Source organism: Harpia harpyja, chromosome 15 (genome assembly GCF_026419915.1).
Source record: "Harpia harpyja isolate bHarHar1 chromosome 15, bHarHar1 primary haplotype, whole genome shotgun sequence".
NCBI lineage: Eukaryota > Metazoa > Chordata > Aves > Accipitriformes > Accipitridae > Harpia > Harpia harpyja.
Genome location: NC_068954.1, coordinates 28,561,826 through 28,618,953, shown reverse-complemented (window position 1 = coordinate 28,618,953; position 57,128 = coordinate 28,561,826). Strand labels below are relative to the sequence as shown.

General features: G+C 45.9%; 1 pseudogene; it reads left to right on the top strand.

Annotated features, from left to right (window-relative positions):
- The first annotated feature begins 10,813 nt into the window (after positions 1-10,813).
- Positions 10,814-56,743, top strand: LOC128151754 (patatin-like phospholipase domain-containing protein 7; annotated as a pseudogene).
- Positions 56,744-57,128: the final 385 nt, after the last annotated feature.

The window sequence follows — 57,128 nt, the reverse complement described above, 5'->3', positions numbered from 1 at the left end:
TAACGTAGGCTTAACGCTTTTCAGGACTGTAAAGTATAAAACTACTGATGTTGCCGTACAGCTCAACGCCAGCTTTACCGCGACACGCAGTTTTTGTTTGTAGCTGTACAGACAGAGCACGATAGAAGGGCACAGATAAATTTACATAAGCTATGAGGGCACATTCTTACCATTTCTGGCAAAATTTGCAATAGCCAACGCTCCTGCAAGCTGTAGCTGATGGCTATTGGAAGGAATCCATGAAAGTACTCTCTGGAACACACTGCCTTTTCCTCCTTCACGTAACTTTTGCAGGGAGTCATCTGGGGTAAAAAGCACAGACAGTCAGCAAGCCAAAGAAGTGTTTGTTAGGGAAAATTCTTCTCTTCATATTTGTGAAGCTCTGCTGGCTTCACTACAATTCATCCAGTCCTGCAATGGGATGAGAGACAAAATCTGACCCGTTAAATGTTAACTGGCAGGTAGGAGGTCCTCTAGGTTATTCAGAAAATTAGCAAACAGTAAAATTCAGCAGCCAGACGGCATTACAAGCATCTGCTGTTGCTTTGCAGAAGATCGTGACGCACCGTAGTTACCTCCAAGCAATAATAAAACCGTAAGGTCAGAAGCTGTTTTGAGCTCTGCAATGTCATCCTCTTTGTCACTGTCCGCAGTCTTCCGGACGATCTCAAGTAAGCACTCCACCAAGCCTGCTTCAACCAGCTGCAGTTTAACGACCTCTGAAGAATAGCAGGGATGATAGGAGTCAAAACCATGATTTTAAATACATCTATTGTACGTACACGCAGGGCAGACTGTGAAAAGAAGTAGTGGTGCCAATGGTTTCACTGACAGCTTGCGTAGGTAAAACTGCAACTTCTTTCTTTGAATTCTCAGGGCCAACTTGTGTTGTTATTCATCTACCAGGCGCTCCCCCAGCTCCGGACTGCCTTTAGAGCACAACTATCCACTGAAGCTGTATGGAGCTGCTCTTCCCTTCTCAAAAGTGAGGCTACTTCTCTACAGCAAACTTGGGGCATCGCAGACGTCACGCAGCAGACTCACAAGGACTGTGCCGTGTTTGGGCTTTCCAAAGACTTTGGACCGTATTGCAGAACAACCGTAGGGTTCCTTATTCTATTTCAGGTACAGAAGAGCTACTGACTTCACTGAGACATGCAAGGATAAAATACAGAACTTTCTGATGAAATCTCAGGGCAAGTAATGACCCATTTCTTTCAGCTGAGCCAAGATCTCTGCCATTCGTCGAAGGGGCTGCAGGAGGAGTACAGCTAAGGCCAAATCCAAAAGGCTGGGTTGGGAGAGAAATTTGTTGTGATTGAAGGAAAACTGGAAACTGATGAGGTAAACTCATTTCTTAGTTGTTATTGGCAACAAGGCTCAACAGAGAAGGTGACAAACGTGTTTTTCAGGTGGTGACACAGGACTTGGGAGCAGCATTTTTTCTATTGTTTCTGCAACACAATCTTTAACAGAGTTTTCCCTGTGACCTTGGAGCTGGGAATCTCCTTTACATGCCTGAAGTCCCTTTCTGTTAAGTGGGAACGGCAGGTTGTCTGATGCTGTGTTACGTCTTTTGGTTATGTGATAGTGATTCTGGTAGGTTTTGCATGCTGATTTTAGAAAGTACAGTCACAGACCTCTGCAGAAATGTGCAAACAAATGGATTTCTCTTAGCTTTCTGCGTGAAATGGTGTTTTAACAGTCAGGAGTTTAACCCAAGTTAAAATATCTTTAAAGGCCAAAGCTTTGGAAATATTTTTTTCCATATAGTTTACAAGTGACAGTTGGGTGAGGAAAAGTGTTCTCCCTCTGGTGAAGGATGTGTCTGAGACTCAATTTCCTGTTGTCGCTAGGCTTTCTGCCTGAGTGAAATTCATCGTTCCTCTCAGAGCGGCCGACCTTCTCAGGTATTTTGTTAGGGAATGCAAAATACCCAGCTGGGATTTTTTTAAACAGGCACTTTTGCGCTGAGGTACTTGAAAAAACAGAGAGTTCCCTTAGTTACAGAATACCAGGTTGCAGATGTTCAGTGATTTGAAATATAAATTGCTACACCAGTGTGCGTAAACAACAGCAAAACAACAACAAAACCTCAAAAAACCCCAACCACCAAAATCCAGACTCTGCAAATACTTCATGTAGATGTTTTTGCCTCCTGACCTGTTGCTAATTATCTACAATCAAAAGCACCTAGACAGTACCAGCACAGGGAACTCATTTAAGTATGCCTGGAATCCACAGTGGAGGAGTTCAGCTGACTACCTCATAGCATGCAAGCACCTGAGTTTTGTTCAGCAGCAGTAAACTTAGCAAATTTTATTGCGACTATAAAACATAGTCTAAGGAAAACTAAGCATTTGAACTGAAATATGTCAAACTCGCAAAAGGTTCGACCCAATTCTGTGTCAGTCTCCAAGGATGGAACTACCTTAGAGCAACTTGCTAGTAACTATATGATAAATGAATATATTTTGGCAAAATGTGCATTTTTAGAACTGAAAAAAGGAATCCTGTTTTCACATACCACTTGACGTAAAAGCCAGAATAACTTTTTAAATTGAAGTAAAAGTTTGTCTTGATTAATACTATGTAAAACAGACACAGGCAGAGTGTGTGTGTGTACAACAGAGAAGGACGAAACCTAAATCGTTAGGGTTTACATTTCTACCTAGTAATTTATTCCGTTCAAAGAAGCTTTAATGCTGAGGCGATTAAAACGAGGTTACAGAGTCATCAAATACTGTCATGTCTTCCATGCTCAGAACTGCTTCCCACTTCAGCCCAGCTCCACCTGTTAACTCATTTCTTCATTTCCTTTAAGGGCAGATGGTAGATTACAGAAACCACCCAGAACTGCTTTGGGAGAACGTCCCGGAGGGGTGACCGGGCACACATGGCTTCCCGCTCTGGCTTGAGCAGTGAATGGAACTCAAGTCTCCTGGGGCTACCACAACATGTGCCACCAAACACCCAAACTAAATTCATATGATCTCGCAATGAACAGTAGAGGGAGAGTGGCCAGCTCTTAGCTCTGCAATTAACATGCCCCTTGCAAAAATAACGTCCATAGGAAACGGAACTGCCAGTCGTTCTGCCATCCCAGAAATGACGTGATGACTGATGTCCTGGCGGTGTAACGGACTATGAACGCTTGTGCCAGCGTTTTGCAGACAAATGTAATAAAGCCCTCCAAAAAGCGGCTTCTGATATTCCCACTGCGGGTACAGGGAAATAAACTATAACATAATCCTATACAGAGTGAATCAGAGGGGGAATTAGCATCAGCAGTTTGTTGGCTCCTGCCACGTGCTCAGACAATGAAGACCTATTCACTTTATATGGAACTGTCATCCCACGGGTGACGAGCCATGGCGGCTTCTGAACGAGGCAGCCAGTTACTCTGCATTGAGTCCCTGAAGAAGACACCGATATACCAAAATACATGAGGGAATGAATAAAAAATAGTATAAGAAAAAAAAAATCCAATTCTCACTGTTTTCTGCCAGGGGAGCCCAAACTTCAAACTTCATCTCCTTTTTATCATGCTCTATTTGCTTCTTGAACAGTTTCACAAGCTCCTCAGCAACGTTGGTGTAGGCAAACTGCTCTTCACTTCACCCTGTGAAGCAAAAGGAAAATTTCAGTATCAAGTAAACAAGCCACATCAGAAGGTATGACTATTTTTTTCCCCTTTATTACCAGGTTTATTTAGTAAGATGACTAACGGTGCTCTTCACAGACAAGAACAATAGACTTGTGCTTGTCACTAAATGCAAAGAAAAATGCCTAACACTTTAAGAGAAATGTACTGGCCTGAGTTAGTTACGACTAAGGCTGTTAAAAATATGTAAATATCTGATCAAGGCTGTTGGGGCTGTTTCTGCCCAACAGAATGTAAAGGTAGCTATGGAAACAGTAACATTACAAAAACATATATCAAGCCTTTGATTGCCCTCAGCTTAACAAGGAGACTAGCAGATTATATACTGCATTTTCTATGGGAGAGATGAAGTGTTGTACTGAACACTTGAATATTTACATGGTTTCACGACGGTGACATTTCCCTTGAAATCTGCGCGTGGGTGTTGCAGGGCCATTTCATACTGCACAGAGAGCATAAGGCCACTTTACAGATGGGCTAGCTTGCTACCAGGAGGTTAGCCAGCAGGTAGCAGTTCTTCAAATGTAGGTTCAACAAAAGCATCTCTTATTCCATTGCCTGTGTCTTATTCCTCCTCACTGGCAGTAGTACAGGGGATGCAGGGGGAAGGGCTGGTGTTCTGCATTCTCCAGGTGCCACCTCCTGAGGGCCACCTGTAGTTAGAAAACCTTCCAGCACCTTTGCTACTGCTCTAATGGATGGTTTGGGATTATGTTAATGTAGAATTGACCCCAAGGACTGGGGAAAAGCATGAACTGCAGACCTAGACCCTTTTGTGCACATCCCATTATTGTTTTCTCTCAATGTGCATGACTGCACAGCGTATTCCATCCATTCAAAAATCCACTGATTTTTGACCTTTCCAGTATTTTTAAAAGCAGAACCATCACTCTCTTTTACGGTAGGACTCAGATCAAAAATATATGCTCAGCTATTGCCATAAAATACTGTAGTTTCATCATATGCCACAATCAAATGGAATCGGGCTGGTGACTATGACTATTTGCTTCCCTCCCTCCTACAAAAAACACATCTATCCAACACTTCAGAGAGTTAATCTCTCGCACCCTGACCTCTTAAAAAAAACCACCCTCAAGTCACTGAGTATTTCACAGGGAAGTTCCTTCGTTGGCAGAGTAAGTGCCCCTGAATCACTCTTCATCCTGTGTCCATTTAAGACAAGAGAACAAAATACAAGGATGATTGACGATATAAATACATACACATACATCAAAATTCATAAACACTCTTCAGAGGAAGAGTCTGCCAAAACCTGCTTTCCATCTAGGAAAAAGAAAATTGCAACGGGTTTAAACTGACTAGACCATGTTTCAAGCCAGTGCATCTTGCCGTAACCCAGTACAAACCAGGATGCTGACTAGTAAAGCACAGTGTGTAAATAACGGTATCAAGACCCCCTTTATAAATAGGCCTTCAAAAGAAACTGCCTATGTGTGTATCCACACACACCTGGCCAATACGTACCCCAAATGCACCCTCTAGTGCTGATGCACAGCTAATTACCCAGAAGGGAACAGAAAGGAATACTAGTCCTGTTCCCGCCTGTTTTGACAAACAAGAAATGCAATTTCAGAACCATCATACACACTGTATTTCTGAGAGGCCGGGCACAGATCACAGTCAACTCGCGGCCAAAGACAAATTCAGCGCCCTCCGCAAATCTTAAAACACTGTCAAATCATTCCTGCACCCTTAAAACCCAAAGGGGAAACTACACGAACCCCTTCCTCTCCCCCCAGCCCGCACATACACAATAAACCTCAGCATATCACAAAACACCACCTTCCCTACAGCTCGGTCAGTGCTTTGCACAGACAGAAGCTACATAATCTTGCCTTCAGACGCAGTAGCATCCGAAGAAAGCGCATGCTTTGTGCCATTTTTTTCAGAAGGACATTATTGGGCAACAGGACTGCCGACAGAGCACAGCTGATGTGATGCAAGGAGGATTTCTTTCCCTTTTTGGTTTTTAAGGCGGCCAGAACTAGTAAGTGATAGTCTTACATATACCGCTCTCCTGCCACACTATGGGAACTCTTGGTTATTAGTACCTACACAAACCCTAGGAACAGGCGAGATGAGAACTGAAGGCCCTCAGGAACTCTGTTCTACAGAGGCTCAGGATTTGCACAGCGAAGGTACTGGGTCCCAGCCCAGACTAAACTCACTTTCTGCGATTAGACCCTAAAACCACCACAGACTCTGCAAGGGGTGGGTGCATTCACTCCGTACACGTTCACTGTGTGCTGGATATCCAGCAGTAAGCCGTCGATTGCAAAGTTGGTATCTTGCTTTGACAAAAAGATCACTGCTGGGATTTCAGAATTTGTTTAAAAAGAGGAGCTAGGAAAGAGGAGCTGTTGACCAATGCCTCTGGCTCTGATGCAAACATAAACCATCCGAGGTCTAAAAAGCTTTTGCACATCTTCTGCTCACAAAGAAAAACAACATAGAGCACCAGCCTCTGGGTGAAGGATCCAGAACAGACAGCACTCTAAATGCAGAGAGAAGGGAGCTAGGGGCCTGAGCAGAAAGGGTTATATGCTGAACAAGCAGGTACAGAGAGAAGCCTGGGCAATCTTGTATGAACAAGCTACAGATAGCTTAGAAGAAAGCTCTAAACCCCTTATATAGTAAATCATATATTCAGGTATCTCTACATCGGTCCACTTGTATCAGAAAAGCACAACAGCAGCTGCTGGAATGGTTTTCTCCTGCATACAGGCTAAATGGCTCCTGCTACAGGAAGGAAAAGTAGTCACCAAAATAACTGCTCATCCTTAATTAGGACTCGTAGGTTGTTTGGGTGGTTTTACACCCTTCCCTAATAGATACTTCCAGATAGCAAAACTCTTCAGGTCCACTGCAAGAGTACTCAGGAGGAGCAGTTAATGCTTATTCTGGATCTCCTTAGAGGAAACCTGCCTTACATAATAAAATCAGTGTTGCCTTCCAGATAACAAAGTCTTAACCCCCGCCCCCAACCCAAAACCCAAGAGGCTTTCATACACGTCAACACACAAACACACATTCCTCTAGCCTAAGATACAGCAGACAAGACAAACGTTGCTTAGAAGCTCTTGGAAATCAGGGCACTGCACAGTGTTGACAGAAGACACTGCCAAACACTCAGCTCTCCCACTCTTCCCCCTCCTACACACACATAAGGACAGTCCCTAAGTATTTGCCCTTTACACCAGAAATAAACTTCAGGCCCTAGATGTGCTTTTGCTGCAAGGGCAGTTGCGGAAACTGGGGAGGAGACATAAGCAAACTCCCCCCAAATTCAAGTCGTCTTTTGCTATCTTTCAAGTCAATAAACACCTATTTCACAAACAAAGGCGATGCTGAGGCCAAAGAGCTCATGTACGAGAGATAATCAACTTGAAAGGCAGGAGGAGTAAGAGAAAAGTGCTTCCATCTTCACGCAAGGCGTCCTAAACCTATTGTATCAGCTATGGGGAAACACTAGAGTAGTGAAATACTGCGTTAAGGTGCAAGGGCAAGACAGAGGGGGAAACGGTGATGGCATTTTTCACAGCCATCTTGCATATCATACAGCAACGGTGCACAAATGATTTGACCCACCAGAGACGGGGAATAGGATGAAGTAAAGCCACCTTTTATTACCCCATCGCTTAAAACTGTTGCTCCCAAAGGATCCAGAGGGAAACTATCTTGTACAAAGCTACAAGGGTCTGAAGAAAAGGTGCTCCTTATGGAACACTACAGGGAAGCATGTGCTGACACCCAAGGGTATGCACACACAGAGAGTGTCATCCTCCCCCCACCCCCCCAAAAGAGGATTAACAGGGGTCCTTTGATCTAAGGAGCAGGAAGAAAAAGGCTGCGAAAGTTGCCAGCTTTCGCCATTACACTTACCAGTCACCGACACAGCCAGCAGCCCCACGGAGAGCAGCAGCACCCGGCTCCAGGAGCTCACTTCCACCGTCGTGACAGCAAAGATCCCCAGTTTTCCCCAGTTCCTTCCAAAGCCACAGCTGCATCCCGGCTTGTCCCGTCCAAGGCAGGTTGCATGTCCAGGGGCAGCAGGAACGGGGCGTGCTGGGCCTTGGTGGTTGTTGGCCTTCCCCTCTTTTTCTTCCCCTTTGCAGTTGGGATAGTCCTCAGCTCGGCTGCGTGAAGAGGAGAAAGGAAAGAGGCAGGGGAAAAGCAGGTCAGGCTTGCAAGTGGTTTTTTTCAGCCCAGAAAAAAAATATCCCACCGCATGGAAGGCTCTGAGCTTCTGCAGCTGGAAGGAACCAAGCGTGGCAGCAGCTCAGGAAGGGGAGAGGAGAGGCAAGGAAAGGAGCGGAGGGCTGGCTCATCCCTCTGGGTGGCTGTCTCGGAGCCAGCTCCTCAGCACTAGCAGCAGCACACAGTCCCCAGGGATTTATACTTTTCTATTAGCTGGTTGATTTAGCATTCCCATCTCTTGTTCTCCTCTTCGCTAAATGCTGGGGAAGGGAGAGGGCACGGGTGTTGTGGTGAGGGGCTGCTGCGCAGCCACCCAATGGATCTGCAGCCACCCAAAGCATCTGCCTCAGTTTTGCTTCCCCAAACCCAGCACAATCCTCCCACCAGCACCCACCCCACCAGAGCCAACAAAGCCCAATGAAGCGTGTAACCCGTGGTAACCGTATACATCAAGTCAGGGAATAGGGAGAGCCCTCCCCTTGGGTCAGGGGGTTCAGAGCAGACGCCCTTGCTTTCTCAGGGAAGAGCCGTGGGGCGGCTGGATCCGCTCCGAGTGCCAGAGTCGGGCAACGGTTTTACGCCTTAAAGGGATGAGGGGCAGGGACTGTGGAAAAGGAAAGAGAGAGGGGACAGGCAGAGAAAAAGGAAAAGCGCAAGAGGTCCCCGGTCCTGGGAGCAGTCAGCCGAGGGGTCCGGCTCCGGTGGGCGAGTGCAGGTGGGGCTTCAGTTTGTGCCCCTTTATCATCCTTGCCCCTCCCGCGGGCGGGCACTCGAACTCGCGAGGCTAATTAGGTGTCCCGAGCGGTTCGTGAGCCTTCGGGAAATGGGCCGGTGGGCTTGGGGGTCGTTTGGGGAGTAGCTTCCCCTTCCCTGCAGACGCGACCAGCTTGAGCTTTGAGCTGCCCTGCTCAGCACATCGGCACGGCATTATCAGAGCCCGGAGCGGCGCACCCTCCGGCCCGCCCTCCCCCGCCTGTCGCTGAGGGGTGCTGAGCGGCTTCTTTTCACCCGGGGTTCCTTGCCACGCAGCGTTCGTCGTTCGGCAGGACTTGCCCCACCACGACGTTTGAGCCATTAGCTCCTTCGGTCTCTCACGGGCGGGCGGGCGGAGGTCTCGGGGGGGCTGCCCCCCAGCCCTCCTCACCAGCTCGCCCGCAGCTCGCCCGGCTGGAGGCGGGGGACAGGAGCCGTCCCGAGGCCGGAGCGGCTGCGGGCAGCCCACCTGGAGCACGACCTCTCGGCGGGAGCATCACCCCGGGGGGGTGCGAGGGCAGCCGGGGCTCACCCGGGGGGCTTCTCCCCGGAGGCACGGAGCGGGCACCCGCTTGCTGGACGGACAGACCGTCGCCCGGATGGGTTGCCGCGCCGTCGCCCTGCTCCTCGGCTGCAGCCGCGCCGCGGCTCCGGCCCGGAGGGACCGTGCACGGGGGTGGCTCCCACCCCCCTGCGCTCCGGACTCCCGGGTTCGCGCTGCCCAGGCTCGCGGCCCGTTGTCCTGGGCTCGCTGGCGCGATCGGAGAAATCTGGCAGAGGGAGGCGGAGCAGGGCGTCGCCCCAAACCGGCCGGGGTGGCTGTGCCCTCCCTGGGGTCAGCTCGGGGTCCCCACAGCCCCCCCTTCCCTGACGCCCCCGGCTCACCCCCTCCCTCGGTGCTCAGGCGCCTGTCCCGGAGCTGGAGCTTCTCGTCCGCGGCGTTGGGGTCGGGGAGGAGGTGCTCCGCGCCGGTGCCGCTGAGCTCCTCCTGCGCACACCGCTCGGCGTCAGGGACGAGGCAGCCGCGAGGGTTTGTCGGCAGAGCTGCCGCCTCCCTGCAGCACCGGCGGCCGTCTGGGGCCGGCGCTGGGGGGAGGCTGGACGGTAACGGGGGTGGGGGGGGGCGAAGGCGCAGCCCCCAGGGACTTGCCGCGGCCCGCTGGTGGTGGGGCTGAAGGGCACCAGCCTCGCGGCGAGTCAGGCAGGGGCTGGGGGCGTGCGGGGTCCCTTTCCTTTCCCCCGCCCCGTGCCCAGAGCGCTCGGGGGGGGCAGCCCCTGGGTTCGCCCTGCTCTCCGGTCCCTGCTGCGTCGACCCCGTCTCTCCTCGGGAGCCGAGGGGCGAGTGGCAGGGGCGCGAGGAAGGTCTCGAGGAGCGGCAGCGGGAGGAGGCCGAGGGAACGCCGCGGGTGGTTTTCTGTCTGGGGCGCAGCTGCTGGTTAAAACCGAGCAGCGGTCCTTCGCCTGACGCGCGCTCGAGCTGCAGAGCCCTTTCCTCAGGATGTGGTGGGTGCTAGAAGACTGTCTGGGAAGAGCCCTCGTCCGAGGGCGGTTAGGGACGAAGCTCGGCACCTCCCGAGCTGCCTGCGCCAGCAAGCCCGGCTGGGCAGCGGCCGGGCCCCTCTGCCAGGCTGGGCAGCGGCCGGGCCCGGCGGGTCTTGCCCGCCCTTGGCGGGCCACCTCAGCCGCCAGCGGTCGCCTCCGCAGCGGCCTTACATCCCGCGGACCGAAAGCCAGAGGATCGGCGCTGCCGTTCTCAAGCGAGAGCGTCGCGCTGGAGCTGGGGTCGAGGCTCGGAGCTCGCGGCAGCGTGGTCTGCCCCTCTGGGGTCCTGCTTTGGCCGTTGGCGTGGCAGCAGCGGTAGTACTCAGCAGCCGAACTGTCCCTGGCTTCTTGGAGGGAAGGAGTCTCTGGTTTGTTCCAGCGAGCAGAGGCTGCGCTCAGAAATTCCTGTTACGCTCGTGGGGTTGTTTATGAACGGCCGGTCGGTGACTGTGGGCCGCTTCGGTTTATTTAATGGCACGTGACACATTTCCCCTGTGTGTAATTCCCTCCAGGCAGGTTTGTGGGAGCTCGAGGAGCCTTAGATTTTCTTTGTGAGATTTTGGGGTCAGGCACCTTCTCCTTGTGCATCCTGGAGTAAAAGTGATGACTTGGCTCTCCTCCTTAAAGACAAGAAAGATGGACGTTCAACACTTGTTGACCTTGACCTGCCGCGTTCCCGTGGCAGAGCGTCCCGCGGTTGGCGTTGCGGACCGTTTTGGCCGCCTGACTGGCAGCGAGGTGGGTGGCTGCAGCACCTGCTGCTGTTGAAGCCGTGTTTAACCCCGACTTAATACACCTCTGGATTTATTTGCAGTGCTCAGAGGCGCGGAGGAAAGCCGCGTGGTTTCCGTGGCTTCCTCGGTATGCCTAGCTTTTTAAACGCTTCTTCTTTTGCCTTCCGATCGTGTTTCTCATCGATCCCGCAGATTTGCTCATGGCACCAGAGAGGCTGGCTGGGCTCTACCCACCTGCAGAGCGTGGGAGACGAGAGGCACGAGGGGAGCAGAAGCAAACCTGGAAACTGTCACTTGAGAATAAGTGTGGACTAACTGGTAAACACAGCAGAAGGTGCAAAGTTGTTAAAAAGAGGGAAGAGTTTTGGAGAGGGGTTTCTTTCCTTTGGTGAGAGGAGGGTGTATTCAGTAGAACGATTCCCACAGAGCGAAGAAAGCAGAAGCCAGCCTATAAGGGAATTCAAGAGTCAGGTCATGGCTTTTTCTGCACTTCCATCGCTCGCTGAGAGGAAGCAAAGTTTAAGGGGGACTTGGTGGGAGCTGGGCAGCAGAAGGGTGGGGATCCTGTGTATGCATATGTTTGCCCTTCAGCTAGTACTAAGCAATTGTACGTTGCTGTGGGAGAGTTCATCTCTTCCGTAGCGTGGGATCCTAATATGCTCATCGGTCTCTGGGAAACACCTGCCTACGTAGGAGTAAGCAGTACAAGTGGTGTTGTACACCCGCGGTCTTCCCAGTCGTAACCCACTCCTTTTCCTTCCAGTAGAAGAAGAGCTGCATGTTGGAGCCACGCTTCAGGGTCGATCTCGGAGCACAGCGTCTGGCCTTGTCTTTAGACTGGTCCACAGGACGAGAGCAATGGTGAGGATGTGAGGATGGGAGACAAAGGCTGATATTGGAGGTTGTGTGTGTGACAGCTTTCAGGCGTAAGTTGAGGACTTTGCTGAATGAACCTTTGGTGGCTTCTTGTGAAGTAGCTTAAGACTTTCTTGGTCCCAGCTGTGTCCCTGCATCTTCTGGAAGGTTACTCTTTCCAGAGCAAGGGTGGCAAAGGAAGAAGAACCCATACCGTGGCCACTGTAACAGAGGCTAAAGCAACAACAGATGTGAGGTTGTGCTATGGTGACTGGTGGCAGGTGAGCCAGGGACGTGTCTTCTGTTGCCTTTGCTCAAAGGAAAGACCAGAGTGGGATGCAGGTGGATCCACTGGTTCCAACTCTGCTCTTAGAACAGCTGAAAGTGTGAAGTTCTGCTTAATATTAGCAGTATTAAGGACCGCTAATAATAGCACGTGTAGGAAGTTTAAATGTGGGTTAGGGAGAAACGGGAGAGAATTGGTTTGGAAGTGGCTCCTTCCTCTCTCAAATGCTCATACCTTTGATTTCAGGAGTGGCATCGCTGCCTGAAATGACAAGAATTAGCTGTACCTTGGAAGAGGTAGGGTGTATGTTTTCTGTTAAGTTAAGCGCAAAACAGAGCGCGGTGCCTTTGGTGTGAGGCTGGAAACTGAGGGGATCAGGCAGACGTGTGCTTAATGCTGTAGGGCGAATATTCAGTAGCTTTTGCTAATGAAAGCTGTTTCTGGGCATGCTGTTTAATGAATAAGTAGAATTCCCAGTTCTACTTTCTTCTTCCTTACGTTCCTTCTTCCCCTTGTCTCTGCCCTTCAAGATAAATGATCATTGCCATGATGAAAGGTCCCTTTAAAGCCTGTCACTGTTGTCACTTGAGAGACAAATAACCCCTTCTAGAAGCCGAATGTGCAACCTTCACATCCCTGTAGGAAGGGGGTGACCCCCTATCTATTGCGTGGAAATTTGGGCAATTCAGTATGGTATAGTAACTAGCATACAGTGTAGAAATGGAAAGAAGCCCTGAGCCGCCCAATCAGTACCTACAATTGCAGGTAACCAAACAGAAGGTACCTAGTTCGTGTCAGGGCATGTCAGAAAATCTGTGCGCTGTGCGCTGCAGAACCTTTGCCAGTGCTCCATGTACGTTGCGTCCAGAAGCTGCAGCTGTAGCGTGCCACAGGAAGAGAGCAGGAAAGGTCAGGATCTGCCAGCACTTCAGATGTCTGTGATAGCAGGGAAATAAAACATTTCTTCATACTGCGGAACAGGGAAGAGACTCAGAGGTCCTTATCGGCCTGACCTGGAGGAAGAAAAATCCCTCTTTACGTGGAATTTGTTTACTGATGTAATATCAAGCATGTGAGAAGTCACGTTATGCATCTAGGAGAAAGAAAGACCCAGGGCGGGTTTTCTTTCCCTCGCATGAGCGTGAGTGGTTTGCTCCCCCTGTGAGATCAGGGAATGGGGGTCATTGGTGTAGATGAGTTTAAGATGGGATGGGCTGAAGCTGAAAAGAACTGTATAAACGTGTGCATTCCTTCCACTGTACTACCAGTTTCTGTCAATGTTTATTTGAACCAAACAAATATAGCATTGTGTTACACTTTCTGTCTATACTTTGGCTGCTATTTTTTACTCTAACAACTTCTTAGGACACAACTTTCAGTACTTTCTAATGTTTTCTCTGTATTCCACTGTAGTGGATATCCTTTGAGGGTGATCAGCAGTGATTCAGAGGGGAAGCTGCATCTTTTCTCCATAGATGAATCTGCTCCTTCTGTGCCTGTTGTGAACCAGTGGGAAGCTCACAAATTTGAGGCCTGGACTGCTGCTTTTAATTACTGGGACACTGATTTTGTGTATTCAGGTCTGTAAGGCTTGGGAATCTCATTTGGGGGCGGGGGGTGCACCTTGTTTAGGGATGTGTGTTCCTTGGGGTTTTACTTCCAGGGTTGGGTATGCTGCTTGCAATCACAGCTCTTGAAAGAGTTGGGGCCTCTGCTAGGGGTAAAAGGCTTCTTGATTGTGGGAAGTGGTTGGAGTTAATTAGGAGAAGCTGAGCCTTTTAAAGTGTACTTTGGCTGCCTGTTGGCAAAAAAGATGGTAATCTCTTGCGGTGTGCAAAAGAGAGCCAGAGAGCTTCTAGAATCCAGTCTTTTTATCTTCTAACATTTTTTTTTTTGCTTAGCAAAGTGAGGGTATTGTTAACACACATCTCTTCTGTGGTGACGAGTACCGTGAGCTTCAAATGATGTTTGGCATGTCCGTTAAATGCTATGAGATCCGAGGGCTGAAAAGCACCAGCTCGGCGTTAACTGCGTTGCCTCGGCGCCCTGTGCTGCTCCTTTGGATGGTGCTTAGGGTCACAATGTTTTGTCTTTGTGCAGGAGGAGATGACAGCCTGCTAAAGGGCTGGGAAACCAGGTGCAGCCCAGAGATTCCTGTCTGCACCAGCAGGAGGGAAGCAAGCTCTGCCTGCAGCTGGACCCTACAGCTATGGTGTATGAACACAGGGTGCTACCGTGTCCCTTCCCAAGCCATGGAATTCAGAGACGTGCAGTGACAGTGGAGCCCTGCTTCTGCCTCCCTTGGGAAGTGGAGACATCTATTAGGTTTTTTTCATCAGGACAACTTCAGGTGGAAACTTTCTTGTCCATGTCCTTCAACGTAATAAACCACCTGCTCAGTTCCACCCGTGAAGATGGTGGTAGCTTCTTTCTAGAAGAAGGATCCTGATTTACACTTTTATTTTGGGAATTTTTGTGTGTGTTAAATTTGGATAGCTTATCATGGAAGGTTTTTTAGAAAACGTTTTGGTCTCCACTGTTCACTCATTTGAAGTAATCTCTTTTTTTCCAGTGGCATAACCTATCTTTTAGAATCTGATTAAAACAATATAGACAGCTCTCCAGTGAAATTTTATATGTAACCTTAAAATAAACTGGGGATTATTGCTGTGGAAGTATTAATGTTGGGAGTAAAGCAAAAATTGTAATGCAGAAGCTCTGTCACTTACTCTCTAGTGTAATTCATTTGCAGTATCCACCTTCTCCAAAGTCATTATACACTTGATAATAGAATGTTCAAAACCAAACACATGATTTTTTTTTCTACAGCCTATTATGGCTGACATCAAAAGAGTCAGGGAAGCAGAAATCACATACAATTTGAGTAAACCAACTTGAAAGATTGCGTGTGTGTAAATAGTGTGTAGCTTCTTGTCAGTTCTAGGAACTCTACTAAGTCACAGTCCAAGTCTGAGCATTTGTTTCTTTGCTGTCGCTGTGCATGAGAGAGGAGTTAATTCCTGTTATTTTGCCCTGTGTACACAGAGTTGTTCAGCTCACAGATCTTTGGGGGGAAAAATGCTGCATATTTTGCATGTGAGCTTGTAGTTTAAACTTCTTGCATGTTTGATGTTTTAATTAAGCATTAAGTATTTACGAATGTGCTTGACTTGTAGACATCTTTTACTGAGCAAAGTGTTCTTCAGGCCTCCAAACATAATTAATAATTAATATTAATTAACAAATAATTCTTTTCAACTTTAGGAGTTACTAACTTCTTTCCCCTGTAAATTCCTACCGCAGCTGACCGCAGTTGCAGTTGGAGCTGCAGTGGCATTGCTACTGATAGCAATTGTTGGGTTTGTCGTTTACAGAAGAGTGAAACAATCATAGCTACATATGTTTTAAAAACGGTTTTCTCAGCTGTCTTCAGTATTTTTACAATAACGTGGTAAATTCTATGCCGATTTGTAATAATTGCTTTCTGTGAAGGTAGGGGTTCTTGCAGGGAAACAGCTTTAGAAGGATGAAGAACTTGTGTTGATTCACTTCCCCAGGTCTGAACATAGAATTCGGAACTGTCGCACGCAGGACGCTGGAGGTTTTTCTTTCTCTAGTGTATGATAGCCTTAGTATCAGTTGGCATGCAAATAACTTCAACCCTGCTGCGATTTCACTGTTAAAGTAATGAGAAATGGGTGAATTAGAGTTTTCCTTTGTGAGATTAAATTCACCTGATCCTTCTCTCTGTTTAGAGAGCCTTTGTATCTCCTCCAGCGATTAGGTAGAGCCTCAAGCCAGCTCTTCCCTAGTCTGGCTTGGCTAACCAGAGTTGGATAATGAGCTGTCTTGTGTTGGTTTAAATTCCAGATGCTGGCCACAAGAGCTTGCTGCTTAGTAGACAGGAGCCACCGCTGTTACAGAGGTAGCAAAATTGACAGCCTGTGCTGAGTTTTCCTTCCCTTAGCACAGAACCGCAGATGGATTGTGATGTGATGCTTCTCTGTTTCAGAATAACTTCAGCCACACGTGCCTCCGTACAGATTTTGCAAGAGAGACAAAGTGATGTTCTGTGGGTGGAAGATCATGAGAAAGGTAAGTGCATCTGGCACGGTGGGAGGGAAGTAAAGGTTAAAATCCAGTTCGGGAGGTGTTGTAAACTTTGCAATACTTCACTTGCTTAACCTGGCCCAGGGCCTTCAACCTGTAACATTTCACTGGACTTTTGGGGACGTTTCAGAGCTCCTGGGGTTCTGCCTGAATTGCTGGTGGAACAGCAATAGCTTCTCTTTCTGGCCAAACCTCACCTCTTTCAAGAAAATTTGCCGACAATGAGGGTAGTAATAAATCAGAGAATATCTAACTCATCTGTGGAGTTGGTGGTTGTTTAAATATGTACAGTACTCTGTCTTTCTCAGTGTTTAGGATTATATTCCAGATATTCAGTGCCTATATTCAGGATTGTCCTTTTCAGATAATGACTTCCAGCACTGCCACTACAGTCAAAGCTGACACCTTCTTTCCCATGTGAGTCTATCTGCGGAGCAGATACTCGAATTTACCCTTCTGCAGCCTACCTGTGAAGAGCACTCAGCGCTTCAGCATATGAGCCCTTGTTTTCTTGTACTCAGTTGCAAATAGGACTTGTGAAACTGTCTCATTAGAGACTGTTGAAGAGGGGTTTATCCCAAGGTTGACCTCTTTGCCTTGGATTGTCACAAGGAATACCACCTGTGCCCTCAGGTTCCTGTCCTGATGTTGTTCCTGTTGTATTATTCTGAAAGGTCTCCTCAAGAATTTTCCATCAGTCAGGAATCTGTTTCTGCATCAGTTGGTTAAATCCTTCAAGGCTATGGCTGCCTGTTTGATATTTTCTTCCTTTTTTGTTTGTTTGTTTGTTTCTTTTTTACTTTTATCTTTGCAAGTAGCTTTTCTTGGGGAATCGCAACAAGAAGTCTTGAGGAGATCTGAAGACAGACGTTTCCTTTAATGGATTAGGTTAATCTTAGTAGGTATGCTGGGTGTTCAGCGCTGATTGCCTGGAATTCATTTAACTGAGAAGATTAATCTTCCCGTCTTTCTCCGCAAAATACATGCATCCCTTGAAGCTACTTAGTGTATGTGGAACGTGAGACTTGTTTTTCTTCTGACTGACAGTACCACCGTGGTCAAAAGAACTCATCTGTTCAGAGGTGTCATGAGGGGCTATGTCAGCGCAGAGATTTTGCATTTGGTTTTGTTGCAAGCTTGTGCGATAGGTCCTAGAGGTCGAGGTGACTTCCTTACTCAACGCTTCCCATACCAAAATTTACGTAGCAGCTTCTTGGACCTGCACGTGCAGTTTTAGTATATATGATGCTGTTGATAAAGGCTGGCTTTGGAAAGCCGCCTCTTGCTCAGGTGGGGACTCTGACCCCTTTTCAGAGTAGCAAACGTTTCTTGCTTGCTGGTAGTCATCTGTTGAATGAATGACGGTAAATAGAAATGGTTAGTGAAGGAAAAAGGCTATTTAATTCTGCCTGCGAGAAGTGCTCCCTGCCCTCTGTCCTGCAGAGTCAGAGCCAGGGTGTGGGTGCAGTGGGCTCCCCAACCCAGGGGAGCTGCGAGGCAGGAATGGGACTGGCCCCTTTTGGGACCAAAGGCAGAGCGTGGCTGGGGGGGTCCTCACTGTGCCCTGCGGGGTAACCTGCTCGAGTCCAGGTGTGCACTCACATTGCCAGGGCACTGAACACCAACATCTATAGAAAAATAAGGCACAGGTAAATAACTGCTTGTCGAGGAGCGCTTTCTCTTGTGCACTGCTGCAGCCTTCTGTCTCACACGCTGCTGAACTTCGCTGAGGTGAATTCAAATACTTGGCCTTAATTGGACACTGTGCCGGTTTTGGAGCTCTGTTTCATTGTGGAGGGAGGAGACTACTCCCTGAACCTTGCTTTTGCGTTGCAGATCAGCCTTGATGTAGAACTTGGCCAAAACAGCCCTCAATGAAAGGAAATTGTGTGTGTTGCCAGCAACTTTGTAATTTTAATATTCAGCTGTTTATATGTAACACACGTGAGTAAAGGATGCTTAGAATTCCAGGTGGTAAAAGCATCTCAGGTAGTTTTTGCTTTGGGGTTTTAGACCTTGCTTTTTTTGCTTTTATTCCTGAATAAGCCATAGAATATTACAAACTAACTGCTGTTGATTGTACTTCATGTCTTTTTGATAAAATACCAAGATTTTGCTTTTAAAAAAAGAAAAAAAAAAGAGCCTCCAAACTAATTAAAGACTTCTTTTGTGAGAGAAGCTTCTTCCTAGGATTTTACTCTGTGAGAACCAAATGGAGAACTAGTAATGTTTTGAAAGTAACTAATGAGGTGTTTTCTCGGTCTTGCAGTTGTTGCATTTCTGCAGAAGGTGGCACTTAGTAACTATTAAAACCAAGTAAAAGCTTTGCTGCATGTCAGTGGTGCTGTTTGTCACCAGCTGAAGAATGAAGCAGGCCCTAGTGTGTCAGCAGCACAGACCGCCGCAGTACTACTGGAGCTTTAAATGTTGCTCGTCTGCCTGATGTTGAATGTTCCCGAGTGAGAACTGTATAGGTAAGGGTTTTTTTTTTTTTCCCTTCTACCATCCATTACCACTGTAGTAGTTGCTTCTTAAAATCAAAGTGTACTCCACTTGCTTTCTAGGAAGAAAGTGATCCTGAAACAGATGTTGTTCCAGTCCTCCAAGGTCTTATACGAGTGCTTCACTCTGCTCATGCTCTAATGACTTGGTAGATGAGTTGGAGCCTTTGCAGGGTTGGAACTAGTGGGTTGGTTTTTTGGCCTGTTTTGGTTTTTAGTAAATGTTTTTGTTTTCATTATTTCCTCCTGGGTTACAACTCTTCCAAACTCTCTGGTTGGGAACGCTGTGCCTCGCCAAAGGATGCGGAAGCGGGCAAAAGTTTTATCTTTGGCTAAAAGGTACTTGGGCTTTTGGGAAAGGGAAAATTCATGCCCTAGCAGCTGGTTTTGTGGGTGTTTTGTTTGTCATGTGGAGCCTGTCCCTAGCATATAGCACTTTTCCATAGCTGCTGTTTTTTCCAAGTCCTGTCAGCTGTGCGTCAGCCTAGCATTTTGCTGGGAAGGTTGTCGAAATGGAGTGGTTTGTGCACACAACAGCACTGTCTCTAGTTTGGCTGAAGAAAGGCAGGAGGGTGGAATGCTACTGTTTTATCAAATTGATAATGGGTAACTTGGCATGGTGTGCATTTAGTATTGCAGTCAGCCTATGGTGTCAGTGTTCAGCCCATACTTAAGACAAATGAGGAGACTTCCTGAACTTTCTGACCTGTGTTTTTCTTTGTAGGATTCTGTGTATTAATAGGGAACGTGCAACTCTGCAGCCGAAAGAACCGCCGCCTCCTTTGCTAGAGCCAGATCTGACTGAATTTGATGTAAAGCATTCCCATTTGCCATCGGAAGTCCTATACAGGCTTAGAAACGTTAGGTAATGTTGAATGGAAGGATAAGTTTGGATTTTGGTTTTGGCGGGTGTTCAAGTGATCTAAATATTTGGCAGTTTGTGGCAAGTCTTAAATTTTATCAGTGCATGGTCAGAGTCTTTAAGCAGTTGACTGAAAATTCTTCTGAGCATGAGGAAAGAATAAATGACTTCTAATTTTTTAGAAACGTTAAGAAAATAGTTGAGTGTGTTTTTAGGAAAAAAAAAAAAAGCAAAACAAAACCCAGAAAAAAGATGTAGATTAGTGGCCTAAATTCAGGGCTAGTGATAATAAAGCTATTCTAACATGAACAGATTTCTGTTAGTGCATTTTAAAACTCCCTTTAGACTATATCAGACAAGTTTTTGGTACAGAAAAGCATCGGAATTGGTAAATGTTAATTGGATACCATATAGACAACTCTCTGAACTGCAGAATCTTTTACTTCTCTGGCCGAAAAGGTTGCAAATGGAATCCAAGTCAGCTTAATCCCCACAGCTCTTTGGCAGGTTGAGAAGAAGGGATAGTCCTTCTGCCTGTTCAGCACGGGGCTAAATTTGCTGAGGCAGCAAAGAGGATGAGCTCTTCTGATCTGTAATTTTGGCTTTGTTTGTGTATGTTCATTTTTCTCCCCATTATGATATAATTTAGTCCTGAAGGTCATACATACTCTAATAAAACTGCTGTTTAAGTCATCTAAACTTTCTACTGTGGAATTCTGATCTCCTATGACTAATCGATGTTGCAGTAGAATTTGATTGATTGATCCTGTTAAGTGTGATCTACTGGAGCTATGTGGAGGGCCCTTCTGGTGCTGTGCACAGAATGATCACGTTTAAGACGCGTATTTCTGTCTGCCTGGTAGTGACCGACTGGTTCCAATATCGAAGGACTCCACTTGCATGTTACCTGCAGGAGATGGAATATTCCAAACTTACAAGTATGTGCACGTGACAGGCATTTTTCCCTTTGTTTTCAGTATTTCTCGCGTGTTCTGGTTATGTGGACAGGGTAACTGTTCTAAAAGGGAAAGTTCCATAGGGTAACTTTTCTCGTGCAATGTGTGAATCTTGCAGGTTCTTACATTTCTTCCCCTTCCAAAGCCATGCTGGTGTTTGCTTGAGGAAGACTGGATAGACTTCCTTCTGAGCCTGCTGGCATTGCTCAGAGTGCTACTCAAAAAGGACCTCCAGTATTTACAGGTTTTGGCATCTCACAGTACTTTTGCACTGCTGTCTTGGGGAGTTCTGCTCCTTCTGCCATGCTGTTGGACTGCCATGCAACAACTGACTCTGGGGTTGCTCTGCTATTTGTGCCTGGGGGCTTTGCAAATTTGGGAAGGATTTTCCAAGGGCAGCGGCGATTTTAGGTTTCCCTTTGCGTTTTCTCTCCTGCCGGGTCCTTGGCCACTTTGAGACACCTCTTTTCCTGGAACTGTGCAAGCAGATGTTTTTTGTGCAGTTGCATGAAGGCGAATACATCTGTTGTCCTGGGCAGCTGGATGACAGCATCTACGTTGTGCAGGATGGCAAGCTGGAAGTTTGCATTCAAGAAAGTGTAAGAACAAACCGATCTGCGGTTCTTGAGATAAATCTGTTGGCATAGCATATAGGTTGGCATGAATCATTAAGCACTGATTAAACTTGGACATTTGAATCGTAGTGATTTAGAAAGGATTACTTCCAACCCTTCAGGGCCATGATATTTATAAAGATCAAAGTTTTTATCTGTGGTCCTCCGTGTCTTAGATGAGCGAGCAAAACACAATGCCGATCAGGCTTTCTGAAATGTGCTCTCATACTCTAGTTGCATAGTTATTGCGGGAGGACAAGGGTGCGAGAGGGGCTTTGCACAGGGTTGGAAACATTCTTCTTTTGGATGGTAGTTATAGAAAATAGTTAGGTGTACGGAGCAGGAGAGACTGAGTACACTTCACTCCATAATATTGTAGCGTGGTAGTTAGCGGGTCCGCCTGGGAGGTGGAAGATTCAGATTCACTCTTGGGTAGACAGGGAAAATAAATGATGGCTTGTTTTATGGGTGAGTCTTAAGCATTGAGTGCTAGTCCTTGCGATCCCTTCTGGCAATTTAGATTTTTTTTTTTCCCCCCTTCTTCCAGAGTGAACTTTGAGTTTAGCTTTAACACGTGAACAGTTTAGTGATGGCTGAAAATGCAGGGGGGGTTGTGTTTGTAAATTATGCCAAATTTGCTGTTTTCTGTATATTTTTGCACTTTGCTGTTCTTTGCTTTGTACTACCTCTTGACACGTAATGCCTTGATAAAGGGAGCTAATTCTGTCTCAGAGTGAAGGAAGCTGTTTTTTTATTGGTTGTTACGTAGCAAAGACAAGCAGGTCACATCTCCCCCTAGACACGCCTGGCTTTTAGTTTCTTTTAATTTATCGCTCTTAGGACGGTGGTTGACAACTTTGGAGGTTTGAATTAGCACATTTCCATCAGAGCAGAGAGAAAACAAGCATCCGAGTTACCATGGGGGACCGTTTCTTTTAGGGCCGCTCAGAGTATCTGGGAGAATGAGAGCAAGTTGGGCCTTCTGAAATGCTCCATATATGCCAAATATGCAACTGTGAGCCTGCAGCAATCTTCTGTCCTACACTTGCAGGGTGGAACAGAAGTGGGTGTCAAGGAGGTGCTGGCAGGAGACAGCGTCCACAGCCGCCTCAGCATCCTTGATGTTACCATGGTAAGTTCTTGAAAGTGAAGGTTTTCTGCAGTGCTGCTTTATGTCGCAGAGCTTGTTGGGGGAAGTAGACTTTGAACATTGCTAGGAAAGAATCGGCATGGAAAAAGTTTCTTTGACTAATTCTTTTCCTCCTCCCAGGCCTTCACAGCTGTAAACTTAGTGCTGTGGTGTGTAAGTTGGTTGTGAAGCACGTATGCTTGACAGTGTAACACCGGCTATTTCTGATGAGCAGTAGGATTTGAATTATTCTTTTGTGGCTGGTCAGGGCCCAGAAGTCCAGGCTTTCACACCGTTTGCTTACTGAATTTATTTTTGTTTAGTCTAATGAAAATAAACCTGACAGTTGTTATTACTGTAGTTATACTGTGAAACCAGTTGATGGATTTCATTTTTTTCCCAATATGATAATGTTGCTGGTGACTATCGGAAGGTTGTGCTCCTTGGCAGGTGACAAGATGAGCTACATGGTAGTTGGTCGTATTTATCGCACAAATGAGTGGTGTGGATTTTGTTTCAGTTGGAGTTACAATGGTGGTTTTGCTGAAATTGTCACAGTGCATCTATTTAGGAATACCTAAGCTGAAGGTGGTGAATTCATCATCTTTGATAATACGCAAGCACTTCAAGTGTTCACTTGAAGGATTTTGATAGTTGAGAGGATGAAGATAATGTAATCAATAAGTTGTTCATATTTGACCTTGTATCCTGTTTCTCTTGTGCTTGGCTGTCTCCGTTCATTAAAAGGTACTGTTATTCCATCTGTAAGTAGTTTTAATGATTCTGTAAAGTGTTCTTTGCCACTTCTAGATGCAAGCATGTATCTGTGTACCTGTATGTATAATTTCCATAAAACCTATTGAAAGTGATAAACAATTTTTAAGCTTTGTCACGCTTTTTTTTGTGGAATGTAATAGCACATGAGTAATTTGGACTGTACGAGTCTAGTTCTTGCCGTCAAATCCATATTAATAGCAGATTTAGAGGTATCTCTGCCCTTGTTACTTCCACCAGTAAATTTTCTTAATGGCAATATTCTAAAGAGCAGGACCATCGTATAGGAACATGAATACTAGTCATGTTCTTTTCCTATATTCTTTTTGAATAAACAAGAAGAAATCCTTCTGGTATAACAATGGTTTGTGGTTTTGGTTTTTTTTTTTAAAGGGTGGTTGCCATTCATTTTGTGTTGTGGTGGGGTTTTTTTGTTGTGGTGGGGGTTTTTTTGGTTTTTCTGTTTGTTTGTTTGTTTGTTTGTTTTAATTCTCATTCTATCTTTTTTTTTTTCCTCTTTCACATTAGTTATAGCACTGGTAAATCAGAAAATAAAAATTACTGAAAATGTGTTGAAAAGAGCTACCAGCGTGCGGAAGCATCTATAACAAAAAACCTTGCAAATTTTTTTCTAAAGTAACTTGTTGTCATTTATTTTTACAACTCACTCTCTCCCTTGTTTCCCTGCTTGAACTGGTTGTTTTAGTTCTGGTTTTCATCTTCTTTATGCTCCTTGCTGACTTCAGGTATTGAAGTAGCATGAAAACGGGCGAGAAGAGAGAAAGTAGCATTGATCAAAATAGAGGAGGCTTCTTGGTGGCGTTCCAAATTAGTGAACGAGTCTTAGAACTTCCTGCAGATACCACAACCTTAATTAAGTTTCAGTGTACCACCAAACACATGGATCTGACATGAAGAAAGACTATTCAGAGAGGATTTGAGTTGTCTGAGCTGAATTTGTGATTCCTTTGACTGATTTTGTAACACATGATGTCAGGCCGGTCCCCCACTTGGTTGAGAGATGTGCAAGACAATTGAGGTTGCTGCAAGCAGTGGTGACCTGTTGTTATTGGATCTAAAAGATAAGTCACACAAGAGGTACTTTCTAATGAAACTTTCCAATCTTTTAAATTGAAAAGTCCCCTTCGATCTACTAAATACAAAGATACCAGCTGTGACATAAGAGCCGCCTTCTGTGTTTCCCTTATTCTGAGAACAGATAAATGCTGCTTTCTCAAAACGCGCAGAAACTGGAAGCTTTTGAATCCAAGTAGATGCTAGCCCTTTCCTGGTATTTTGGAACAGTTCGGTGTTGTAGTTAATCAGACTCTGAACTGATACTGCCTCAAATATTAAAGAAGCCTCTGAACTGAACATTGTTGATGTCCATGCGAGTGTTTTCAGAAGCTGTTGCTGAGTGCTCCCTCTACCCATATGTGCGGTCAGATCTTTTTCCTGAACAATGACTTTTCATTCAGAGTTAAATGGGACAAACAGAGATGGTGTTTGATGCTGGTGGCTAGAGCTTTGGGCTTTACTCTTCTTTTGTCCTCCATGTGGAGATGGTATTTGGGAAACTGTGAGCAGGTGGCATAGCTGGAATGGAAAAGAAGAGACCGGGAGGAATATTGATCAATTGCCAGTGACTGAGGGGACAAACATGAAAGTCTGAGGATGAAAAGAAGCTGCAAAAACACTGGGGTAACAGTGAGCCTGTAGGGCTCAAGTCTGTTTAAATGGCAGTGGACAAGAAAGGTGGGATTATAAAGAAGCAGTTGATTGCTGCAAGAACTTTGGGTTGCAGCAGTGTTGGTGTAGTGCGGAGGATGGCAGGTAGGAACGGAGGAAGACAAAATCCAGGCAGTGGGAATAGGGAGAATGTGCCAGATTTGGGGGTACAAAAAGGGCTTACTACTCCAGGTGGGAAAACGTAAGGCACTTGTGTCTCTCGTAGCAGATTTCTTAACCAAATTCATTTGGATTTGGCCGTTGGCTGTCATCTGGATTCAACAACTGCTTTAGCTGTGACATTTGTCACCTACAACATTTAAGTACTCCGCAGCTCTTAGAACGAGACAGAAGTAAATAGTTATCCATGTTGAGAACAAAAAGTTCTCTGTTGAAAAAGCCCTAGTTCACTGCTGATTATAACTTAACTGTTCCTTGTGACCTCAGCGTGTGATTGTAAAATAGTAAAATTTAAACACGGTATTCTCTGTGTACTGCTGATTACATTATATTTGAGAGAAGTGACAATTACAGGAACATTTTCTCTCTTTGCGTTCCTCTGACAGCTTTTAGCATGTTCCAAACCAATGAGACGTGGTGGTTGGCCCTTTGAAAAGCAGGCTGCTCTCATGCAGGGGTTTTGAAAAGGAGAAATTACGTGCTGAAAAACTGGAGGGATGGGCTGTTCTTTGGAGAAAAAGGCTGCTGCATCCTTATCCTTTATTATCCTAAAACTGGTTTTCTGAGAGACTGTCAGCATTGGTCTATCCTCAAAAAAGCACTGTTCAGAAAAAAAGCAACAAACACTCTACTGGGTAGAGTGTAGACCATCTAAACCCTACCCACAGCGGTTATTTTGCCCTTTTGAATCACTGTTATGGAACACTGTTAAACTTAATGCTTATCCTTTGTCCAGCGACTGAAGATTTAATAGAGTGACTTAGTTTTTCAGCACGTATTTGGTGTAGAGATTGGTAGGAAATACAGTCAATGGCAAGTATAGCGATGTATGTACTTAAAAGCAGACTATATACATGGGACCTGATGAGATGCATCCGCGGGTCCTGAAGGAACTGGCGGGTGAAGTGGCTAAGCCACCATCCGTCATATTTGAGAAGTTGTGAAGGTGGGGGGAAGTTCCCACTGAGCGGAGAAGGGGAAACATAACCCCTGTTTTTAAAGAGGGAAAAAGGAAGACCCGGGGAGCTACAGGCCAGTCAGTCTCACCTCTGTGCCTGGCAAGATCGTGGAGTGGATCCTCCTGGAAAGTGTGCTAAGGCACGTGGAAAATAAGGAGGTGACTGGAGACAGCCAACATGGCTTCACTAAGGGCAAATTGTGCCTGACAAATGCGGTGGCCTTCTATGACGGGGTTACAGTCTTGGTGGCTAAGGGAAGAGCAATTGATGTCACCTGCCTGGACGTGTGCACAGCATTTGACACTGTCCCGCACAACACCCTCGTCTCTAAATGGGAGAGACGTGGATTTGACGGATGGAGCACGCGGCGGATAAGGAATTGGCTGGATGGTCGCGCTCAAAGAGTTGCAGTCAACGGCTCGATGTCCAAGTGGAGAGCAGTGACGAGTGGTGTTCCTCAGGGGTCGGTCTTGGGACCGGGGCTGTTTAACACCTTTGTCGGCGACACGGACAGTGGGATCGAGTGCACCCTCAGCAAGTTTGCCGACAACGCCAAGCTGCGTGGTGCGGTCGACACGCTGGAGGGAAGGGATGCCGTCCAGAGCGACCTTGACAGGCTTGAGAGGTGGGCCCGTGTGAACCTCATGGCGTTCACAAGGCCAAGCGCAAGGTCCTGCACGTGGCTCGGGGCAATCCCAAGCACGTATACAGGCTGGGCGATGAGTGGGTTGAGAGCAGCCCTGCGGAGAAGGACCCACTCAGAGAAGGGTGCTGGTTGACGAGAAGCCCAACGTGAGCCGGCAATGTGCATTTGCAGCCCAGAAAGCCAGCCGTACCGCGGGCTGCATCCAAAGCAGCGTGACCAGCAGGTTGAGGGAGGTGATCCTCCCCCTGTACTCCGCTCTGGTGAGACCCCAGCTGCAGTACTGCGTCCAGCTCTGGGGCCCCCACCATAAGAAGGACGTGGACTTGTTGGAGCGAGTCCAGAGGAGGGCCAGAAAGATGATGAGGGAGCTGGAACCCCTCTCCTGTGAGGACAGGCTGAGAGAGTTGGGGTTGTTCAGCCTGGAGGAGAGAAGGCTCCGGGGAGACCTTAGAGCAGCCCCCTAGTACCTAACGGGGCCTACAGGGAAGCTGGAGGGGGCCTTTTTACAAGGGCATGTAGCGACAGGACAAGGGGTAATGGCTTTAAACTGAAGGAGGGTAGATTTAGCTTAGATATAAGGAAGAAGTTCTTCGCTGTGAGCGCGGTGAGGCCCTGGAAGAGGTCGCCCAGAGAGGCTGTGGCTGCCCCATCCCTGGCAGTGTTCAAGGCCAGGCTGGATGGGGCTTGGAGCCACCTGGTCTGGTGGAAGGTGTCCCTGCCCATGGAGAGGATCTTTAAGGTCCCTTCCAACCCAAACCATTCTAGGATTCTCTGACTTCCCAATTCCTTCTTTGCCTAGAGCCAGGTTTTAACTGGCCTGTAAAAGAGCAATGCTGCATTTATTTTCGGGTGGGGCAAAAGCACAGAAATGTCCCTTGAGAATTTCTTTAATTAAAAGAAACTGGGGAAGAGTGAGGACGCCTGGTAGCTTTGCACTGTAGGTCAGAGCGATGTTTAAAATGTCAAATCCCTCACCAACTTGAAGATCAAAGCCGTTAGTATCATCCTCAGATTTTCTAAAGGGGCCAGCTGGAGTCGGTGGAACTAAGAAATCGGTTCCAAGTAACGCAATTTAACTTGGGCATCTGCTTCACTGTGACTTCCAGACCGGCGGAGCGGGAGCTTTATTTTCCAGAGCGGCTGTCAGAGACTGAAGGGGTTAACGTCTCCAACATCGCGGTGGGGCAAGTTCGCCTTGGCGGCGCGCTCTGCCTCACCACGAACCCTGCCTAGCAACGAACCGCAGGCAGGGGAGACGGCGGGCGGCAGCAACGGGCTCGGAGCGCGGGCCGGAGGGCACGCAGTTCCCTGTGCTGATAGGCTGCGCGGGGCAGCTCGCCATATATGGCCCAAGGGCAAAGAACGGTCACACCTGCAGGGAGGGAGAAGCTACTCCCCGAGCCGACCCCCAAGCCCGAGGACCCATCTCCCGAAGGCTCTGGCCCGGTTAGCCGAATGGCTCGAGTGCCCGCCCGAGGGCGGGGCGAGGAGATGATAAAAGGACGTGAAGGGCAGCGCCACGTGCGTTCGCCCACCGGAGCTGGCGCCCGCGGCTGAGGGACTGACTGACTGACTGACTGACTGACTGACTGACTGGTGGCCTCGGCTGGCGGGACCCATCGGCTGAGCGGCTGGCGCCCTCGGCTGGCAGGCGCTCTCGGCGGACTGGCCCAGCGCTGCACCGAGGACAGGTGACATCCTTGCGTTCTTTGTTTCTAGGTGGCGTTTTTTCTTTCCTTGGTCCCTATACCTTATCCCTTTAGACATGAACCGTTGCCCAAGTCTGGGACTAGGAGTGGATCTAGCCGCCCCTAGGTTCCTCCGTGAGGAGGAGTCTGGAAAGCAAGGGGGTCCGCTCTGAACCTCGTGACTCAACGGGAGGGCTCTCGTACCCCTTTCTTTCCCTTTAGACATGAACCGTTGCCCAAGTCTGGGACTAGGAGTGGATCTAGCCGCCCCTAGGCTCCTCCGTGAGGAGGAGTCTGGAAAGCAAGGGGGTCCGCTCTGAACCTCGTGACTCAACGGGAGGGCTCTCGTACCCCTTTCTTTCCCTTTAGACATGAACCGTTGTCCAAGTCTGGGACTAGGAGTGGATCTAGCCGCCCCTAGGCTCCTCCGTGAGGAGGAGTCTGGAAAGCAAGGGGGTCCGCTCTGAACCTCGTGACTCAACGGGAGGGCTCTCGTACCCCTTTCTTTCCCTTTAGACATGAACCGTTGTCCAAGTCTGGGACTAGGAGTGGATCTAGCCGCCCCTAGGCTCCTCCGTGAGGAGGAGTCTGGAAAGCAAGGGGGTCCGCTCTGAACCTCGTGACTCAACGGGAGGGCTCTCGTACCCCTTTCTTTCCTTTTAGACATGAACCATTGCCCAAGTCTGGGACTAGGAGTGGATCTAGCCACCTCTAGGTTGCTTTGTGAGGAATCTAGAAAGCAAAGGGGTCTGTTCTGAACCTCGTGACTCAATGGGAGGCCTCTTCTCATTTGCTGAGGTGATCCCTAAATCACCGAGGCTGGTATGTTTAATGACATGGTTAGCACATTTTATGTAGTCTACTGACCTAGTTTCATGCCACTTCTTACTCAGTAGGATATCAATTCTGGTGAGTGGGAATTGCTTTTGAGCAAATGGAAGTTGAATTTTGTGAGTTACAGGAACCCTGGTGTAATTTTGCCTTAATCCTGACCGGGGAATTGGCAAACTTGAGTCGTCATCTTGAGCAGTTGGGAGATGGTGTTGCCGACATGCGGAATAAAACTCCTTAACAGCAATGAGAAGTTAAGAAGCAGGCAGTCCTTCATTGCAGCGCTGGGCACACGGGGGATCGCTTCACCTATTGTGTGCACCTGTTTTATCTAACAATAGGGTTAAATGCACACCTGTTACACATACTCCCTAGATTCCGAGAAACGTTATAGATAATCATTAGTTTTCTGGGAAACGATTAACATATGTGAAAGTCCTTTATGCAAGCGCAGTGAAGGTCTCTGGTGGTCTTCAGAAGCTCTCTGGTGGTCTTCCATAGTCTTCCTCACTTGTCCGTTTCTTGACCTCTCGGGTGATTCTGCGCACTACGATTCTCATCATCTATATTAGTTTACATAAAAATGCATACTATGTCTATTCTTAAATTTAACCTTTATAATGATTGGTCTTTCAGTCACACCATTTTATTAATATTCTTAGTTAAAACAATCATTGGTTAATCTCACTTAACTCTACTGATTGGAATCCTCAATACTCAGATCGAGATGGGAGGGGTAAGGGGGTTTCCAAGCAGCAAACTGGTGTCCATGACAGTTTCCTTAGTTTCCTAAAACAAAACACTACAAACCAACAAATCTTTGTCAAAGTTTGTATGGTTAACTGATTTTAGACAATACTTGAATTCTTATAGTCACACATAGTACATTTTCTAAAGTTCCTAAGTTCCTATGACTACATTTCAAACTTAACATTCCCATACCTATGCTTCACAATTTTCTACTTCTTAATCAAACCAAACTCTTATATATAATTGGATTTTAATTTCTTTATCAGAATATTTTCAACAATGGCAGTGGTTAGAGTTGTACAGCATGTGGTTTTGTTAGGTTGTCCTGTATTCTTTCGGCAGAAATTGTTTTGCAGGGGTTGTGCTCAGTTCTTAAGACGATTTTTTTTCATTTGTAGCGAGTACTTGGCTTCTCTGTGTTTAGTGTGTGGAAAAAAGTGCCTTTGCTGCTTGGGAGGAATGAAAGGTTCAGGAGCCATAAGGTGACTGTTGCAGTAGAAAGTTTTTTTTTCTTTAGCTGCTGGTCCATACTGTAAAAGGAGTCCCTTGGTGTTGGAAATGGTGGATGAATCGGTATTTCAGGTATGGGTAAATGCATTCATGAGTTGCAGATGGTTCTGTTAGTAATGGGGTAGAAGGGGTGTTGTGTTGTCTGATTGTCCAAGCGTTTGGCAGTAGATTTCCTTTAAAATCTATGCCTGATTGAGGGGTGAAAATCCTAATTGAGAGGCTTGCCATCTCGTGGAAAAAAGTGCTCTGTGTTCCAGCCATTTCTAGTTTGTTCTGTTGGTTTGTTAATTTTGCATTTGTTTCTGGAGCAACTTGGGATGGTCCAAGCCCAGTTAATTTCAAGTAAAGAGAAGGTGTTTGGTTTTGTCACTTAGAATTTTCATATGAATATATAGGAGGATAGATACGTCTTAAAACACTGTAAGCATGGCTGGTTTTTGTCTTGCTCCATAATGTGTGTAACTGCTATGCAGTTTTCTGGATTTTTTGCTGGTAATGTGAGCCTATGGTTGTTAGTGCAGTAAGTAGCTTGGTTGCCAGTAGAGCTCATAAACGTAACAAAAAGTCTTTTCTCTGCAGTTTTGAATATCTGGAAGTTGAAATACTTCTGAAGCGTGGCTTTGCCTGTAATGAAACTGCAACAGTTGTCAGACTGGCTAGTTGCCCTTAACTTGATAGACATTCTTGGAGCTCTGACTTCTGTAGCTCTGTTCAGTGTTGGTGAAATGGCTGGGGTGAATTCACCTGGCCATAAGAGTCTTCATGGCACCCCCTGTAGGTCATGGAGCATCAGTTCAAGGCCTTTTGTGGTCAGATGATGTCTGTCACCCATACACAACATCCGAGTAGCAATTTGGGAAGTAATGGGGAAGAATGAGATAACTGGTGGATTAACCTTGTGTCTCTCACACTTTATTAGGGTCATGGTGGTTCTTCTGAAAGGGTCTCAGCCCGGGTAGGCGTTCTGTCCACCATATGGCGACTTCCACCAAGTGTCTTTGAAGATGTCTTCCAGAAATCCCTGAAAGTCTTACAAGTGGTACAGGTAAGCTTTGTTGTTGAGTAGAATTGCAGCGGGGGGGCACAACATGACACCACTCTAGTTTAAAAGTTCCAAGATGACATTTTTAAGTTCAGCAAGCTCGTTGTTCTTGTGCAGATACAGAACCGTTGACTACAGTTTGTTTTTCAAGATTGGAGTGGTTCTGCTATTATTCTGGCTGTTGGAGCCCTGGACTTAATAATCTTGGCATTAATCCTATATAGGAAGAAATAATTTGTGTATGTGTATGTATAGGCAGGCGTTGGATTTGTTTCTGCGTGTGACAGTCTCTCGAATTAGCCTGCCCTGTACTGTAAGCTCGTTGGTGCAGGTGCAGTAGAATGTGCTGGCATGGGCTCTGCATCATGGTTATGCACTACTAAGGCTTCAAAAGGGCTTAGAGTATGGAAAAGACTGTCACGTAGTCGGAACAAGGACTGCTAGAGCCTCAGAAACTCTTTGTTGAGGGGTGGTGTTTTGTAAAATTCACAAAATCCAGGTTGATATGTATCTCTGCTTCAGAAGCAGTTGTCAGCATCCGAGGAAAGAGAGCTGTGCTTTGTATTAAAGTTGACCTTCCTTTGCCTTGCAGGAGGGTGGATAGTTCTGGAGCTAGTGCATGGACCAGTGTATTAATGATTTCAGCTGGGAGCATTTGCAGCTGGTGCATTGTCTCCTAGGTACAACAGTCAAATGAGCGTATGTGACCTGATGAGTCATTCTCTTCTGTTGTTTTGCTTTACTATTGCTTCTGAATCTTTGTTCTTGCAGGTTTTTCTGGTATCTGGATAATTTGACAAGTGAACCTAATACTAGCAGTTGAGAACAACAGATCATGATGTCAATTGAATTTGCTGTACGAGAGCAGCTACACAAGAGGACAGTTTAAGAGTGGGATTAAGCTGGAAGGGTAGAGGAAGGTCAGGTGGCAGATGTCTTATGGTAGAGTTCTTAATCGCAGTAGCCCAGGCTCTGCATGGAGAAAGCTGGAATAATTTTTTTAATGCAGAAGAAAAAATGGAAGCAAATGCCTTTATTTTAAGGCATGTTTTTTATTAATGTTTACAGAAAGCAAAAAGCATTATTTGGTGTTTGGGAGTAAGGCTTTGGATCCTTGTGCCATCAGACGATGGTAAAGTCTTTGGCAAATCCCTTGACTCTGTCTTTGTGTCAATTTATCAGTTGCTGAAAAGGAGTTTCAGCTTCGGTATAGTCTTGCGTCTTACAAAGTTGCTTTCAGGTGGTCTGGTACATAACCGGATGTAAATGCCAGAACGAGTATGGGAGAAGCTAAATCTATTGCTGTTGCTTCTTGATTTCCCATTTGTAGATCATCATGGTAAGGCTGCAGAGAGTGACATTCCTTGGTTTGCACAACTATCTTGGTCTGACTAGTGAGCTGTTCACTTGTGTAAGTTTGGAGTACGCTTTATCTGTTCTTCCTATGCAGCCTGTCTGTGACTGGGCACAGAGAGGTTTTTCTTGTTTCAGAAGATCGTAAAGCAAATGGTACAAACTAATTTAATAACGGCAGAAGCTGGGGAGTGAGGTACTTGCTATAAGCAGCCCATAAAACGTGGTCTGCGCTGATCTTGGGGAATTGGGGGGGGGGGGGGGGGGAGCTTAAATTTCAAAAGTTGGAAGAAGTGCATCACTTCCCACTGGTGTATGTGCCCTACTGTGCAGGTACATCAGTATGTTTCGGCAGTCCTGATAGTTGTTAACGATACTGAGTTACTTCTACTTAGAAGAGTTCAAAGGACGATGTACCCGTGGTGGAAGAGGATCAGGTAAAGGAACGCTTAAATAAAATTGGCCATACGTAAGTCCACGGGCCGTGGTGGGATGCACCTAGGAGTGCCGAGCCATCCTGCTCATGCCTGACAAGTGTAACATCTGGAGAAAGTTGAAGCAAAGCAGTAAAAAGACAAGTGTTCTATGTATCAGAGGAAGATTGTGGAGGAAAGTTTTGAAAAAGCTGGGGAAGCACTGGAAATGGGTGATGTTCCTGGAAACGTGTAGTAACTGTCCTTTGTGATGTTCTTTAATTGTTGTGCTATCGATGAGAGGATTTTTATTTGATTAGAGGAGTCGGGGATTGTTTCAGATTGGTGTCAGTTTTTAAATGAGTCTTTGGATAGTCTTCAGCTTTAATATGAAATTATTACTGTGTTGTTAATGATGTGGTGGGAGGAAAAAGTGGCTCCTGATGTTGACTTCATAGGAGGAGCTGTGAGAATTCTGCACTCTCGATACTAGCAGAAGAATTGCTGAGTATGTGTCGGCTTTCAGGTTGAAGTGTCGGTATGGAAGGTAAACCTAGTGTCGTGGTTTAACCCCAGCCAGCAACTAAACACCACGCAGCCGCTCACTCACTCCCCCCCCCCCCCCCCCCAGTGGGATGGGGGAGAAAATCGGGAAAAGAAGCAAAACCCGTGGGTTGAGATAAGAACGGTTTAATAGAACAGAAAAGAAGAAACTAATAATGATAATGATAACACTAATAAAACGACAACAGTAATAATGAAAGGATTGGAATGTACAAATGATGCGCAGTGCAATTGCTCACCACCCGCCGACCGACACCCAGCCAGTCCCCCGAGCGGCGATTCCCCGCCCCCCCACTTCCCCGTTCCTATACTAGATGGGACGTCCCATGGTATGGAATACACCGTTGGCCAGTTTGGGTCAGGTGCCCTGGCTGTGTCCTGTGCCAACTTCTTGTGCCCCTCCAGCTTTCTCGCTGGCTGGGCATGAGAAGCTGAAAAATCCTTGACTTGAGTCTAAACACTACTGAGCAACAACTGAAAACATCAGTGTTATCAACATTCTTCACATACTGAACTCAAAACATAGCACTGTACCAGCTACTAGGAAGACAGTTAACTGTATCCCAGCTGAAACCAGGACACCTAGGAAAACGGATGGAGCTGACTTTTGCCTCTGAACAAAAAAATTAATAAAGGCAGGTTTAAACAATATTTAACGTTGGTGTTTCAAAACCTTTTAACACAGCTTTTAGTAAGTTTTAAAAGTGGATAGTGAGAGATTCTTGCTGTCAGTGAAATTTATTTTACTAGGGAGTAGCTCGTGTTCAGATTTGTGTAACTTCTGTTTCTAAATTTCAGATATGTTGAAGATTTCTGGTACAGAAAACTTGAGCATGTTTTTAGAAAAAGCCTTTCTTCAGGTCCCTATGCAGGGTCCGCAAAGAGTTCCAGTAAGTAGTGCTTGGTAAGACTGTGGGAAATATGTGATGTATGAAGATATATGGGGGAAGAGACATGCTTTCTGGAGCACTGGGTTAGATAACATTCTGTTCATGTTCGATGCTCATCTTGCAGTAGTACTGCTTGCTAAGTAGTTTGTCAAAAATTAATTTTCTGAAGTAAGACATGGATTGTTCGCTAAGACAGCGTTCCCCTACTGTCTTAGCAATGGGGACATAACAGTAATCCAGCTACTGAGACACCTGCAAATGAAGAGTATTATTAATTAATATAACTGAAACAAAGTGAGTTATGATGATATGCTATCATCTTTGATGCAAAAGATGACACGCGATTGTTGCTTGGCTGACTGTCCCAAAGGTTACGTTAAATGGTTTTGTTGCTTTTAGAGGAATGTTTTTTGAGCGGGTAATAAAGGTGGTTTATCGTTGAATGCTCTGCCGAGACATTTATGAGGCTGAGCTGTTTTGATGCTGCAGTATTTGTTTCAGTGAACTTCAGTCATCCCCAGTGTAGACATCTGCCTCTGAGTCAGTTTAGTTTATGTTCAAGGTAGAGAAACTGGAACTTGTTGGGTGAATCACAGAAGGCAGGCATCTGTCTTCCATTAGCTGAGTACCAACCTAACCATGTTGAGGTAGGTGCAAGGTCATGCTTGGATACTGTAGTCACTATGAAGGTATTTTTAGTAGAGAAGTCATATGAAGTTTGATCAGTGAAGTAAAGGTAGCCTGGATACATTAGAAGATAGATGTATTGTTTACATTGACTACTAAATGGCTAGTATGAGGGCTTGGAGAGTATGCAGACAAGGAGAAAGGAGGGGAGACAGGCTGAGGGAGCTCTCAGCATCGAGGGCTTTCCCCAGTCTAAGGTCTGTAACACTTGCTGCTATCGAGTTAAGTTGGTGGTATGTAAAGACCAGCAGAAAGTGTAGTTGCTTCATTTTTAACAGTAGAGAGCTGATTCACTTCCTCTTCAATGTCCGCTGCGCAAATGTACAAAGTCCCAGTTGCGTTTTCTCATAACTTCCGTGTTACTGTCCAGAGGGATGGCTGTGATGGAGAAGTAGGATTTTGGCTGGTGATAAGTAGATCATCTTTCTGAACCAGGGAGATAAATAAAGGGAAAACACTGAACTGACCCATGCAAGACTTGGATTTGTTGTCATACGTGTTAGGTGGTTTTGCACTATGCATTACAAAATATACCAGCAGACTTAACTAAGTGGTGAATGAAGTAATGCTTACTCTGAACATGGCCATTTTTCCCCCAGGTAAATGAAGTAGTTCAGTGAGATTGGCTTACGCTGCCTTGGAACGCTTTTAAGGTAGAGTCCATGAGTGTTCTTAGAAGCTTTTAGGTGGAAGGATCCCTGCATGCCCAAGAGTGAATATGTCCATTTGTCCTTCCTTTCTCCTTTTATGTGTCACGAGAGTTCTGTGAGTGTACACAGAGCTTAGCTGAGAGAGAAAATTGATTTTTATTGACAGAAAGCGCATATCTAATTGGGTGATTATGACTTGCCTTAGTTAGTGGAGCTGATTTCCAATTGCTGCACTGAGGTTACAGTCACTGTTGAGCTTGCACGGGAAGTATCTTGATGCCTGTAATGAGAAGGGCAAGATCTTCCTCCAGATGCTATTCCACTATCTTACTGTGTGTTCAGAGTCCATGGGAATATTGATTACGTTTGTTGTTGATTGAGAGAGAACTGTCTGTTTAGTACTAGAGTCACACGGGTGGTATTATGTCAGCATCTCTTTAACTTGCTTTGCTTGGCTCATTAGAATTAACAGAAACTGCTGAAAATTATTTTGGAAAAAAAATGTTGCCTCAGTTGCTGCTGGGGTTGGGGTGTAGTTTGTTCTGTTTTTTTTGTATAGCTATCTAACTTGAAACATAGTAGTTGTGTAGATGAGGAATTAATGATCGTGCCAACTCAGGCTAGTCTACTTTTTAAGTATACTAACCCTTTATGTGGAGAGAGACGTAATTAAGTCATGCGGAGTGTCTGGGCTGGTGGAGAGAAGAATTGGATGAAGCAAATAAACCAGCGGGATCTTCTGCATGTGATAACTTAATTGGTTTTGTTGTTCTGGAAGTAAGTGTTCCCAACTTAATTTTTCTAAGGTTAATTAGCAGTTACCTTCTATTGGTTTGTTTGTTGGGATTTTTTATCAAGAGTTAAGAAGAACTGTTTCTCCTTCTTCAAAACTGAAGCCATGACCCTACAGCATGCATGCAGGAGCCGCAGCAGCACCCGCATGAGGAAAAACAGGTAGTTGGCGAGCGAGGGCTTGGAAGGAAAGAGGCAGCTGAACTACCGCCAGGGACTATGTCAGTTGCCATTGTTTTTGCAGTGACTTCATACCAGCAGAGTGTGGCAGACAGTGAGCATGTGTTCACCAAACAGGATTGCATTCCACTCTTGAGTTTCCCTACTGCCTTCTGTTCTTTTGACTGAAGGGTTCTAGTTAAAGCTTGTTCTGCTGTATCCTTTCTAACTCCCATTTGAGCAACAAGACAGTTGAATCAATCACTGTGTGGGAAGCTTATGTCTGCGGCTGAGATGAAGACTTCTACTTTGAATAGAAGTCTAGTAGACATAAGCTTTCAGTCTTGGAATGCCTCTTCTTTTTCCTCTGTTTTTTTTTTTTTTTAAAATATGCAGAACTATGTAGGGGGTGCTTTTCATGCCTACATGCCTGTTATTGGGTTACGTAGGTTTAACCCGAGAAGTGTGCGTTTAGATTTAAAGTGCAGTTGGTGTATTGGGACTTGGCAGTTATGCTGACAGTGTGATTTGTGGGGCAGTATAATGGACAGGTAGTCAAATTGGCCCATATGGAGTTCCATGGTGCTATTTCTACTATCCCAATAACTACTGTAGGGTCTTCAGTGTTGCAGTGTGTATGAAGTACAGTTAGTAGCAGCAACAGCTTTTTTTTTTCTTTCTTTTTTTTTTTTGGTTTGTCTTACAGGTTGTTAAGTTTTGCTGATGAAAATCTTTGGGTCAACTTGACGTCAATGCAAAGATACGTTCGTGTTTGCAGATGACATGGAGAAGAGTACTCTTGAGGCAGAGCTGAATCTTTGGGACAGTAGGATTCTCTCCTTGTCCTAGCTAGGGTGGAGATGGGAGTCAAGCTCCTTCAGAAATAAAATAGTTTTTTGAAACTCAAATTTACAGACGGCTCTTCATGGGCGGGTAGTATTTTCATGTGATCCTATGTCACAAGGGTGTAAATGCAGAGGAGCTCCATGTTTCCAAAAGCAGCTTTCCAAAGGTCAGGGCTATCCTGGGCAAACTGGTGTATGTGTGTAGGGGGGAGGGATGGGGGAGGAATTTGGAACCAAAAATCGGAGCCCTTCCCAAGTTTATTAGGTAATGAAATTCAATAATGAGGAAAGACTTCACCTCAGGGCCCACCCTATTTTTGAGCAGCAATTTGTATTTAAAAAAGCAAAAGTATGAGAACAATGTAGTAACAGAAGGAAAAAAGTATAAGGGAGAAAATGGAAGCTTTTCTGAATACAGTATATTTTTAGACCTATTACGCATAGAAATAAGATAGAAACGATGATAGGTTTATTTGTTAAAGCGAATTGCAGTCTCTGCGTGATTCTTAAACTCATCTGTAAATCTTCAGGCTCTGATACGTGGGTATCCTATTCAAGGTAGTTGCATAGAAAGCGTTTCCCGGTTAACGTTTGCGTTACTGATTACCTCAGGTAAGTTCGTGGAAGGTGGATGGGACAGCCAAGGAGCTAATATAATGAAAATGTATTACAATGGGTAATTCAGGAATAGAAGTTGTCAGTGACTTCAAATTGGTGAATTAAATAAGTGAGACCTCTAAGGGGAATTCTTAGGTACCTTTCAGCACAAGATGTGCATTGAAAATTTGGACAAACTGTAGAAAAGATCTGAAGTTCTTTTAGGCATGGGGGGGAATGCTTTCTGTGGAGAGACTTTAAGAAGTTGCTGATCATAATGGTCTCCGTGTGAAAGCTCTTGCAATATATTGGTCCAAAAAAAGCTCTTTGGTTTGGTGGAGAAAAGGTTAGTAAGAATAATGTCCTGGAAAGAATGAGCAAAATGTGTTTGGTGGATTTGCTTCTTCTGATAATCTTCAGATTGGAATGACTGTTCTGTCTACACCAAAGTAAATGATTGTACTCTGTGCAAGAGTGGATGTGGGAATTCAGGGACATGCTGTACACAGGAGCTCAGACAAGGAGATGGAAAGTTCCCATCAGATCTTCGGGTCAAAAGAAACTAGGAAATAAGTAAGGGTATGAGGATGCCACTTGCTATTTTATCCTTGGGTTCAGAAACGAAAAAAGAAGCAAAAAGTTGCTCAGCTGCATGTACTGTCTGCTGTTTCTGAGAAACTGTCAGAAGGAAGGTGCTTAGAGTAAGACTTTTACATTGCTCGTAGATAATTCCAGCGGTGCAAAGTCAGACGGGGACATGGCGTATGAAAGAGCCAGAGTGGCCACTTTGGCTCGGAGGACATTGCCAGCAGTCCAGTTGTGGGCAAGGTAGGTCTTCTCCTTTGGAGAGTCTGGCATGTTTCTTGTATTGTCCTTCTTACATCGTTATTCTTTGAGTAATGTAAATGTTTTCTCCCTTAACTTTGAAACGCTGGCCCTTGCAACTCTGTACGAGTTGTGATATTCGGTCGTCTTGAACTGGTGTGTTTTAACTCGTCGTCGTTTCAGTAGATTTTGGTGACTGTTCAGGCTTTTTAGTGCAGGTCTTGAAACTCTGTGGAGATTCCTTTGGCAAGTAATGGGAAAGCACTGCTGCAACTTCTTGATTTTAGGTATTGCTTTGCTCTGACTCAGGAAAAGGATGATTTGGAAAGGTGAATTTGTCAGACCATGGTTTATTTGTGAGAACTACTTGGCAGCAAGGAATTAAAACCTTGTATCATCAGCCTGTGAACTTCTGTAGGCTTTCAGTCACGATTTATAAATCTGTTTTTTCTTTTTGTGGTCTGCTTTTTATGAATACTGACCTGGAAGTTAAGAGCACAAGAAATGCTCTAGAACTATAGAACTGCAAAGCAAAATCTGAAGAGAAACTGTGGCTCAGTGTGACCTTGGCGGATGTTTTATGTTTTCTTCCATCTTTGTATACAGTGCTGATGAAGTTTTGGCTCTATTAAGCTGGCAGCTGCCCAGTTTCTGAAAAGTCTCATGTTCTTCCCTTTAGCAAGCCGTGATGAGTAATGCTGTTTGACTCGAGTGTCAAGCTTTGTAGAAAAAGACAAGGACAATGAAGTCAGCAAGCTGTTGCTTTTTGGAAACGTAGGGGTTTTTTGCAGGCCACCAGTTGTGGTGGATAGAGGACACAGATGATGCGGCAAGTTTTTGCTGAGTAGATGCCAATTACAACATTTAAATCGATGCTGTTGTGTATCTGTTCTTTGCAGTCAATACTGAAGAAGACTATGATGGTGACAGAAGCTTCTTCAGCAGTTTTCCATTATAGTGCTGTGCAAGATTGCTTTAATAGCTAACGTGTTGATGCCATCATCGAAGTGGCAAAGATAGACCTTTCAACCTTGACGTAAGTTACTGCAGGAAGAAATGGCTTTGGTTTTGCTTTTTGTCTCATTCTGCCAGGCAACGAAAAGTAAATTTTCTCCCTAGTACACTGTAGACTAGCTGAATGTTCTATTCTGTAGTCTGCTGAAGTTACTAGCAGGACTGAAATAAATCTGAATTACTCTGCCATGTGGAAAGACCATACTGCAATGCACTGCATGAATCTTTCCTCACTGTGTACAGATTTATCCATGTGAGAAGTAAATGTGTAATTTCTGCCACCTTGTAATTTCATGCTCTCGGAGACTGTGTGAAGAAGCTCTGTAAAGGCATTCAGGTGGTTGCTGAATCTAGTAATCCTGTTGCCATAGCATCCGAGTGCCTCATTTGGTTTTTGGAACTGAATATCTGCCTTGGGCTAATGGCTATGAGTGCATCTGAGAGCTGAGTGACTCTGCCATGCCCATTCCAAGTTAAATGCTTGATGCCCTCACAATTGTCATTATTGAGCTCAGCCCCTGTTTATCAGCTTTGTGTTGTAAGAAGGAATGAAAATGTTTGTTTTCATCATTCTTAAGGATTCCAGCTGCATTTTGTTATGGAGGTGTATCTGTTCATGCAGCTAATGAGACAATTTGGGAAGATGGTACTAAATGGTCCAAGTCGGTCACAGATACCCAAGTTCTGTTAATAGCATATATTTCAGTAGCTCAAGTCTGTTGATGCTGCCAGAGGCCTGGGTGCAGCTGCTGCAGCCTCTTGCCCTGCTTTAAGAGCTCTCACCAAATGACACTTGCTGGAACTTAAAAATCCCAAAGTAAAATCTTCCAACATTCCTTGCTGACTTGCAAATCACTCCCCTTGCAACTTGAAAAATTTTGGTCGTGATCTTTTATTTACCAGCAGTGAGGCTCGAGATAGATGTTACACGTTGTTGCCGATTTGATGAAGGGCTGCAGTGCTGTCTTGTTAGTCTTCAGGAGATGTAAGTGTCTTGTTATGTTAATTTTCAGTTTTCTCCAGGCATTTATATCTGCATGAAAAGCTACAGATAATCTTGGAAGAAATTCTTGTTAGCGGTGGAGTGATCTGTTCTGTTCAGTCTTCTGCCCTTGATAGGACTGGCATCAGATGCTGCATGTGACAAAAGTTTGCATCCAACCTGCAACTGAAGTCTTCCTTTATAGACCTATTGGATCATGAGCAAAAATTCCAAGATGACTGAAGCTACTGATGACAGCACTTTCCTTTTGGAATCCAGAACAAATTTCTCAGTGGCTAAGATGTTCCCATGAAACAGACAGTTTTCAGTAAAACTAACTTTTGATGAAAATCTGTCCTTTTTATCAGCTGTAGGTGTAAAGAATAATTCCTGATGGTTTCACTTGCTCTATTTTTTTTCAACCAAAAATGAAAAGAGGAAAAATGTGGCCTAACAATTAGAATGGTAAAATGTTTACATCTCTGCTGTATTGATTTCCTGCTGCAATAAGGTTAATGACTATGGGCAGATTCTGCTATGCTGCCTGCGCTGAACTGCATCTTACTGCGCACGCAGCGCTCGTTGCTTTTAGTGGTTCTACCTCTATGGCAAAGTACTGGACACAGTAGTGTTCAGCTTTGCCTTGCAGAGGTTAAGTTGCAAGACGCCAGGACTGGACGCACTGTCACTCTTCAGCATAAGGCAAGAACCTGGTAATTGAGCCTAGGTTTTGGTAATGAAGTGTTGCGCTTCTGAAGATTTTCTGGTTCGGGTGAAAGTTTTGTTGAAGCAGAGGTGGCCTTGAAGCATTAGGGTTTGGCACTGGCTGCACACGGGACACCAAATTATATATGGGCAGTTCCTTGAGATGGAAAGAAAATTTTTTCCGTGCCTGTTGGTTGCCTGTGTTACATAGTCGGGGTTGTTGTGGTGACCAGCTTTGGAGCTGGAGAGGAATCTTCTGATCAGCTGATGCATTTAGCTGGATCAGCTCCGTTGCCAATGCAAGGGTTTGGGGTTGAGTCCAAACGGAGGGCAGGCTTTTGGAAAGACCCTGTCTCCCATGTCTCTTCAGTCAGGTGGAAAATTCGCGCTCTCCTGTGCAATGCATGTGCGAACGCACACAAGAATTCATTACTCTGGGGAAGCTTTTGGTCTACTGTGTGTATGAAAACGTATGTACGCACACGTATGTATGCACAGCACAGCTGAGCTGCGTGACCAGGCAAGGGGTCCGATAAAGCAAGTGTTAGATAATCTTGTCCAGTTGGTCCATGATGTAGACGGTCTCCTCTAGTTTCACCTTCCTTTGAAAATAACTTTCATGTTTCATGATTTTTCTGCCAGCTGATAGCAGGTCTCTTCGTTAGAGACCCTGGGAGTCTGGGGTTAAAACCGATAACTACAAAATCCTTACGAATCCAAGTCTGATCAATTGAAACGAATGAAACCTTATTTTCTTCTGGCAGTTTGGATGCTTCCTCACATTCCTGGATCTTCACATGTGCACGGAGAAGTAAATTGCACCCCCTGCCCCTTTCTTCTCCAGGATCCTTCATTGTTGAATGGCAAAGTGACGCTGCATCAGGTTACTGGTGGGACTGTGCTATCGAGGCAAGGAGATGTGAGTGAGCATCATCCGAGAGCAGAGAGAACATAAGTCTGGCTCAGTCTTTGCCCCCCACCACAAGGTATTTATACACATTGATGATACGTAAAAAGTCTCCCCTGACCCCTCCCAAGCGTTCTCTTCTCAGGGTGAAACGACGCCAGCTCTGAGCCTTTCTTGGCACATGGAGTAGCAGTGTAGGCAGCGGAAACGTGGTACCTGTCTGTTTTCAGCTCTCCTGTACCTTCATGAGAAGGTATGGAGTATCACACCTCCATCCTTCCTGAGGAGGTATGGAGACCAGGTGGCGTTTTTTCCTGCCCCGCACTGCAGGCTTTCAATGATGTCACTCAGTTGCAGTACAGTATTTTGCCCCCCATACAATACAAATCCAGTGTTACTTGCTCGCTGCAAAGTGTATTTAGGATATAATGAGATTCAGGTGTAATACTACTATGTAAATAGACAAGCTTGTGCAAAGCAGATGAGGGGCAGCTCCAATTACAGTGGTGCTGTATTCTGCTCTGCTGAACTGCAAAGTCCCTCATCATGCTGCTGTCATTACCCCATCATCTCTATTTGCAATTCTGTTATTTCTTGAGATCTTACAGATGCAGCCTTGATTTTCCATAACCATACAAAGAGAAACATGTTTTTCAACATTGTGGCTCCTTAGTTTCAAATCCTCATAAGCTGCTTTTAATAATTGACTACTGTGTTGTCTTTTGTCACCGAATTGTTCAAAAACTGTAGGGAGCTTCTGGGAAAAGGGATGGTCATGATAGTACTGTCACTGTGATAATTGCTTTTAAAATCTTAGGGGATTTTCTTGAGCTCTTTGTCCATTTACTCCAGAATGTTAACGTTTGCTTTGTGGTCTCAGGGATGCTTCACATGTACCAACAGAAGATAGGCTCGGAGGAGGACAGCTGTCTTTTCATGCTCCGTCCAGGAGAACTCGGGTCAGCTCGCTGTCCTGACTGGGGAACCACTGCTTTTCACCATCAAGGCCAATCAAGACTGCAGCTTCCCGACTATTTCCAAGTCCCATTTCTGTGAGTGAGTTCTGCCATGAAAATATGTATTGATTGATTATTTTTAAATTTTTGGTGTCCCTTCTGAACAAAGATGGGTGGCAGATGTATGTGTGGCGTAGTACTGCTACGATACATCCTGCAGCAAACCGTATAGCTTACGTGAGGGTTTTTAAGCACCCGGATGAGCTCTGCCCCATCTGTCAGGTGGCTTTACTCCAGCAAGAGGTAATGCAGGGAACATGGTAATACTTGCATGGCAGTGCTTCCTTTGTTCTAGGTTTATAGAGCTCTTAACCCAGTGGGGTGTGATGTGTGAGCCAAGACTCACATACTTCATACTGTTAAGAAAGAAAGTCTGGCCAGAGCCTGTGCTTTGCTGGGTTAAGTGCTTCTTTGCCAGGCCCTTTCTCTTGGCTTCATCATTCCTTTTGGCTGGAGAGCCACCCCAGTTTGGTTTCCAAACACAGCCCAGGCTGTTGGGTGTGTTACGAATGATTGGTCTTGGCGTAACTGTAGGTTTTCAATGCTCACTAATAGAAGAGGTCAAACAATAATGCCCCTGTGCAAGACAAGTTCCTTTCTGGACCGTGGAAATAATAAATGACTGGTGACTTAACGTTGAAAGAGGCATATAGGTATTTCTTAATGAAAAACCCAGTATGATGGGTATGCAGTTAGCCCTGTTGTCCAGTATTAATGATTAATGCCCTTGATTTATTCCATGATCCTCTTGTTAAGACTTCCTATTAGTTCACAGATGTAATTTGTGTCAAATACCTCTCTTTCCTTTCATGAACACCTTGTTCAACTTCTTGGATGTGCTATCGGTCCTGTGTTACGTGTAGGACTTTTCTGAGGTTGTGGTTTCTAGGCCGCTATGTTGTGTATTTCTGCATACTTCTTAACTTCCTAAATAATGCTGATGGTTTGTATTCCTAATGAACTCTACCACAGAATCTTGCTGTGTGATTTTTGTTGTTTCACCTCAGGCAAAAGGCTGTATGCTATAAAATTGAACAGGCTGTTCTCAGCAGTGTACTTGGTTGATGAGCTGTGTTTCTACAAGTCTGTGTGGTGAATGTCAACCCTTTGACCTAATTTCTGATGGAAGTTTCTCACTTGACCTATTCTATGAGGTATCAGATCTATTTTGTCTAAGCTCCCGCTTTTCTCTTCTTGTACTGTTTTCCTACTTGTTTCTGACTTTAAATTTCATGATGTCATGTCAGCCAACCTGTCGGATTCCACCTTTTCTTCTTTTTGTTTAGATATTCAGTCCTGGATTACCTCTTAAATTTGCTTGAGCTCCTTTTCCTGAGTTTTCTCTTAGCTTTCAAGAATCAAGTTGTCTCTTGTTCATTCCAACTTAGCTTTTGCTTTTATTTAGCCCTTGCCAGTCAGTGATTTCAAACCCATCAGTGTGTCACCTCTTGATTGTTTTTGGGACCTTTCCAAATGTTTTTCTTCTTTAACAAGTCTATTGCCATTTCTCTGCATTTTATGAGCTCTGTGATCTTCCACTGTTCCATCTTCACAACTTCTCCTGAAACCGAAGCTTTCTTTCACTTCTAACTCGTGTTCCCATATTTAAAAGTGTCATTGTAGAAAGTTTTGAAAAGCATGAGGTTTCTTCATTCGTTCATTTTTGCTTTGAACTTAGGAGAAAGAAAAGCTTGCTGATAAAATTAGAAGTAAGTTTTTTTTCCACTTTCTGTGCCAAATTTTGCGTTCATAGTCCCTACAGTGTTACGCTTTGTCCTTTGCTCAGAATCTCAAGAGAATGTTTTGGTTTTTTTTGTTTTTTTTTTCTGGCTTTTATCTGACTGACCAGAAGAAAATTAATAAGAACCTCCATTAATCTCCGACATTTTTCTTCCTTTCTTGTCAAATATATTACTCTTTTCCTTTGAGCTGCCCTGCAACTTTGTATGTGTTTTTTCTCAATAATTTGTGAGAGGGCAAAGCAGAAAACATGGTCAATAGTTGTCATCAGGCAAAGAGCACAGTAATGGAAGCAGTCCAGGGTTTACAATTGCACGTTGGACAGCAGATTAAATCCTTTTCACTGAAACTTTGCGGCAGGAGCCTTTTATGGGGCACTAACATGACTAAATAACTATCTGTAAATGTAGAGTTTTAACTATAGGGGTCACACAAGCTAATCGTATAGTATGTACCTTAAACGCTTTGCTGTTCTGCTGAAAGGATATACTAAGTGCGCAGTGCCTACGCTGCAACTGTTGGTGTCTCCTGAAGAACAGTGTAACCGAGTTGTCGCCAGACTCTCTTGAGGGAATATGTTTTAGGTTGTGCAGGACTAGGGACTCTTGGACGTTTTCTGCTTCAGTAAATTTCAGTTTGGAGTCTTAATTGTGGCCGCTTGGCAAGGAAGCAGGAATGCTTTGATTTTTATTTGCTCTTGCCAGCCAAGCTGAGTATCAAATTGCATGCTCATGCACAAGAATATCTGCTTAAGTCCCAGGCTTTCACAGACACTAGTTAAGCCCTTTCATTGCTATATTGGGTGAACTTTCTAATAAAGAATCTTAAGGATCCCTTCAGAAGCAGGTTTCTGTAGTACAGAGCTTTGGTTTTTAATTTTCCCAGTGTTGGGCATGTGCCAAGCAGAAGACCAAAGATGAAAATGTGCCCAAGTGAGAGGAAGGAAACATGGCTGATAAAGGGGGAAAAAAAATCTGCTTTCTTGTTCTTGTGCATAAGGGTGGGCTTTTAGCTTCCCTGCTAATACTGTTGTAGAAGCTGTACAGCGCTTGAAGTAACAGAGAGCTCCAGGTGGAAATAAAAGCAGCCTGTCAGTAGTTTACATTTTGAATGCATTAAGGTACAGATCTTGAGGGAGGAGAAGGAGTAAATGGCTTTTATGGATCACAGTAGACAGCCTGTGTGGGAGGAAACTTTGAGGGCTAAATAAGCGAGTATATAGTAAAGCATTCAGGAGTTTTGGGGGTGGTTGGGTGGGTGGATTTAAGTTTTATATCAGCTGAGAAGGGGGATAGGGCTGGGTGTTTTGCATGTGTTGAGGCACTAGGGTTGTCTGTTCACTAGTGCTTATGCTGGGGTGCCCCTTCCAGCTCTTTGTCCTCTGCTCCAAGTTACGTTTGTGTGGTAAAGTTTCCGTAAGATACCATGTTTTTTTCACGTGCAATAATAGCTTATTGAAACCAAGGTAGTCTGTAGGTATCTCGGGTAGGAGATGGTGGGGGGCATGGAAACCTCAGGGCAAGAGGAGAGGGGCAGGAGAGGAAGGCTGTCCTGCTTTTTTTGTAATCCTGTTTTGATGGCCAGATTTTAAACCATGCTGTCAAGAGTTGGTGTTTAGTTTAATTTGCCTAGTAGCACATAGTGCAGGCAGGGGTTATGAGTGTGATGAGCTCAATATGTAGTAGGGATACATGCCTATGAATCTGTCCGGTTTCAATTCCAGGGATTTTGGCTGAAGAAATTACAAGCTTCATTATTGTGAAAAGTAGCAATTGAGGCACTGGGTAAGGAGAGTAGATGAACATGAAAGCTCCCTGCAGTGCCCGGTGTGCTGCACTTGACCCCAGTCACTGTCAGCTCTGGGTCTCTTGGTGTAGCTGCAGGACTAAGGAATGAGAGATGTGATATTTTAGAAACTTCAGGGCAGCGTGTGTGCTACATTACATGCAGGCAGTAGAGAGCTCCTCGTGAGTCTGCTTTTGCTATCGCATTCTAGGATTATGGATCTCTGCTTGGGCTTTCTCTGATGTCTGCAAGGTCACAGTGGTCCACAAGGAACTGTTACTTCAGTTAGGGAACAAAGACTGCCAAAGCTCCTTCCATGCCTTTCTCTCCTCCTCACTAGTTTTTAGGGTGCAAGGTTAGATATGAAGCTCACATGATTTGCGCTTAGTGAGAGTTCCCACATACTCGGGGTCTCCTAAGTAGATTTTCTCAGGGCAGTCCGGTATCTTCATTGTAAGGGGAACATTGATGCAGAAAACATACCAAGTATTTTGCGTTTTCTCTTGTTTCTGTCCGTGTGTGGCTTTAACATAGCTCCCTCGTCTCTATCTGCGTGCACTTCCTGTACCAGGTCTGCCTACGCTTAGCTACTTCTTTATGAAGTCTCTTGTGAAATAACTGGATTGTAGTAGTCTGCCATCAATTGCTCTTGATGCTGTGCAGGAACAGAAAAGGTGGGATGTCCTTACAGGTACACCATGTAGAGATGTGCGTGATCAGCTCACTCCTGTGGAGGAGTGCTTGCTTACAAAGTGGCAGGATGCAGTGATCTATAGTCTAAAAGACTGAGAAATAAGACATTCATGAGCAGTTCTCAGGTGTCTGTGAGAGCGATTTCCCTCTGGCGTTACGGTCAGTGTCAAGTTTGCAGTTATCCCCGGCAGAGCAATCTGAAAAGTTTTTCAGTTTGAGAAAAGTACTGAATTGCATGGTATCTTTATTACTAGAGACTTGTAAGCACCACTGAAAAGATGTGGTGTGAAGGTCAAGCTTTACTGGAAGACGTTTCAGTTCTTCGTGGCCTTTGCAACAGGGATAAGGGAACGTTTGAAATACAGAGCATGTCTCTTTACTTTCAAGAGCATCAGACTTTACATATAATAAGGTTCTGACCTGATAAATCTAGGGGAAACTCGAGTACGGGCACATGTGGGAGACTGAGAGGTGCAGAACAGCAGGAAGGGATAATCTTCTGGACAGTATGAACATTTCCCTGAGTCATAAGAGACCTGGGTGAAGGGGAGGTTGGGAGGGTGGCTCATAAACAAGAGCTAGCATGGCTCCCATCCATCCCACTGCTCGGTTAACGAAGGGAATTGGGCCAGACAGCAGGACTAGGTAGCATCCTACTAGCATAGTGCTGCTGCTACTAGGACAGGGCCGACTTGGAGTGACACTGCATTTGGGCTAGGTTAGAAGGCTGGCCAGCCCCGTGCTTGGTCAAGTTAGCACTGACGCAGTATGGTTGTGGCAATAGTGGAATATGTATACGGGTATGTGCTAACTTCTGAATTGGTGCCTATGTAACTGCCCAGTTGCATTGGCAACAGCTGCGTTGAGATGTTGGGCCTGTGTGTGTACCTATTCCTGTTTTGGGGAAGTACTTGAATAACACTTCCCCCCCGCCCCAGATAATGCGGGAGCAGCCAAGTGTAGTTCTCGGTGTGGCCCACACTGTTCTGAAGAGAATGTCCTCATTGGTTTAGGCGAATTGACTTTGCCCTCGGTTGGATGGAGGTCGAGGCTGGGCGAGCTGTTTACAGGTGAGATATGGACAAAATTACATGGTTGTCTGTTGCATACTTAAGTTTTCCTAGTTAAGGAGTATAGTAGCGATACGTAGAATAAGAAACTCACTGGACTAAATGTATCAACTCTTCATCATGTTTATCTGTTTGCCTGTTCTGATTCGATTTTGTTTCTGCAGTACCCTTCAACATTGCTTTGGTCTCTTGTATCCAGGTGTTAGTAAAATTCTTCCATACATTCCTCATCCTTCATGTTGTCTCGGCAGGCTTTTAAAGTGACATAATTGATGAAGACATAGACAGTTGTATGTTCTGGTGGTAGTTTCTGCATTGTTAAGGGCATGAATGTCTGTTGCTCAAAGAGTTTTTCAGCCTTTCTGAAATAAAAAAGACGACAATTCAGTTGGGCTTATTCAATAGTAAATTGAAACTAGGCACTGGACTGTATCTTTAGGGGGCAAAATTTACCCTTGGGACAACTTTGTTTTATGGATTGTTTTTCTACTACGATGCATTTGAGCCATTATATGGATGCTGCAGTGGTGGGAGAATGAAGGCCTAACGTGGTATGTGTTCTATATAACTGTGGTTTTAATTTCTGTATACCTGCAGCACCAGTGCTAATGGAAGTTTGGGATTACTTTGTGCATCAAAGCAGTCATAGCTGTCAATATCTTGTTAAAATCCTACGGAATTCCTTGCATTAGTTTTAACTGCACTACCAGAAGTATGGCATTTCATCCGTGTGCTAGGTTATGCTGGAAACCTGCATTCTAAACAGCACTCTGAATCATGCAAACTGGGTAGGGCAAAAGCGTCCTGATGGAGTAAGGTGTGTGCACCAAAAGGAATCCAAATCCTGAGCCGCTTGGGGTTTTTTCTCTTTGACGTGCAGAATTTCTCTACGCATCATACTGACCTTGCAATGACAACGAGCTCCTGCTGTAACCAGTAATGAGCCTGTTGTCTCCCCTAGAGACCACTTGCATCCTGGTGATCTGCTTCCAGACCTAACATTAACCACTTGTGCAAAGCATGTACATGTAAACATGAAATATATTTCCAAGTCCCCTTTTAACAGATGCCTGTTCAGTTTCTTGTTTGCTTGTTATGTTTAACTGTTGGTTAAACACCTTCCTATGTCCTCTAAGCCAGGCAGGGAAAGATGATCAACTTGTTAAAAGACCCTAGATGCATTTGCTGAGCAAAGATGCTTCACTGATCCTCGTTACTGATTATTCTTTCTGCAGGCAGCGTGACAAGTCAGACTGCACGTACGTTGTGTTGAATGGTCAACTTCACTCCGTCATACAGATGGATGATGGAAAAAAGCACCCGACCGGTGAATGTGGCCGAGGAGACTTAATTGGAGTGGTAAGAGGGAGTTTCAAAACCGAATTGTTTGGCTGAGAAATTGGTATTGACTCCCCACTAAACAAACAAAACCTCACTGTGATAGTTGTTAATCTTAGTTAAGGGTTTTCACAAGTTGAAAAGACGGAAAATCCCTTCAACCTGGAAGCTTTCTCTAATAATACGTGAATGGGATTACTAGACTTGGTTTAAAAAGAAAGATAAAAAAAAAAGTCAAAACCAAACCAAAAAGCCCTGCACAATGCTCTTTGGTGATACGGGTTACTTCCTTTCACATTGAGAGGAGCGCAGCCTGTTCGAAGAGCTCAGGAGGAATTGCAGGAATGTGCACTAAATGGTGATCTGAATAAGTTTAGTGTCCTAGAAAGATTGTGTTTGGCTGGGGCCCCCTGGAAGTGTCTACTCCAACCTCCTCCAAGTAAGCAGAGCTAACTTCAAAGCTGCATCAGGTTGTTCAGGGAATGTGTGGTTACTGAAAGCAACTCTTGATTTCAAAATCGTAGTATTTATCCTGGTTTAATTGCCCTGCTATGTCCATTTTTTGTTTCTCCGACGTAGTTAACAACTGAAACAGGAGTCCTACATCATAAGTACGCATCGCTTGTTTGATTTTTGTGTTTAAAATTGGAAGGTTTCTGAAGTTCTGAGATAGTTGCTCAGGCCCTCTTCTGCTTTCTGAGCTGAAACATTCAATGCGTATCTGTTTGTAGCCAGAATTAGCGTAGCTCTCAATAAAGAAAACAGAAGAGTTGGTATTAGTACTATGAGAAGAAGTTCTTGTTGAGAGAGATCAAGAGGAAGGAGGAGGACAAGGCTGTTACCCTCTAGAGAGGCAATTCAAGGTTGTGCTGATTGCAAAAGGTGATGTTTTTGGAAGTGGCATGAACCAGCAGTTGAGTGTTAGCCACTGGTGTAAGAGGTTCTCCTCCGCTACCTTGCCTCTTCCCCTTGATCAGTGGCTGTGTCTATAATGGAGGACTCTCTCTCCGTAGCTGGGGCAGGAATACAACAACCTCAGCATGTGAGACCTAGTTGTCTCTGGTGGCAGGTGGGTCACAGACCGGTGTCTGTATTGCAGTGTTCGTGGCAGAGGTCTTGTGTGTTCCAAGAGACTGGGAAGTGAGCTGACATCTCTTGAGAGAAGTAAAAAGTTTTCTTGTAAGGAGGGTGAAGTCTCTGGACCTTTTCAGGGTGTGTTCACAGCTCATTTTCACTTGGTTAGTAACGTTAAAATAATCTGGTGATATTCCCAGCAGAAGACGGAGGTGGTCTGGACTGGTGACTGCACCGTATTCATAGAGTTATATGTGGACAGCATTTAAGGGTATCTTCCTAAGATCAGTGCTACATGTGGCCGAGGACTTCTGTTGGCTTGGGACTATATTTGAAGAAGCAGGTCTGTGCTTGAGTGCGCTAGGCACACTCAAAAATTCTATTTGTTTTTTTCTTTTTTGGGCTACTGTCGCAACCCAGACTGGACAGACGAGGGAGTCGTGTTTAATTTGAAATTCCCTCGGGCTAAAATAAGGTGAAAGGACACCAAATGATGAGTTAAAGATTTTATTCATGACAAAAGCAAACTGAACCGGGGAGGCGTGGTAGTAGGTGGCAGGGTTTCTCACAACAGGAATTGGCATAGGACTACTTCTGTAAACCGTGTAACCATATACATCAATTCAGGGAATAAGGAGATCCCTCCCGTTGAGTCACGAGGTTCAGAGCAGACCCCCTTGCTTTCCAGACTCCTCCTCAGAGGAGGGTCTAGGGGCAGCTGGATCCACTCTTAGTCTCAGACTTGGTCAACGGTTTATATCTTGAAACGGATGAGGTGTAGGGATTGTGGAAAAGGAAGAGGAAAGAGAGAGGAAGAAAGAAAAAAAGGAAGAAAGATTTCACTGGTCCTGGGTCCAGCATTGGTTCAGTCAGCTGAGGTGTCCAGTCAGCCGAGGGGTCCAGTCCCGGTGGGCTTGTGCACCCCGGGGCTTCAGTTTGTGTCCTTTTATCATCCTTGCCCCTCCTTCGGGCGGGCACCCGAACTCATCACTCAGTTTGTGAGCCTTTGGGCTTGGGGGTCGTTTGTGGAGTAACTTCTCCTTCCCTGCAGACATGGCCATTGTTTGATCTTTGTATCAGAACAGCTTATCAGAACGGGGAGCTGCGCACCCTCCAGCACGCCCTCCCCCTCCTGTTGCTGATGTCCCAGCTGATGGGCTTTTCACCTTGGTTCCTTGCTGTGCAGGGTTTGTCTTCAAGCTGAACTTGCCCCACCACAATGTTTGACGCATTGACTCTTTCAGTCTCTCACAGCTACCTCCTTGGGAGACTTTGTTAAGTGTAAAATGACATGGTTTGACAGGAATGAAAGCTGAGATCTTTTGTGACTAATCATGCTGGTATGAGGCCTTGTATTGTGTGAATAAGGGTTTGTCAGTTTTGAGAGCTACAGCCATTTTCCAGTTTGTTTCCCTGCTTGCTTTCACCAGCGGTGATCCACAGCTCCACTGTCAAGCTTCCGGAGTTCTGCAGAGCTCCTACATTAAAACAGCAGAGCTGTTTTTCTCCTTTTTGAAAGCAGTTTTGAGTGATAGTGGAGTGTACGGTCTAAACTCTTACCTCCCCGTACGAGCAGTAGTGCTGATTTTGGCATAACATTTCATGCTGGCTCAACCGTTGATGTGGTGAGGAGAGAGGGAGGTTGATTTTGGTGGGTGGGCTGGGACATGTTTGCTGTAATAGTGCCGTGTTTGCTGGTGAGTCCGTAGGCACGGATACAGAAATGCCTAGATAGTGTATGTCTAAACGGTAAGTCAGTTTTCTGGATCCATGTTAAGACATGAATCATTTTGAAGACTTTTGCGACTCCATGGATGTCACCTACTCTTTCCTACCCACAGCTCCCAGGCCCACTGACTCACGCTGCCATTTGTTGAATGGATCTCAATGCTCAGGCTGTCCTTTGAAAACATGGGGGAGGATTTGTAAAGATTGCCAAGCTTAATACAGCCATTCTTTGCAGAGGACATTAGTAACATGACATTTTTCCTTTCAAAAAGATGTGTTGATCCCCTTATGCAGGATCTGTTACAAACCTTTAAAAGCCTGCTGTAGGGTTGAGGTTTTTTTTCCCTGAAAGTAAAGTAATAGGAGGGTTCTAGGTGCTTGCAGGGAATTAAATGAGCAGCTGGTGTTGGTAATTAGTGTTTTGGTCAACTGGTGCCATGTTCCTCCCTGAAACTCCTCCGAGACCCCGCCATGTCACTCGGAATTGTGGGCACTAACAAAGTACGGGTGTCTTGTTGTCAATGTATTTTTGTTACGGCCTTCATTTCAGATCTTTAAAAACGCTGTGTGTCAAATGTGTAAGAGATGAGTAACTGCCATTTCTGCTTTCAAAAGAAAAGCATTGAAAAATGAAGGATTTCAGACAAGGTGTTAATTTTCAAGCATGTGCGTGTACTCCCAAGGCTAAACTTGTGGCTTGAACTGTTTTGTTCCTTACACTGATGGAATGGCATCTTGTTCTGAGGTCTGTCAATTCAGGGGGAGAAGAATAGATTAGAAACTGAAGTTTACCTTGCCTGTGTAGTTACTTGAAGAGCTGATAAGGATAGTTATGTCAGGGGAAAATGATCCCTGCTCCCTGGAGCCTTTTTGGAGGGACGCTGCCAGCTGCTTGTTGCTGCTGACCCTACTGATGGGCAACTCGGTTGCTGTATCTGGTTAAATGAAGTCAAAACTTGATTGAAGGCCTTCCAGGTAGTTCTTAAAGGACAATCATGAATCTGTTAGATAATTCCCTTGCATTTTAAATACAGTTGACCACTTGAAAGAGCTGACAGAAGTCCTGTTGTCTAGAGACTATGATTTGACCCATTTTGGGGGGAATACTTCAATTTGTTGGTGCCATTGCTACAGATGCACTTGTGGAAAAATGCTGAAATGCTAATTTTATTAAACGGTTATGCGAGCTGAAAGGTTGCTCTTCTAGCGTCATTTCTAGCGTGCCCAGGTGACCCTAAAGGAAATGAGAAAAGCCCACTGTGTGCTGGTAGAGCGAAAGGGTTTCTCTTCGCTAAGTTACGTGTTTAAAATGCTTATATTGGTGTCTCATTTATTTTCTTGATGTTGCTGCTTTAGTTCTGATCGTGGCTAACTGCTGGAAATTGTAGTTTTTACTCTTGCTACCTTGATCTCATTAAGACGTTGTTGTCTGAGAAAGAGGATTCCTTTTCATTCATTCATTTATGATTGATATCAGGTAAACTGGTCCAGGCTTGGACATCTAGTGTTGTCCCTAGCACTGCCGATGAGACGGGGACAGTTACTCAGTTACTTTTTGACAACGGTTGTCCCAGACGGGTTACAGGATCATAGCTCCAAGCATCTGTTGAGATGGGTGCTGTTTGCTTTTTGCATTGTTGGAAGGATACTAGTGGGTGAGGAGAAGGGAAAAAACCCAACAGAGCTACCTTGCAGAATAATCTCCTGCTGAATACAAGTTACTTGTATACTGCCTGCACCCTTCAAATATCTGGACGTGATAGAACCTTCTACGCAATTAGGTTTTTATGCAGGTCAACACTTTAGTCTTAATTGGGTTCCTGAAGAATGGTTGCAGTGTTGGTAAGATGATTAAATGCCAGGCAGTTTGTAGGGGCCTTAGTGACAGCAGTTGAACGTGATAAGTAAATAAGTAAAGTAAATAAATACAGTAAATTAAGAAGTAAATTAAAAAGTAGTAAGTAAATTAGTAATTTAATAGGTAAAGTAAATCGTTAAACGCTGTGATTGTGCTTTCAAACAGTTCGGCTATTTTACATTTTTACAGCAAGAGCTGCGATTCCTACGATGAACATGCAGCCTACGTGTGGGTGACGGAATATAGCCATAGGCTGTGGGACCCCGCGGAGCAGCGGGTGGGGCGGCAGTCTGGCAGGTGAAGGCTCCTCGCGTGTCCAGGACACCCCGCGGGGCTGGGGCAGCCGAGCACTTGCCCACCCCCGGGCAGACTAAGGTGGGGGGAACGCGGGGCCCTGTGTGCCCCTGGTGTGGGGCAGGGGAGAGTTGGAGCTGTGGCCCCCCTGGCCGGGGCTTGCTGCCCTGGGTGCTCCCACCCCTGGGCTGTGCCGATCCCCCCTGGGCTCCCTGCCTCTCTGTTGTGGGGACACGCTGGGGTGTACCGCATGGGCTGGGGTCCCACGGAGATCCTGGATATGTCCCCACGGATTTTTTACTCTTGTCTTTCTGGCAACTGTTTTAGCACCATGGAGGCTAACCCCTGTGAGCGTCTCTGAGACTACTCAGGCTCCAGCAGCCAGACCGGGCATGCATGTTGCCGCGTCCTGCGCATGAGAGCGCGCGAGTGTGCCTCTGCGATTGTGCCCGCAAGTGTGCGTGCCTGATAGTGCCCGCGACTGCGCCCCTCACAGCCTGCTGGCTCCCGACACGCAGGTGCAGCTGCAGAGGCAGAAGTGGTGAAGCAAGACCTCCGCATGCTCCGGGAGCGCCTGGCCCGATGTTGCGCAGCATCGCAAAGGCGCAAGGAGCTGCTGCTGCAGTGTCTGGTAGGTGCGGAGCGGTCCCCTTGTCCCCGGGGGCTGGGGCTGCGAGACCCAAGCCCCTGACCTCTCCTTTCCCCACGCAGGGGAAGAAGCAGCAGGAGCTGCAGTAAACCACGGAGCAGCTCACCTTGGAGGTCAGCGTCCCCTCCTGTGCCCATGTGCTCCAGCTGCGGCGGCTGGGGCTGTGTCAGGGACTTGGTGCCTGCCTGCGGCTTCTCTTCCCAGAACTGTGTCGTGGCGCGCTGTTTGGGAAAGAACAGCCAGGTGGGCGCTGGATGCTGGAGCCCGTGTGGTGTGGCCGTCCGTGCACATGTGCACACCCGTGGTGCACGCACGTCTGTCTGAGCGTCTGCTGGGACTACACGCGCAGCCTGGCTCCTGCTTGGTCCTGCGGTGGGGAGCTGTGGCAGCCGGCTGGGGAAGGAACCAGCAAACCCGCCAGGGAGACATGGACAGGTGGTGCCTGCCGTCGCTCCCACCGGTGGGCTAAAAGCCATGCTGAGAGTGATGCCCCGTTCCCCAGTGGAAGCGGCTGGGCCCCGGGTCAGATCTTGGCACCAGCACAGGGAGCTCCATGTCACAGCAGGCAGCGATGGCTGTGTCTCAGTGATACCACCTTGGGCCTGTGACATCGGCGCCCCGGCGGGTATAAAAGGGGCTGCTCCCAGAGGTGGGGGAGCATTTGGGGGAGAACCTCAGTGCTGCTAGGCAGGAGTTTGGAGACGACTTGCTAACAACGTGTCCTGTGTTCACTGTGCAGCGGAAGGCTCCGACGGGGGAGAGGAGAGCGAGGGCAGAGAGTAGCTTCAAGGACCCCGCACGGGCGCCCGGCACAGCGGGGATGGGGGAGCTCCTTCTCTCCCCATCAGTCCCTGGTGCCCCCAACACCTCCTGCTATGGTGTCCGTAGCAGGGGGAAGATGGTGCCTGTGTGTGTCTCGTCTTCCTGGGACTGTGTCATGGCACGCTGTTTGGGAGAGAACAGCCAGGAGCTCCAGCAGCTGGAGAGGCAGGTGGCCCAGATGAAGGCAAGTTCACAGAACCACAGTCTGGCTGAGGTTGGAAGAGACCTCTGGAGATGATCTGGTCTCGTCCAATGCCCCTGCTCAGGTGGGGTCACCTACAGCCGGCTGCTCAGGCCCATGTCCAGATGTGGACCGTGTCCAGAGTTGGGCCTGGGGGTCCCTCTG